At 52.6% G+C, this 60786-nt stretch overlaps 2 protein-coding genes and 2 pseudogenes across 3 annotated transcripts; 2 read left to right on the top strand and 2 right to left on the bottom strand.

Moving 5' to 3' along the window:
- Positions 1-687: 687 nt before the first annotated feature.
- Positions 688-31185, bottom strand: DNASE2B (deoxyribonuclease 2 beta). 2 transcript variants are annotated; one of them, XM_083157864.1, is made up of 6 exons: positions 31085-31185; positions 21554-21722; positions 16816-16897; positions 5518-5679; positions 3296-3493; positions 688-1101 (listed from the first exon to the last, which is right to left on the bottom strand). In XM_083157864.1, exons 1-6 carry the CDS (start codon positions 31183-31185, stop codon positions 737-739), a joined length of 1077 nt encoding a protein of 358 aa, XP_083013990.1. In that variant the 3' UTR covers positions 688-736. The 2 variants fall into 2 exon arrangements, with proteins under 2 accessions (XP_083013990.1, XP_083013991.1); XM_083157865.1 differs by lacking the exon at positions 31085-31185 and adding an exon at positions 30353-30452.
- On the top strand, positions 29357-30325 carry LOC146026834 (peptidyl-prolyl cis-trans isomerase-like 1). Its single transcript, XM_083157867.1, has one exon. It carries the CDS (start codon positions 29508-29510, stop codon positions 30009-30011), a length of 504 nt encoding a protein of 167 aa, XP_083013993.1. The 5' UTR covers positions 29357-29507; the 3' UTR covers positions 30012-30325.
- A 2785-nt stretch (positions 31186-33970) lies between the features above and the next one.
- On the bottom strand, positions 33971-34089 carry LOC146029695 (5S ribosomal RNA; annotated as a pseudogene).
- Positions 34090-39252: 5163 nt separating this feature from the next.
- LOC146029787 (5S ribosomal RNA) lies at positions 39253-39371 on the top strand (annotated as a pseudogene).
- Positions 39372-60786: the final 21415 nt, after the last annotated feature.

The raw sequence follows: 60786 nt of genomic DNA, 5'->3' as shown, positions 1-60786 counted from the left end.
ATACCTCAGGACGCCGAATGACCCCACTGCTGCTAATGGCTATACCTCAGGACGCACAGTGACACCACTGCTGCTAATGGCTATACCTCAGGACGCACAGAGACACCACTGCTGCTAATGGCTATACCTCAGGACGCACAGAGACACCACTGCTGCTAATGGCTATACCTCAGGACGCACAGAGACACCACTGCTGCTAATGGCTATACCTCAGGACGCACAGAGACACCACTGCTGCTAATGGCTATACCTCAGGACGCACAGAGACACCACTGCTGCTAATGGCTATACCTCAGGACGCACAGAGACACCACTGCTGCTAATGGCTATACCTCAGGACACACAGAGACACCACTGCTGCTAATGGCTATACCTCAGGACGCACAGAGACACCACTGCTGCTAATGGCTATACCTCAGGACGCACGGTGACACCACTGCTGCTAATGGCTATACCTCAGGATGCACAGAGACACCACTGCTGCTAATGGCTATACCTCAGGACGCACAGAGACACCACTGCTGCTAATGGCTATACCTCAGGACGCACAGAGACACCACTGCTGCTAATGGCTATACCTCAGGACGCACAGAGACACCACTGCTGCTAATGGCTATACCTCAGGACGCACAGAGACACCACTGCTGCTAATGGCTATACCTCAGGACGCACAGAGACACCACTGCTGCTAATGGCTATACCTCAGGACGCACAGAGACACCACTGCTGCTAATGGCTATACCTCAGGACGCACAGAGACCACGCTGTTCTGGCACTCTCTGTAATATGCCACCATGCTGCTGAAGGCCCTGTAGATGATTGGGTTCTGCATGCAGAGAAAGCCTCCGCTTCTCCACCTCTGCTCCGGGTACCGGTTCAGGTCTCCGATGCACGTCCAGGCGTCTTCACCGGACATGGACACACACCACTTGGAGTGGTCATAGAAGGAGTAGAAGGAGAGGGCGGGCAGCGCAAGCCTCTTTATATTGTAGACGTGCCGCGGCAGGGAGCAGTTTGATGGCAGCTCCTTTCCCGCCGGCTGCCACGTTTCCGACAGTAGATCCGAGCCCAGTTTCTGCGCCATCCATGCTGCAAAGATATCTGTTAGAGAAGAATGAGGAGAGAGGCGTAAGGTGCAAAGTACCTCAACACACACAACGGATGAGCATGGACCTACTGAATAACGCTACGGCCACCGTTATCAGCGGCGGAAGTTAGACGGTGGAGCCATTATTCTCCCACCTACAAACCTTCCATGATTTCAATTACTGGGCCTGATTCGGCAAGGCTCGCTAAGTAGCAGTTGTTCGGTGCTTAGCCCTGAAACGGCCGAATGCCGCCCCCCCAGCCGCATAATACCCTCGGTACCATGCGAGGGGATGTACGCGTCACATTCGCTGACCATCAAATGGTTTCTCTCCCCTTTGGAAATAAAAATAACGGAGCAACGGCGGCGGACACGCTACATTCAGCATCATGGCCCTCACTAGCGATGTACCATGTCGTCCTGCATGTACGGCCGATGGGGGATGTCACTGATGACGCATGGGAGCGCACATCTTCAGCGACATAGCGGGGACACACTGGGCAATGTGAACGGTCTGTTATTCTGAACCATTGGGCAAATTATTCAAAATGTCGCCTAGCGTGTACTCAGATACAGGGGCCCATTATCAATGTGATCCGTGCGGAATATTACAGCCCTAATGGTGGGATGGATCATCCCCTGCAATGCGCTCATAGCAGGGGGGTCGGCGCCTATGCGGTTAGCACTGACCCTCCGCGGACGCTGCTGACCACAGTGCCCCGGCGTGATCAGTAGCCATAGGCTACAATGGGTTATTGCTATCTCAGAATGGCGGTAGCCCAGGGATGCGAAGCCCGATGTTCATACATAGAAACCTATGGGGGAGGCTGCCGGTGGCGGTGCAGGGGGGATCGCAGCAGGGATCTCGGAGATTCCTGATACATTCAGGGGATACTTAATATTTGCAGCAAACCCCGGGATTTAGTTGCAAATATAGCAGGATAAATGGACCCCTAAGTCTTAGGGGGAAGGTATACTATACAGACACTGTCTTAGGGGGAAGGTGTGCTGTACAGACACTGTCTTAGGGGGAAGGTGTGCTGCACAGACACTGTCTTAGGGGGAAGGTGTGCTGCACAGACACTGTCTTAGGGGGAAGGTGTGCTGCACAGACACTGTCTTAGGGGGAAGGTGTGCTGTACAGACACTGTCTTAGGGGGAAGGTGTGCTGCACAGACACTGTCTTAGGGGGAAGGTGTGCTGCACAGACACTGTCTTAGGGGGAAGGTGTGCTGCACAGACACTGTCTTAGGGGGAAGGTGTGCTGTACAGACACTGTCTTAGGGGGAAGGTATGCTGTACAGACACTGTCTTAGGGGGAAGGTGTGCTGCACAGACACTGTCTTAGGGGGAAGGTGTGCTGCACAGACACTGTCTTAGGGGGAAGGTGTGCTGCACAGACACTGTCTTAGGGGGAAGGTGTGCTGTACAGACACTGTCTTAGGGGGAAGGTGTGCTGTACAGACACTGTCTTAGGGGGAAGGTGTGCTGTACAGACACTGTCTTAGGGGGAAGGTGTGCTGTACAGACACTGTCTTAGGGGGAAGGTGTGCTGTACAGACACTGTCTTAGGGGGAAGGTGTGCTGTACAGACACTGTCTTAGGGGGAAGGTGTGCTGTACAGACACTGTCTTAGGGGGAAGGTGTGCTGTACAGACACTGTGTTAGGGGGAAGGTGTGCTGTACAGACACTGTCTTAGGGGGAAGGTGTGCTGTACAGACACTGTGTTAGGGGGAAGGTGTGCTATACAGACACTGTCTTAGGGGGAAGGTGTGCTATACAGACACTGTCTTAGGGGGAAGGTGTGCTGCACAGACACTGTCTTAGGGGGAAGGTGTGCTATACAGACACTGTCTTAGGGGGAAGGTGTGCTGTACAGACACTGTCTTAGGGGGAAGGTGTGCTGTACAGACACTGTCTTAGGGGGAAGGTGTGCTGCACAGACACTGTCTTAGGAGGAAGGTGTACTATACAGATACTGTCTTAGGGGGAAGGTGTGCTGCACAGACACTGTCTTAGGGGGAAGGTGTACTATACAGACACTGTCTTAGGGGGAAGGTGTGCTGTACAGACACTGTCTTAGAGGGAAGGTGTGTTGCACAGTCACTGTCTTAGGGGGAAGGTGTGCTGTACAGACACTGTCTTAGGGGGAAGGTGTACTATACAGACACTGGCCTCCAGCACAGGTACAGCGGCTCCTCTCTTACCGTCTACAAAGTACTTGGATTTTGCGAAGTTCAGGAAGATTTCTCCTTGGGCGGATTCCAGCGAGACCAATCGTGTAGCTTCTATCCAAGGGAAGCTGCGGCCCTCACATATCCGCAGCAAGGGCCACAGCTCGGTGTGATACAGGTCAGGGATGGAGCAATTATACACGTTCGGATTGTAATACAGCAGCTGGGAGGCTGGAAATAAACACAGTAAGTTTGTCTGTAGGAGAAGTTCCCCTTCACCAGACCATAAAGAGCGATTTCCCATATAGTCCCACAAGCCTGCAGCGTATAAGTCATTCCACATCCATATGACTGACAGTGATTGATGCGGAATGTGTGCATAACCCGGAACAGCACACGCCGAACGTGCTACTGTCACTACACAGACAACCATCAGTGCCTTACTGTATTATGGGAGCAGAAGGAAAAGAATAAGGAGAGAGAGAGATAAAGTACCAGCCAACCAAGCAGCCAACCGTCATTTCTCAAACACAGCATGTAAGGGGAAAGTAATGAGCTGATAATGTCTCTCTCTCCACTTTAAGTCTCTGTGAGGCTTAGTAAATGGACCCTCTACTTTATCCAGTGGCGTAACTACCTATTTTGCCACCACACTCCTCCTCCACCTCCCCTCGGCGCCCACCCCATGCCCATACCTGCTCAGCCGCATCTGTGGTCACAGTCCCATCTCTCCCAGCGCTGGCTCCTGCTTCTATAATGAAAACGGACTCTTAGAAAATGGCTGCCCGCATACTGCAGACAGAAAACTGTCTGCAGTATGGGGGCAGCCATTTTCTAAGTGTCCGTTTTCTCTGCGCCTCCCCGCCACCGCGGGGGCTGCGGAGCTATAGTTACACCACTGACTTTATCCCTCTCCAAGGTTTGATACATCTAAGTGTCTAGCTGAATTAATAGAATCACACAATTATTATCAACTCAAATTAGATTAAACACACAAGTTCCATTACGATGCAGTACATCCCAGCAGACTGCAGGTGGCAGTATAATGTGCAGTGTGCTATAAAACAGCTTACACTGTATATACTATACTCATATATACTATATCTATCTATCTAACTATGGATCTCATATCTATCTATCTATCTATCTATAGATCTCATATCTATCTATCTATCTATCTATCTATCTATCTATCTATCTATCTATCTATATATCTATAGATCTCATATCTATCTATCTATCTATCTATGGATCTCATATCTATCTATCTAACTCAGGGTTGCCGACTTTCTCATTCTCCTCTCCGGGAGAAGCCCGGAGAGGAGAGATTCAGTAGCCGCTCAGGGGGCGGGGCTTAAGCGTGACATCACTAAGCCCCGCCCCCATGCTGGTAAACCAGCAAATTCAGTGATCTCCGTGGAGGGGGCGGGGCTAAAATGACGCGATTGTGTCATTTTAGCTCCGCCCCCTCCTCTGAGACCAGAGGATCGCGGCATTTTAATGCCGCGATCCGGGGGACAGCGGGGGTCCCCCCTGAATCCGGGAGGGTTGCCCACCCTTCCGGGGGGCCGGGAGGGAGCCCCGATTTTCGGGAGACTCCCGGAAATTTTGGGAGGGTCGGCAACCCTGATCTAACTATGGATCTCATATCTATCTATCTATCTATCTATCTATCTATCTATCTATCTATCTATCTATCTATCTATCTGTGTCTCATATCTATCTATCTCGTATCTATCTCGTATCTATCCCAAATCCTGCTGCGGTCCCTCCTGCAGCGCCGCCGGCCGCATCCCCCATAGGTTTCTATGGAGGATGTGAAGCTGCCCGATGTATCAACATCGGGCAACAGCGCTTCGCATCCCATGGCTATCGCCATTCTGAGATGGCGGTAGCCCATTGTAGCCTCCGGGGCAGTGCTGTCAGCGGGGCCGGCGGAGGGGTCAGCGCTGATGCCCCAGCATGCGCAGATGCCCCAGCGCCCGGCTCTGCAGATCGCAGGGACCGGCTCCTTTTGGAGCCCTGTCTCTGCACTTGTGGTATGATACATCACACACACACACACACACACACACATGACGAGAGAGAGAGAGAGAGAGAAAACACACATATTTCAGGACTCAGCCACAGAAGCGATATTGATGGCTTTTAAGAAACTGATTTAAACCAGCAGGGGAGGAGAGGTGCCCCCTTGGGAGCAGAAGCCCAGCGGCAGATGACTCCATTGTCTCCCAGAGTTTCGCCTCTGTACCCACCTATTTCCTTGAACTGATCATATCTGTAGGTGACACAGGCGGCTGTCTGGCCGTATCGCTGCCCAGTGTGAGGGAAGCCAAATCCGTCCTCTGGGAATGGGGGGAAGTGAGGAATGCTGTGAATCAGCCAGAATCCCTGAAACCTGTCAAAAAACAGCGTTCCTGAAAAGAAGATAACAGAGAAGATGACAGGACTGATGCCATGCTTCCATATTAGTAGCCGTGTATGGCTCTACCCGCCAAATGCTACCACCTGCACATGCCCGCATCTAGTGCCACAAACAAATAATGAATTTCCACTGCTCGGTCACATACTGATTTTCGACTGTCCAGGGGACATTTTTGAGTTTTGACAATAATGGTGACAGAACATGTGACACTTTGTGATGTCCCTATGTTATATTTAATGATCTATTCATATAAAATAATGATGAAGGTTTATGGGGGTTTTATGTCATGTAACAAACTGGTTTTCCAAATTATTTGAAGAATTTCTGCTAATATATAAAAAATAGATAATTCATCCCAGTCATCACTGCTGAGTAATAGTACAGAGGGTAACTATTGCTGGCACAAAGAAATGAACGAAGTGCTGCAAAATACCAGGTCCCCGGACAGTCTGCAGCCGTGACCCAGGAACTGAAGTCAGATAATCATTAACTGCTGATTGGTTACTGAAACTATGTGAAAGGTTTACAAACCCCTGGTTATGACATACTGACCCCCTGAGACCGCACGCCCCTCCGGCTGACCCCCTGAGACCGAACGCCCCTCCGGCTGACCCCCTGAGACCGCACGCCCCTCCGGCTGACCCCCTGAGACCGCACGCCCCTCCGGCTGACCCCCTGAGACCGCACGCCCCTCCGGCTGACCCCCTGAGACCGCACGCCCATCCGGCTGACCCCCTGAGACCGCACGCCCCTCCGGCTGACCACCTGAGACCGCACGCCCCTCCGGCTGACCCCCTGAGACCGCACGCCCCTCCGGCTGACCCCCTGAGACCGCACGCCCCTGCGGCTGACCCCCTGAGACCGCACGCCCATCCGGCTGACCCCCTGAGACCGCACGCCCCTCCGGCTGACCCCCTGAGACCGCACGCCCCTCCGGCTGACCCCCTGAGACCGCATGCCCCTCCGGCTGACCCCCTGAGACCGCACGCCCTTCCGGCTGACCCCTGAGATCGCAGGCCCCTCCGGCTGACCTCCTAAGACAGCACGCCCCTCTGGCTGACCCCCTGAGACTGCACCCCCCTGCGGCTGACCCCCTGAGACAGCACGCCCCTCCGGCTGACCCCCTGAGACTGCACGCCCCTGCGGCTGACCCCCTGAGACCGCATGCCCCTCTGGCTGACCCCCTGAGACCGCATGCCCCTCCGGCTGACCCCCTGAGACAGCACGCCCCTCCGGCTGACCCCCTGAGACAGCACGCCCCTCCGGCTGACACCCTGAGACCGCACGCCCTTCCGACTGACCCCTGAGATCGCAGGCCCCTCCGGCTGACCTCCTAAGACAGCACGCCCCTCCGGCTGACCCCCTGAGACAGCACACCCCTCCGGCTGACCCCCTGAGACAGCACGCCCCCTTGGCTGACCCCCTGAGACAGCACGCCCCTCCAGCTGAACCCCTGAGACAGCACGCCCCTCCGGCTGACCCCCTGAGACAGCATGCCCCTCCGGCTGAACCCCTGAGACAGCATGCCCCTCCGGCTTGGATCCTGAGACTGCACGCCCCTCCGGCTGGCAACCTGAGACAGCACGCCCCCTTGGCTGACCCCCTGAGACAGCACGCCCCTCTGGCTGAACCCCTGAGGCAGCATGCCCCTCCGGCTGACCCCCTGAGACAGCACACCCCTCCGGGTGGGAACCTGAGACAGCACGCCCCTCCGGCTGACCCCCTGAGACAGCACGCCCCTCCAGCTGGGCACCTGGGACAGCGCTCCCCTCCGGCTGGGTACCCTGGACAGCGCTCCCCTCCGGCTGGGCACCTGGGACAGCACAACCCTCCGGCTGGGAAACTGAGACAGCACACCCCTCCGGCTGGGATCCTTAGACAGCACACCCCTCCGGCTGGTAACCTGAGACAGCACACCCCTCCGGCTGGTAACCTGAGACAGTACACCCCTCCGGCTGGTAACCTGAGACAGCACACCCCACCAGCTGACCCCCTGAGACAGCACGCCCCTCTGACTGGGCACCTGGGACAGCGCTCCCCTCCGGCTGGGTACCCTGGACAGCGCTCCCCTCCGGCTGGGCACCTGGGACAGTGCTCCCCTCCGGCTGGGTACCCTGGACAGCGCTCCCCTCCGGCTGGGCACCTGGGACAGCACAACCCTCCGGCTGGGAAACTGAGACAGCACACCCCTCCGGCTGGGATCCTTAGACAGCACACCCCTCCGGCTGGTAACCTGAGACAGCACACCCCTCCGGCTGGTAACCTGAGACAGCACACCTCTCCGGCTGGTAACCTGAGACAGTACACCCCTCCGGCTGGTAACCTGAGACAGCACACCCCTCCGGCTGGGAACCTGAGACAGCACACCCCACCGGCTGACCCCCTGAGACAGCACGCCCCTCCGACTGGGCACCTGGGACAGCGCTCCCCTCCGGCTGGGTACCCTGGACAGCGCTCCCCTCCGTCTGGGCACCTGGGACAGTGCTCCCCTCCGGCTGGGCACCTGGGACAGCACGTCCCTCTAGTTGGTAACCTGAGACAGCACACCCCTCCGGCTGGGAAACTGAGACAGCACACCCCTCCGGCTGGGAAACTGAGACAGCACAACCCTCCGGCTGGGAAACTGAGACAGCACACCCATCTGGCTGGGAACCTGAGACAGCACACCCCTCCGGCTGGGAAACTGAGACAGCACAACCCTCCGGCTGGGATCCTGAGACAGCACACCCCTCCGGCTGGGCACCTGGGACAGCGCTCCCCTCCGGCTGGGCACCTTGGACAGCATGTCCCTCTAGCTGGTAACCTGAGACAGCACACCCCTCCGGCTGGTAACCTGAGACAGCACACCCCTCCGGCTGGGAAACTGAGACAGCACAACCCTCCGGCTTGGATCCTGAGACAGCACACCCATCTGGCTGGGAACCTGAGACAGCACACCCCTCCGGCTGGGAAACAGACAGCACAACCCTCCGGCTTGGATCCTGAGACAGCACACCCTTCCGGCTGGGATCCTTAGACAGCACACCCCTCCAGCTGGGAAACTGAGACAGCACACCCCTCCGGCTGGTAACCTGAGACAGCACACCCCTCTGGCTGGTAATCTGAGACAGCACACCCCTCCGGCTGGTAACCTGAGACAGCACACCCCTCCGAGCGGATAACCTGAGACAGCACACCCCTCCGAGCGGATAACCTGAGACAGCACACCCCACCGGCTGGTAACCAGAGACAGCACACCCCTCCGGCTGGATACCTGAGACAGCACACCCCTCCGGCTGGATACCTGAGACAGCACACCCCTCCGGCTGGTAACCTGAGGCAGCACGCCCCTCCGGCTGGGATCCTGAGGCAGCACGCCCCTCTGGCTGGGAAACTGAGACAGCACACCCCCTCTGGCTGGGAACCTGAGTCAGCACGCCCCTCCGGCTGGGAAACCTAGACAGCACACCCCTCTGGATGGGAACCTGAGACAGCACACCCCTCCGGCTGGGAAACCTAGACAGCACACCCCTCTGGCTGGGAACCTGAGACAGCACGCCCCTCCGGCTGGGAAACCGAGACAGCACACCCCCTCTGGCTGGGAACTTGAGACAGCACGCCCCTCCGGCTGGGAATTCTAGACAGCACACCCCTCTGGCTGGGAACCTGAGACAGCACGCCCCTCCGGCTTGGATCCTGAGACAGCACATCCTTCCGGCTGGGATCCTTAGACAGCACACCCCTCCGGCTGGGAAACTGAGACAGCACACCCCTCCGGTTGGGAAACTGAGACAGCACACCCCTCCGGCTGGTAACCTGAGACAGTACACCCCTCCAGCTGGTAACCTGAGACAGCACACCCCTCCAGCTGGGAACCTGAGACAGCACACCCCACCGGCTGACCCCCTGAGACAGCACGCCCCTCCGACTGGGCACCTGGGACAGCGCTCCCCTCCGGCTGGGTACCCTGGACAGCGCTCCCCTCCGGCTGGGCACCTGGGACAGTGCTCCCCTCCGGCTGGGAACCTGGGACAGCACGTCCCTCTAGTTGGTAACCTGAGACAGCACACCCCTCCGGCTGGGAAACTGAGACAGCACAACCCTCCGGCTGGGAAACTGAGACAGCACAACCCCACGGCTGGGAAACTGAGACAGCACAACCCTCCGGCTGGGAAACTGAGACAGCACACCCATCTGGCTGGGAACCTGAGACAGCACACCCCTCCGGCTGGGAAACTGAGACAGTACAACCCTCCGGCTGGGATCCTGAGACAGCACACCCCTCCGGCTGACCCCCTGAGACAGCACGCCCCTCCGACTGGGCACCTGGGACAGCGCTCCCCTCCGGCTGGGCACCTGGGACAGCGCTCCCCTCCGGCTGGGCCCCTGGGACAGCATGTCCCTCTAGCTGGTAACCTGAGACAGCACACCCCTCCGGCTGGTAACCTGAGACAGCATACCCCTCCGGCTGGGAAACTGAGACAGCACAACCCTCCGGCTTGGATCCTGAGACAGCACACCCATCTGGCTGGGAACCTGAGACAGCACACCCCTCCGGCTGGGAAACAGACAGCACAACCCTCCGGCTTGGATCCTGAGACAGCACACCCTTCCGGCTGGGATCCTTAGACAGCACACCCCTCCAGCTGGGAAACTGAGACAGCACACCCTAAATCAAATGCAGAAAAGTCCCAAGGCGCTAACAGTCCATGCAGCCTCAATTCCCGTGGAGGACCACTTGGAGATCCTCACTGCCGAAACCGAGACAGCACACCCCCTCTGGCTGGGAACTTGAGACAGCACGCCCCTCCGGCTGGGAATTCTAGACAGCACACCCCTCTGGCTGGGAACCTGAGACAGCACACCCCTCCGGCTGGGAAACCTAGACAGCACACCCCTCTGGCTGGGAACCTGAGACAGCACGCCCCTCCGGCAAGGAAACCTAGACAGCACGCCCCTCCGGCTGGGAACCTGAGACAGCACGCCCCTCCGGCTGGGAACCTGAGACAGCAAGCCCCTCCGGCTGGGAACCTGAGACAGCACGCCCCTCCGGCTGGGAACCTGAGACAGCACGCCCCTCCGGCTGGGAACCTGAGACAGCACACCCCTCCGGCTGGTAACCTGAGACAGCACACCCCTCTGGCTGGTAACCTGAGACAGCACACCCCTCCGGCTGGTAACCTGAGACAGCACACCCCTCCGAGCGGATAACCTGAGACAGCACACCCCTCCGTGCAGATAACCTGAGACAGCACACCCCACCGGCTGGTAACCAGAGACAGCACACCCCTCCGGCTGGATACCTGAGACAGCACACCCCTCCGGCTGGTAACCTGAGGCAGCACGCCCCTCCGGCTGGGAACCTGAGGCAGCACGCCCCTCTGGCTGGGAAACTGAGACAGCACACCCCCTCTGGCTGGGAACCTGAGTCAGCACGCCCCTCCGGCTGGGAAACCTAGACAGCACACCCCTCTGGATGGGAACCTGAGACAGCACACCCCTCCGGCTGGGAAACCTAGACAGCACACCCCTCTGGCTGGGAACCTGAGACAGCACGCCCCTCCGGCTGGGAAACCGAGACAGCACACCCCCTCTGGCTGGGAACTTGAGACAGCACGCCCCTCCGGCTGGGAATTCTAGACAGCACACCCCTCTGGCTGGGAACCTGAGACAGCACGCCCCTCCGGCTGGGAAACCGAGACAGCACACCCCCTCTGACTGGGAACTTGAGACAGCACGCCCCTCCGGCTGGGAATTCTAGACACCACACCCCTCTGGCTGGGAACCTGAGACAGCACACCCCTCTGGCTGGGAAACCTAGACAGCACACCCCTCTGGCTGGGAACCTGAGACAGCACGCCCCTCCGGCTGGGAAACCTAGACAGCACGCCCCTCCGGCTGGGAACCTGAGACAGCACGCCCCTCCGGCTGGGAACCTGAGACAGCACGCCCCTCCAAGCGGATAACCTGAGACAGCACACCCCTCCGAGCAGATAACCTGAGACAGCACACCCCACCGGCTGGTAACCAGAGACAGCACACCCCTCCGGCTGGATACCTGAGACAGCACACCCCTCCGGCTGGTAACCTGAGGCAGCACGCCCCTCCGGCTGGGAACCTGAGGCAGCACGCCCCTCTGGCTGGGAAACTGAGACAGCACACCCCCTCTGGCTGGGAACCTGAGTCAGCACGCCCCTCCGGCTGGGAAACCTAGACAGCACACCCCTCTGGATGGGAACCTGAGACAGCACACCCCTCCGGCTGGGAACCTGAGACAGCACGCCCCTCCGGCTGGGAACCTGAGACAGCACACCCCTCCGGCTGGTAACCTGAGACAGCACACCCCTCTGGCTGGTAACCTGAGACAGCACACCCCTCCGGCTGGTAACCTGAGACAGCACACCCCTCCGAGCAGATAACCTGAGACAGCACACCCCTCCGTGCAGATAACCTGAGACAGCACACCCCACCGGCTGGTAACCAGAGACAGCACACCCCTCCGGCTGGATACCTGAGACAGCACACCCCTCCGGCTGGTAACCTGAGGCAGCACGCCCCTCCGGCTGGGAACCTGAGGCAGCACGCCCCTCTGGCTGGGAAACTGAGACAGCACACCCCCTCTGGCTGGGAACCTGAGTCAGCACGCCCCTCCGGCTGGGAAACCTAGACAGCACACCCCTCTGGATGGGAACCTGAGACAGCACACCCCTCCGGCTGGGAAACCTAGACAGCACACCCCTCTGGCTGGGAACCTGAGACAGCACGCCCCTCCGGCTGGGAAACCGAGACAGCACACCCCCTCTGGCTGGGAACTTGAGACAGCACGCCCCTCCGGCTGGGAATTCTAGACAGCACACCCCTCTGGCTGGGAACCTGAGACAGCACGCCCCTCCGGCTGGGAAACCGAGACAGCACACCCCCTCTGACTGGGAACTTGAGACAGCACGCCCCTCCGGCTGGGAATTCTAGACAGCACACCCCTCTGGCTGGGAACCTGAGACAGCACACCCCTCTGGCTGGGAAACCTAGACAGCACACCCCTCTGGCTGGGAACCTGAGACAGCACGCCCCTCCGGCTGGGAAACCTAGACAGCACGCCCCTCCGGCTGGGAACCTGAGACAGCACGCCCCTCCGGCTGGGAACCTGAGACAGCACGCCCCTCCGAGCAGATAACCTGAGACAGCACACCCCTCCGAGCAGATAACCTGAGACAGCACACCCCACCGGCTGGTAACCAGAGACAGCACACCCCTCCGGCTGGTAACCTGAGACAGCACACCCCTCCGGCTGGTAACCTGAGACAGCACACCCCTCCGAGCGGATAACCTGAGACAGCACACCCCTCCGAGCAGATAACCTGAGACAGCACACCCCACCGGCTGGTAACCAGAGACAGCACACCCCTCCGGCTGGATACCTGAGACAGCACACCCCTCCGGCTGGTAACCTGAGGCAGCACGCCCCTCCGGCTGGGAACCTGAGGCAGCACGCCCCTCTGGCTGGGAAACTGAGACAGCACACCCCCTCTGGCTGGGAACCTGAGTCAGCACGCCCCTCCGGCTGGGAAACCTAGACAGCACACCCCTCTGGATGGGAACCTGAGACAGCACACCCCTCCGGCTGGGAAACCTAGACAGCACACCCCTCTGGCTGGGAACCTGAGACAGCACGCCCCTCCGGCTGGGAAACCGAGACAGCACACCCCCTCTGGCTGGGAACTTGAGACAGCACGCCCCTCCGGCTGGGAATTCTAGACAGCACACCCCTCCGGCTGGGAACCTGAGACAGCACGCCCCTCCGGCTGGGAAACCGAGACAGCACACCCCCTCTGACTGGGAACTTGAGACAGCACGCCCCTCCGGCTGGGAATTCTAGACAGCACACCCCTCTGGCTGGGAACCTGAGACAGCACACCCCTCCGGCTGGGAAACCTAGACAGCACACCCCTCTGGCTGGGAACCTGAGACAGCACGCCCCTCCGGCTGGGAAACCTAGACAGCACGCCCCTCCGGCTGGGAACCTGAGACAGCACGCCCCTCCGGCTGGGATCCTGAGACAGCACGCCCCTCCGACTGGGAACCTGAGACAGCACACCCCTCCGGCTGGTAACCTGAGACAGCACACCTCTCCGGCTGGTAACCTGAGACAGCACACCTCTCCGGCTGGTAACCTGAGACAGCACACCTCTCCGGCTGGTAACCTGAGACAGCACACCCCTCCGGCTGGGATCCTGAGACAGCACACCCCTCCGGCTGGGATCCTGAGACAGCACACCCCCTCCGGCTGGGATCCTGAGACAGCACGCCCCTCCGGCTGGTAACCTGAGACAGCAGACCCCTCCGGCTGGTAACCTGAGACAATGTATGAGACCCACTGACCCCATTGTGTTTGCTGGCAGCGGAGGTGGGAATCCTAAGCAGCAATCAAGGGCGTAACTACCATAGGTGCAAGGGGTGCAGCTGCTATGGGGCCCAAAGCTTAAAGGGGCCACCTTCCCTGTCACAGTTACAGGTGTTGTATACAGGGCGTAACTACCATAGGTGCAGGGGGTGCAGCTGCTATGGGGCCCAGAGCTTAAAGGGGCCCACTTTGCATGTTAAAGTATCATGTGCTGTATACATTTTTTTTAGCATTAGGTGATAAATAGGGGCCCTTACAAAACTTTTGCTATGGGGCCCACATCTATCTAGTTACGCCACTGCCAGCAATCATTCAAAACAGGAAACCCCCCCCCTAGAACCCCATGGGGCTTGCTGTACCCTGGGCCCGTAGCAGATATCAGATATCAGCGCACATGATGAATACGCCTTAGAAACATAGAAACATAGAATGTGACGGCAGATAAGAACCATCAGCCCATCTAGTCTGCCCCTTATTTACCCTTCAGGTAATCTCAACCCTTTTTAATCCTTATTTCTTTGTAAGGATATTCATATGCCTATTCCAAGCATGTTTACATTGTTCTACTGTCTAAAGGCCCCCATACACTAGGGCGACTTGTCCTTAGGACAAGTCGCCCCCGACTTCCCCCTGAGCTTCCCCGGCTGCTCCCCGGAGGAGCTTGATTAGATTGGCACTTGATGTGCCATTTTTTACATGTGATAAATCGTCTCGATTTATCACATGTAAAAAACCCGGGGAGCAGGGGGGGTGGGGGGGGGGCTACAGAGCAGGGCTGCTGGTGGGAGCAGGGGGGGCTGGGGACGCTGCGGGGGAGACAGGCGGCATAGAGCCGGGCAGAGGGAGCCGGGAACTATCAGTGCTAGAAAAAAAAAGCCGATACAATGAATGGGCAGCCTGTGATTGGCTGAGCGCTCTCTCAGCGAATTGCTGACTGGCTGAGAGCGCGCTCAGCCAATCACAGGCCGCACATTCATTGTATGGGCTTTTTTTTATTATTCAGTACTGACAGCTCCCGGCTCCCCCTGCCCGGCTCTATGCCGCCTGTGTCCCCCGCAGCGTCCCCAGCCCCCCCTGCTCCCTCCACTGCCGCGCCGCCCCACTAGGTCCCAAGTGGGGTGGTCGGACGTGCAGCAGGTCCGACCACCCGACGCAGATCCGATGCGCACGGGAACGCGCATCGGATCTGAGGGGACATCAAAACTAGCCGATTTTGGTCCGATTTCGGCCAGATCCGACTGATCTGGCCGAAATCTGACCAAAATCGGCTAGTGTATGGGGACCTTAAGCCTCTACCACCTCTGATGGGAGGCTATTCCACTTATCCACTACCCTGTCTGTGAAGTAATTCAATGCAATCAGCAGTTACAGCAGCTCAGCATATGCGATCAGACTAATGAGGCCACATACATAGCAGACATCTGACGGCGAGTCACGCCCAAATCTCCTGCTTCCTCTTTCCGTCCTCCTGCTATGTATGTCTGATTAATGTTGTTGTACGTGGGAGAAATACGCTGGGCACACACTGGGCGATTCACCGGACCACTATAAAGTCAACATTGAGCTACATGTACACATGATGGGGGGGTCGACATATAGCACAATATATAATCTGCACTCTAGCATCCTATCAGTAACAATATATCGCCCAGTGTACCCAGCATTCATCATAGAACAGATCTCAGGATAGCCAGCTTACAGTGCTGCACAGATGGTACATAGTATATATACAGTGGCGTAACTACCGAGGGTGCAACTGCTATGGGGCCCGGCAGGCACTCCCCTGCACCCTCATTTAGTTTTTTTTTCATTGTTTTTCACACTATGCTCCCCCTGTACAGCGGGAGCAGGAGGTCTATGGCGGCAGCATTGGTGTGCAGTGAGGAGGGGATCACAGTGAGGACTCACTGAGAAGGAGACCCGGCGGCACAGCCTGGACGCAGGGAGCAGGAGACCCAGTGGCATGGTCTGGACGAACCCCTATGCAGGGAGAAGGAGACCCGGCAGCAGCAGTGGAGAGGCCCAGTGGTGCCAACCGTATAGCGGAGGATAGAGGCCCAGTGCTGCCACCTGTGCACGGGGAGCAAGATGACCGGCGGGGCTGCCTGTACATGGGGAGAAGAACATCAGGCTGCGGCAGCAGCAGTGGAGAGCATAGGAGCGGGTCACCATACCTGACACTATAGCTCTTACTATGGGTGTGGTGGTCGGGTGGGGGGCGGGGATTGGGGGCGGTGCGGAGGGGGTAAATTAGGGAGTACTGTACAAGATGCCTGGCTCTCCCTCTTTCCTCTATTATTCTCTCTCCCCTTCCTTTGATCTTTTTTTCTCCCTCCCATGCTCCCCCAACCCCTCCCTCTCCACTATCTTTCCCCTGGCTCTCTCAACTCTTTGTCTCCTTCCTGTGCTTCCTCTCCCTGCTCACTCTCCTTTTTTTCTCTCCACAATCCCCCTCTCCTCTTTTCATCTTCCCCTCCCCAGTCTCTACCTCCCATGCTCCTCCCTCTTTTTCCATGGAGCGTGCTCTCTTTCGACCACCCCTCTCAGTTTCTCTCTCCCTTTCCCCAACACCCTCTTCTGTCTCTCTCGCTCTCTTTCGTCTGCCCTTTAAGGGCCACTAAAGTGACAATGGCGGGGAGGGGGACCCTTTCAAGATTTTGCCATGGGGCCCACAATGTTCTTGTTGTGCCCCTGTATATATACTATACCCAGCACAAATCCTGCATTTCATGTCCTAGTATTACTCACCCTTGGAATGCCCTCGTTGTGTTGAAACGTTGTTAGTGCCAGGTGGCGAATCGTTGTACATCATGTAGGCTGTGTAGTTCTCCTGAGAGGATAGAACACAATGGGGCAGATGTATTAAGCCTTAACAAGAGATAAATGCAAGGGCGATAAGGAGAGATAAACGTCCAGCCAATCAGCTCCTTACTGACTTTTTTCAAACACAGCCTGTAACATGGCAGTTGGTATGTGATTGGTTGGACGTTTATCTCTCCTTATCACGATTGCATTTATCTCTTGTTATGGCTTAATACATCTGCCCCAATGTACACAGTGAGAGATGCTGGATGTGACCTCAGTGCAGTACACACTACGTACAGATTGTGGTCGGGATGTACCAATCACTTGCGCTACATCCCGCCGCTGATGGTGCGATGCATCGCGCTGTACTAATGTATGCGATTACTTCCGCAAAGGGCAGCTCTCGCGATAAGAGCACCCTTTGTCTATGTACGTGGGGCATGCAGCACCCATCATCTATGTACATGGGGCATGCAGCACCCATCATCTATGTACATGGGGCATGCAGCACCCTTCGTCTATGTACATGGGGCATGCAGCACCCTTCGTCTATGTACATGGGGCATACAGCACCCATCGTCTATGTACATGGGGCATGCAGCACCCTTCGTCTATGTACATGGGGCATGCAGCACCCTTCGTCTATGTACATGGGGCATGCAGCACCCATCGTCTATGTACATGGGACATGCAGCACCCTTCGTCTATGTACATGGGGCATGCAGCACCCATCGTCTATGTACATGGGGCATGCAGCACCCATCGTCTATGTACATGGGGCATGCAGCACCCATCATCTATGTACATGGGGCATGCAGCACCCATCGTCTATGTACATGGGGCATGCAGCACCCATCGTCTATGTACATGGGGCATGCAGCACCCATCGTCTATGTACATGGGGCATGCAGCACCCTTTGTCTATGTACATGGGGCATACAGCACCCTTTGTCTATGTACATGGGGCATACAGCACCCTTTGTCTATGTACATGGGGCATGCAGCACCCTGTGTCTATGTACATGGGGCATGCAGCACCCTTCGTCTATGTATATGGGGCATGCAGCACCCTTCGTCTATGTACATGGGGCATGCAGCACCCTTCGTCTATGTACATGGGGCATGCATCACCCTTCGTCTATGTACATGGGGCATGCAGCACCCTTTGTCTATGTACATGGGGCATGCAGCACCCTTCGTCTATGTACATGGGGCATGCAGCACCCTTCGTCTATGTACATGGGGCATACAGCACCCTTTGTCTATGTACATGGGGCATGCAGCACCCTTCGTCTATGTACATGGGGCATACAGCACCCTTTGTCTATGTACATGGGGCATGCAGCACCCTTCGTCTATGTACATGGGGCATGCATCACCCTTCGTCTATGTACATGGGGCATGCAGCACCCTTCGTCTATGTACATGGGGCATACAGCACCCTTTGTCTATGTACATGGGGCATGCAGCACCCTTCGTCTATGTACATGGGGCATACAGCACCCATCGTCTATGTACATGGGGCATGCAGCACCCTTCGTCTATGTACATGGGGCATGCAGCACCCTTCGTCTATGTACATGGGGCATGCAGCACCCATCGTCTATGTACATGGGACATGCAGCACCCTTCGTCTATGTACATGGGGCATGCAGCACCCATCGTCTATGTACATGGGGCATGCAGCACCCATCGTCTATGTACATGGGGCATGCAGCACCCATCATCTATGTACATGGGGCATGCAGCACCCATCGTCTATGTACATGGGGCATGCAGCACCCATCGTCTATGTACATGGGGCATGCAGCACCCATCGTCTATGTACATGGGGCATGCAGCACCCTTTGTCTATGTACATGGGGCATACAGCACCCTTTGTCTATGTACATGGGGCATACAGCACCCTTTGTCTATGTACATGGGGCATGCAGCACCCTGTGTCTATGTACACAGTCATTGCATACGGCTGTGGCCGGATAGGCTGTGGGCCGATTTTATCTGTGGGCCTAGATTGAAGTGGGACGTTATTAAAGTGGGAAAACTGATTCATAACTACAGCGTTATACCAGATTCATCTGACTCATCATCTCTTGTCTCCAACAGGTAATACACTGAACATCTCCTCTGTACTGCAGAGCATTACATCTATTGTGTGGGATTGATTTGTACTTCTAGGTAATACACTGAACATCTCCTCTGTACTGCAGAGCATTACATCTATTGTGTGGGATTGATTTGTACTTCTAGGTAATACACTGAACATCTCCTCTGTACTGCAGAGCATTACATCTATTGTGTGGGATTGATTTGTACTTCTAGGTAATACACTGAACATCTCCTCTGTACTGCAGAGCATTACATCTATTGTGTGGGATTGATTTGTACTTCTAGGTAATACACTGAACATCTCCTCTGTACTGCAGAGCATTACATCTATTGTGTGGGATTGATTTGTACTTCTAGGTAACACACTGAACATCTCCTCTGTGTACTTTACAACAGTACCTAGCATGTGTGTAGGGAGGAATTTATTTTTATTCTAGGTGATATATAGAATCCTGGAATGCTAGTTTTGTTTTTCTAAGCCACTTTTATTGCTATGTGTTGTAGGGGGTGGGGACTAAACGAGTGGATTCCAATTATTGGGAATTGGGAACTCATGCATTGTTAGAGTACTTAAGTAGTCATTGCATACGGCTGTGGCCGGATAGGCTGTGGGCCGATTTTATCTGTGGGCCTAGATTGAAGTGGGACGTTATTAAAGTGGGAAAACTGATTCATAACTACAGCGTTATACCGAAGTGAAACTGAAGGACAAAACAACAACGGAGAAAACCAAAGTCTACTTTGAGTGAGTTAAATACATTCACACTACTCCGGCCTGCTTGATCTGGCAATTCAACCATAACATCAGCATTTTACATTTGCAAACAACTTTTACTATCACTGTTAAAGCTTGTACTTGCACTGTCTGTTTGGAAAATGACCAGCTGTACCTCTAATGACCTCACCTCTCCTGCTCTTCCATTGATAGTAGGTGTCCTCTTTCTCTATATATCCTCTCTGGGTGAGCTTATGTGCTCACTCAACTTCCACTATCACATCTATGCTGATAACAGTGAAATCTACCTCTCCTCTCATGATCTCTCTCCCTCTATCCTCACTCATATCTCTAACTGTCTCTCTGCTGTCTACTCTTGGATGACCCAGCGCTTTTTTAGACTTAAAATATCAAAGACTAAGCTGTCATCTTCCCACCCTCCTGCATAAAACCTGACCATCGCTTATCCTTACCTACTGTTTATGCTCACTTCTTTACCTTCTGTGTCACCCCTGTCTGTCTATCCCTCCCCTTTAGAATGTAAGCTCTCACGAGCAGGGCCCTCTCTCCTCATGTGCCTTTCTTAGAATATATAAACCTCTGCCACCCTGATGATTGCTTCAGTGTCCTGTCCCCTGATGCAACTATCTATATTAACCATGTACTTGTCCTAAACTGTCTTGTACTGTAATTTGTTATGTGTTTTTGATTATAACTATGCTCTGTAAAGCGCTGCGGAATCTGTGTGCGCTATATAAGAAACTGTTAATAAATAAATAAATAAATACATGGGGCATGCAGCACCCTTCGTCTATGTATATGGGGCATGCAGCACCCTTCGTCTATGTACATGGGGCATGCAGCACCCTTCGTCTATGTACATGGGGCATGCATCACCCTTCGTCTATGTACATGGGGCATGCAGCACCCTTTGTCTATGTACATGGGGCATGCAGCACCCTTCGTCTATGTACATGGGGCATGCAGCACCCTTCGTCTATGTACATGGGGCATACAGCACCCTTTGTCTATGTACATGGGGCATGCAGCACCCTTCGTCTATGTACATGGGGCATACAGCACCCTTTGTCTATGTACATGGGGCATGCAGCACCCTTCGTCTATGTACATGGGGCATGCATCACCCTTCGTCTATGTACATGGGGCATGCAGCACCCTTCGTCTATGTACATGGGGCATACAGCACCCTTTGTCTATGTACATGGGGCATGCAGCACCCTTCGTCTATGTACATGGGGCATACAGCACCCTTTGTCTATGTACATGGGGCATGCAGCACCCTTCGTCTATGTACATGGGGCATGCATCACCCTTCGTCTATGTACATGGGGCATGCAGCACCCTTTGTCTATGTACATGGGGCATGCAGCACCCTTCGTCTATGTACATGGGGCATGCAGCACCCTTCGTCTATGTACATGGGGCATACAGCACCCTTTGTCTATGTACATGGGGCATGCAGCACCCTGTGTCTATGTACATGGGGCATGCAGCACCCTGTGTCTATGTACATGGGGCATGCAGCACCCTTTGTCTATGTATATGGGGCATGCAGCACCTTTGTCTATGTACATGGGGCATGCAGCACCCTTTGTCTACATACATGGGGCATGCAGCACCCTTCGTCTATGTACATGGGGCATGCAGCCCCGTAATACTGCGACCATAAGGGTGTCCCCCCTTCCAGTGAGTACAATGTTATATAAATGTCTCTCTTACTTCTATACCTGCATTATTTTTCTGTCCAGGTGACCTCTATGCCTTTCAGCCATGTCTTTATACCATTGGGCAGAGCACATTATACACAGCCGTACCATACACCAGAACCATACTCACATGGTACGAGTGGTACAGCTGCTGTAGCGATCGCCCCACCGCCCCCTGGCTCATATTGATGAGGAATCTGCTGGTGTGCCAGGTCTGTGACTCAGAGTCCAAGTACAGATATTCCAGCCCCAGTCCGGTCCCATTGATCCGACGAACCGGTAACTTATAGACCACAAACCTATCAAATAACAATAAAAAAAATGGAAAAAAGTGAATTTGGTTCCAGTTGAGAACATGGGACCCCCTGGGTCGGCAGAACTACATTACATTACATTACACTAAAAGCAGTCCCTTTGTGTCTGTGGCTATGCAGAGAGCAAATACATGGATTTAGTTTATGTGCAGGGTAAATACTGGCTGTATTGCATGTAGCTCAGGGTTGCTTACCCTCCCGGATTCCCCCCCCCCCCCAGATTGCGGCTTCCCCCATCCCAGCCACAGCGTTTACATTACCTTTTCTGACGATCTCCTGAGAGGGGCGGGGCCAAAGTGTCATTATCGTGTCATTTAGCCCCGCCCCCTCCGCGGAGATCGTCAAATTGAGGCACTTTTCTTCATGGGGGTGGGGCTTAATGATGTCCGTTTAAGCCCCCCCCCCCAAACGCCTGCTGAAAGTGGGGGGGGTCTAAGAATGCACACCCTATAAAGATTAGGTGCTATCATGCTGGGACTTGTAGTTCTGCAAAGAAAAATACATGGTGCAGATGCACACTCCATATTATTAATCAATAACAGAGGTTCTTGGTATATTAATTGGCCATGAAATATTTGCCCACCAACCAGCTTCACGGTGACCTCATTTCTGGTGAGTCCCTAATACTAGTTTGAATCTGGGGCGTGGAACCCCAAAAAGGCCGGCATAAGCAAGTCACCCCAGGGCAGCGCACAAGTGAAAAACTAAAGGCCCCCATACACTATGCGATTTCCGGCCGATTTCATCCGATATCGGCACTTTGGGCCGATAAATCGGGTAAAATCGGCCCAAAATCGCATGTGTTTGACATCTGATCTGATGCGCGGTCCCGTGCGCATCGGATCTGATCAGGTGGTCGGACCTGCTGAACATAAGATATATCGGCATCTGACCCATCATGGGCACATCGTGGGTGCTTTTGCACCCATGATGCATCAGATCCGATATATCTATATGTTTGGACCCTCCTCCCACCCGCAGCACGTGTACGTCACCGGAAACCGGAAGCCGCTGCAGTGTCCTGTCAGGCTGTCACAAATGAAGTGAGCACAGTGAGCGGTAAAAGAAGCAGTGCTCCGTCGCCTCTGGGCTGAGCTCCGGCAGTGTACGGCACCTGATTGCCTGCGCGGCTCTCTGTAGACTCCAGTGTTATAAGAATTGAACACAGGAGTCCACAGAGAGCCGCGCAGACACTGTACGCTGCTGCAGCTCAGCCCGGAGGTGACAGAGCACTGCTTACTATTCCAATACAGTAGATATTCATTCCCACAACAACAATCCCATCCGTGGTACACTTCTCCAGACCAGCACTATTTATCATACCCACCGCACACACTACCCTGTTAATCATCAGCACAGTTCGTTAGGTTATTTCAGCACCTGTGTCACCTAACCGCTTTCCCTCCTCTACACATCTCACTTTTCACCTCAGCAGCACCCCCCCAGCAGGGGGACACATTTATTACTACACATACACACAGACCTCACTCTAGAGAGGACACTCTATCATGCTGCTTTCCCACTGCCTACCCGGGTAAAGACCTGTTTTTTTTAAACGTGTCTTTACCCGGGTAATAGCCACAAAGACCCTTTCCCACTGCAGCTTTTAAACGTTAAAATAACGTTTAAAAGCAGTTTTTGTCCTATTCACACTTACCCGTGTAAACCACAAAGCAACACGTTTAAACTCTCTAGTAAACCTTGCCTGTCATTAAAAACATCACATGCACCAATCATGTTCTTAACCTTTATTATTATTTCTAAATACCGTTTAAAACCCTTTCCCATTGCCAAAAAACTCTTACACGGTAAAAACACTGCTTTTTACCCGGTTAACAAATACCGGTATTTGTTACCCGTGTAAAGCAACCTGGAGCTTTCCCACTGCAGCTCTAGCCGTTTAAAAAGGCTAAAAAAACGGCATTTTACCGTGTAAAGCCTGCAGTGGGAAAGGGGCATCAGATGCACAAACATTCTACACTCGGATTCGGCACGAAAAGCCGGCGGTCGGGATCCCGGCGTTCAAAATCCTGACGCCGGAATCCCGAACGCCGAAATCCTGACAAGGGGGGGGGATGTGGATCGCCCCCCTTGTGGGCTCGCTGCGCTATCCACGCAGCGGGCCCCGTGCCTCGCTACGCTCAGCACACTAATTGATTCTCCCTCCGAGGGTGTCGTGGGATTTCGGCGTTCGGGATGCCGGCGTCGGGATTTTGAACGCCGGGATCCCGACCGCCGGGATTTAAACTGCTTCCCCTACACTCACCCTCCCCGGACACACACGATAGTCTTCAACACAAACTAATCAATTTAACACTCACCTCCCGACAAACATTTTTTGGCATATACTTGCAGTATATTATACATTTCTAGGTTTCTCTACAATACACACCTCCAGTTAGTACATAAAGCCTCCCAGCCTCATTTGGTCTTATTTGCAACATTGTACTTAAAACTGTAACTAGTCCTGTAACCAATTTATACTGTCAATTAACAATATATGTACCCCAGCTACATTGCTGGGGGGCGGGGGGCTACAATTTAGGAGCAGCCCTGCTGGGGTAGTGGGGGTGGGGGGCTAGACTGACAACTAGAAATAATTATATTATTAAAAATATTATTAAATCAATATTATTAATATAATATTAAAATAAAAACTATATAAAAAAATAGGGTACTCTTTACTTAGAAGGGCGCCCATCATGGCCATCTCGGGCATTGAATGCACTAAAAAATCGGGTGCAATGCGACCGACGAGATGCCCGAGATTTCCCATAGGGAACAATGTTAAATGTCTCAATTGACCCGATTTTCCTGTTCAATGCCTCAATTGACCCAATTTTTCCATAGGAAACAATGTTAAATGGGCCACAGAGGCCAAATAGGCACCCTGAAGTGTATAATGGCCACCCGAATTGTTAACGCCACCCCACGATCAACGTCAACCCGAAGCGTGGCGAGCGCAGCGAGCCCGCGAGGGGCGGCGGTACGCGTCCTACGACCTTTTCATACCCCCACTATCCACGTCGGCGTGGAGTTGAGAATAGAAAGTGTGGCGAGCGCAGCGAGCCACCGAGCCCGTAGCGTGGCGAGCCCCGCGAGGGGACGCGGATACCTTCACAGGTATCCGCGTCCCCTCGCGGGCTTCACAGCTGTCCGCGTCCCCTCGCCACGCTTCGGGCTCGGTGGCTCGCTGCGCTCGCCACACTTTCTATTCTCAACTCCACGCCGACGTGGATAGTGGGGGTATGAAAAGGTCGTAGGACGCGTACCGCTGCGCTCGCCACGCTTCGGGTTCACGTTGATCGTGGGGTGGCGTTAACAATTGTGGGGGCCATTTCACACTTCAGGGTGCCTATTTGGCCTCTGTGGCCCATTTAACATTGTTTCCTATGGAAAATTGGGTCAATTGAGGCATTGAACATTGTTCCCTATGGGAAATCGCGGGCATCTCGTCTGTCGCATCGCACCCGATTTTTTAGTGCATTCAATGCCCGAGATGCCCGAGATTTTTTACTAACGATGCCCACGATCAAAATCGTGGGCGCCGTTCTAAGTAAAGAGTACCAAAAATAGAACCTGCTCCAGGTCTCCTGGCACAGGGGACGCGGGCTCACAGCCTAGGATCAGGGACTCTGCTGACGGCTCAGGGCCGCTGATGTGATTTATCTGACGCAAATTGGATGTATAAAACGGCACATCAAGTGTCAAATTGTATGTAGGTCTCCTGGGAAGCTGCCGGGGAAGTTCAAGAGAAATCAGATGCAATTTACAGGTCAGATAAATCTCACTAGTGTATGGGGGCCTTAAGCTATAAAAGTGTGTTAATAAGAAAGTAGCAGAAGCTAGAGGTTAAAGTGTAGTGCTAGAAGGTATAATATTAGTGGGGAATAAATAGTGCGTGTTTTGCATGTAGCCGCCCACACACGTTACGCATACCCTCCAACATGACCCATTCCATTCGGTACACAGTGCTCTGTTCCTGGACGTCCCTGGTAATGTATGATTGTCATCAACTGTGTTGAAACACTCTTCTCATCAATTACCTAGTTCCACACAGGTGCTGGCAATCCTACATTACCAGGGAAGCCCAGGAACAGAGCATTGTGTACCGAATGGAATGGGTCATGTTGGAGGGCGTTACGCCCCATACACACTTGCCAATGCTGGAAGGGAGTGACATGGAAAGTGGGGTTGTGGTTAATGAAGACCTTGGTGATTATTCTGGTTGATTCCCACGGATGCGTATTGGAAGCCATGCGAATCACCTTTACTCCACCATTCGCAAGGCGCGTTCCTTTGTACTGGCTGCGAATGGATTACATAAACATACATTTGCACCCACATCATTGGATGGTCGCGACCATCGAATGATGTGAGACATGCGGGCATACAGGTATGTGAGGGTGCTCTGCGGCACTGAGGCTCTGCGGCACTGAGGCTCTGAGGCTCTGCGGTACTGAGGCTCTGCGGCACTGAGGCTCTGCGGTACTGAGGCTCTGCCGCACTGAGGCTCTGCGGCACTGAGGCTCTGCGGCACTGAGGCTCTGCGGTACTGAGGCTCTGCGGCACTGAGGCTCTGCGGTACTGAGGCTCTGCCGCACTGAGGCTCTGCGGCACTGAGGCTCTGCGGCACTGAGGCTTTGCGGCACTGAGGCTTTGCTGCACTGAGGCTCTGCGGTACTGAGGCTCTGCGGCACTATTACATATGTGTGCATGTTCAGAAGGGAATGGGCGGGCAGCTGTCCTCCCCCGTCATGGCCTCATTAGCATAAGAACGTCCAGCGTTCTCATGTGAACACCCATAAAACACTGAGCGTTACATATGCTAACAGGGCCGCCCCTCGCCAACCCCCGCACGCTGTCCTGGGTGCATGCACCCAGCGATCCGAGTATTCACAGTGGGTGCACAGAAATGCACAGTAAGAAAACATCGGTCCCCGTGAGAACGAGCGCCCTTTGTGAGCGGACCTGCATAAGGTGCCTTGTCTGTATATGCAGGACAAGGGAGGGGGTCATATGCAGGACAAGGGAGGGGTCATATGCAGGACAAGGGAGGGGTCATATGCAGGACAAGGGAGGGGGTCATATGCAGGACAAGGGAGGGGGTCATTAATAATATTGAGTGCACACACTAGAAGCCATTTCTATGTGATATCTTTATCTAGATCCTCCTGTGTGTATGGGGGTTCCATTGCAATGTAGATATCAGTGTGGACACCCCTCTCCCAAATCTAAAGCAGGGTACAAACTAGGGGGAGTTGCCCATAGCAACCAATCATCGTCTAATACCTCCCAACATGACAGGAGGGACACAATGCTCTGCTTCTGGACCTCCCTCCAATTGTATGATTGCCATCACCTTTCTTATCAATTCACCTGTTTTAAACAGGTGATGGCAATCATACAATTGGAGGGAGGTCCTGAATCAGAGCATTGTGTCCCTCCAGGAGGGGTCATGTTGAGAGGTATGATATCCAGTGGCGTAGCCACCGTGAGGCAGCCCCCGCAGTGGCTTGGAGGAGCAGCGCTGTGGTGGGCTCCTGTCAGCTGGTGGGCTGCGGGCACCTGTAAGCTGCAACAAACTGGCATTTTGCCAGAAAACAAGATGGCCGCGGGTGGGCTGCTGCGCCGCGGGCAGCTCCTCCCATAGCTCGCGGCTCCATCTGTCCTACTCCCTGATCCCTGACTCCCCAGCAGGCAGCACAGCAGCTGTCCTGAGGGTTAGGTTTGGGGCGTGCGGTACAGCAGTGCAGTGCCGTGACTTGGACAATGTAAGTTAAAACTTTTACAGCCTGTCCCCTGCCCTTCCCTCCCTTAGCCTCTCTGAATGATCGTAAATAGCAGAAGGCTTGCTTTAATTATGGAGGTGTTATATGTATATCTACAGTGTGTGTGTGTATATATATATATATATAGTAGCGTGGTGACGGCGGCACTCAGTGTAAATAAGGAGACAGGAGACCTGATGAGATCCACGTTTCGAGACCTTGCGGTCCCTTGTTCTCTGCAACTTGATAAAGGGACCGCAAGGTCTCGAAACGTGGATCTCATCATGTCTCCTGTCTCCTTATTTACACTGAGTGCCGCCGTCACCACGGCCCGTAGAAGAGCCGGTCTTCTACGGGCATTCATCTGGCGGGCACCAGCTTTACCTTCCCTGGTTTGGACGCAATTGGGTGTGCTGCTCCACAACTAAATTATATATATATTTTTCTGTTTTGCACTTCACTTATGCGTTTTCTGTGTTTTGAGTTGCTATGTCAGTGGTCTTGAGGAAGGGGCGTCAGCTCCGAAACGGTTGACCATATAAAACTGACAGTTTTTTTCACTATTATGCTTTGAATACAAGTTATCAACGTTTTTTTGAGTGCCGCCTCCTGTTTTCAATTATTTGGAAATCGTCCCCATATATATATATATATATATATATATATATATATATATATTTATAAAACGAAAAAGTGCTGGCACTCGCTTCCAATCAATTGAATACACCCGGTGCCCTCAACGTGGGACCTGCCGCGGCAGGACTCGATACAAATACTTAGATAAGTGCGGCACTCGGACTGGAACAATCGACAACTACACAGCCAGGGTGGTTTGTGACGTTTCAGCCTTTACTTCGGCTTTTATCAAAACAGCTTACATAAAAAAGTATATATATATCACACACACGCACGCACGCACACAGTTAAAACTAGTGGCATTATGGTGTGTGGCACATAAGAGTCAGGGGCATTACGGTGTGCGGCGTATAGTGTAAGGGACATTACAGCATACCTCCCAACTGTCCCGCTTACCGCGGGAATGTCCTGGTATCCGGGGACGTTCCCGCGTCCCACCCGGGGCCGCCATTGTCCCACGGTGGGGGGGAGCAGTTGGGAGTCCCCCCAGCCTGACAAGAATAGACGCTCTGCGCATACGCAGAGCGTCTATTAAGTGCCGCAGAGCAGCGGAAAACGTGGGTGCGCCCGGAGGACGCGTCATCCCGTGAGACCACGCCCCCTTTTCAAAGGCCACGCCCCCAATTCGGGAGCTCGTGCGGCTTTGCCCACAGAAAAAAAGTTGGGAGGTATGTTACAGTGTGTGGCATAACGTGTAAGTGGCGTTACGGTTTGTGTCCCATGTGTAATGGGCATTACGGTGGGTGGCATATGTAATGGTCATTGTGGTGTGTGGCGTAATGTGTAATGGACATTACTGTGTGCGGCATAATGTTTAAGGGAAATTAAGATTGGTGACATTGTTAATGGGCATTGCAGTGTGTGGCATTTTTCTAAAGGGCATTAACCCTTGAAGCGAGGCCGCACATACTTTTTTGAAATGTGTGCATTCTTTATTTTTAAAATATCTATTGGTGGGGCCCATTTTTACTGTTAAAACTGGGAGCCATATTGTCTAGAAACAGCCCTGTTTGTTTCACTAGAATGCTACTGGGATCTTTATATCTTAAACAAATGAAACTTTATTGATGAGTGTGCCTCAGACCGAAACACACGTGGTGGGCGGAGCCTATCTATGTGCATGCATCTGTGTTCGAGCTTGGCTCGCTATGAGTTGGGAGGAGCCTGGATGCCTTCGTGGCGCTGTGGGAGACGTAGCCTATGTACGCTTGTGTGGGCGGGGCTTGCCTATGCGGCGCACGGAAGTGGGCGGAGCACCGTGGAACGCGGAAGTCGGCGCTGCGTTCCAACTTCCTACAGCTCGGCAGCAGCCAGCATACAGACAGACCGCGTGTGTCCGGTGCCGCCATTGCTGAATCCGGAGATGACCGGGATCCCGCCGGAGAGCTGGCGGCCGCCGCACGTCTGCATGGAGACCGGCCTGGGCGCCATCACGGTGGAGCTGTACTGGGACCATGCCCCCCAGACCTGCCGGAACTTCGCCGAGCTGGCCCGCCGCGGCTACTATAACAACACCAAGTTCCACCGGGTGATCCGCGACTTCATGGTGCAGGGCGGGGACCCGAGCGGCACCGGCCGGGGCGGCGGATCCATCTACGACGGGAAGCACTTCGCCGATGAGTTCCAGCCCGATCTGAAATTCACCGGGGCCGGGATCCTGGCCATGGCCAACGCCGGGCCCGACACCAACGGCAGCCAGTTCTTCCTGACGCTGGGCCCGTCTCCCTGGCTGGACGGAAAGCACACCATCTACGGCCGCGTCTGCCGGGGCCTGGGCTGCCTCAACCGGCTGGGTATGGCGGAGACCGACAGCCAGGACCGGCCGCTGGACGACCTCCGCATCCTCCGGGCCTACCCCTCCGGGTGAGCTGGGGTATAGGACACCGCCGGGACTGTGCCCTGAGCCGGGGGAGGATGCCGGGACTGTGCCCTGAGCTGGGGCGAGGATACCGGGACTGTGCCCTGACAATGGGTGAACGCCGGGACTGTAATCCGAGGAGTGGGGGGAAAATGTCGGGACAGCGTCCTGAGCTGAGGGGTAGATAAATGACATTAGTAGGGAGAGGTTTCATGGGGTAAAAGCCGGGACTGTGCTCGCAGGACGCCCCTAACAGGCACTCCCCTCATTGGACATCAGGTTTTTTTTACATTTTTTCTTTTTACAATAAATTGTGATCCTGATTTTCCTCTGCCTGTAAATGTACTTACACTGTGTGGGGGTATAGCATCATATACACTGCTGGCGGTCAGGTGCGTAGGAGGGATCATGACCATAAAAGACCCATACACCGGGCAATGTACCTGCAATTTGGGCTCTTTCCTGTGATTGCAGCAATAAATCACAGGAAACGAGCCCAAATTGCAGGTGACTGACCGCGTGTCCGAGGCAATGAGCAGTCCCACGCGCACAGGACCCTCTGAGTTGCGTGGCTTCTCTGAAGGGAGAAGTTGCTGCAGTGTATGGGGATTTTAACCCTCCCTCCATGCAGAATAAATCCTCTGTAGCCTAAGTTCCCCCCTTGTGCCTGTGCCTGCAACTGGGTTACAGCAGGAGAGAGCGGTAGTATATGTGTCTGGGTTACAGCGGGAGAGAGCGGTGGTATATGTGCCTGGGTTACAGCGGGAGAGAGCGGTGGTACACGTGCCCGGGTTACAGCGGGAGAGGGCGGTGGTACACGTGCCCGGGTTACACCGGGAGAGGGCGGTGGTACATGTGCCTGGGTTACAGCGGGAGAGAGCAGTGGTACATGTGCCCGGGTTACAGCGGGAGAGGGCGGTGGTACATGTGCCCGGGTTACAGCGGGAGAGGGCGGTGGTACACGTGCCCGGGTTACTCCGGGAGAGTAGCACAACTTACTTAGCAGATGTCTGAACACCAATATATATCGGGCGCTGCTATGCACCACACAGATCCGTGTCAGTAAGTGGCCTAATACTCACCAGTCTACAGCCGCTCCTGCTTCATTGCGACAGGAGATATCACCTGCGACCAGAGAGATGGCGGCGAGACATAGTGCAGACAGCAAACACTCTGCAGACATGTTCTCCTGTTTGTATGTAAAGGAGAAGTTCCACCAATGATGGAGGAAGTGAGATCACCTCAGCCCCAGCAATGCCTCGCTCTGCTGCACACACTGGTTCCTGCTGCTGGGGAACTTCTCCATCACTTTGCTGTCAGGGCATGCTGGATCTAGTAGTACCACAAGCTTCGTAACCCTACTTAGTGAGGCTGATATGGGTGTATATGGGACTCTTAAGGTGCGTACACACGTACAGATTTTCTGTCTGATTTATCTGGTGGGAACTAAAACCTGGAAATGTATGGGAGCAACTGACAATCAAAAAATTGTTCCCAAACACTTGAAAATAGACAGTGATCAGTCAGACAAATTGTTTAATCGTTCTGATATAACAAATTTATCAAAGCATATATTTTTTTCTGTTTTCCTGCATTTGGTTGGAAATTTTTGATTGTCATATGCTCCCATACATTTCCAGGTTTTTGTTCCCACCAGATAGATCAGACAGAAAATCTGTACGTGTGTACCCACCTGAAGTTTCACAAAAGCTGGAGGGCTATAGTCAGGACGTGCCTGTTCTAGAAGATAATAAATCAGACCTGATTGGTTACCCATAGCAACATCACATCTTTAATAGAACTCTCATCTTAGTTACTAAACCCTCAAGTGTTCGGGAGACTCCCTGAGGGACACAACGCATCCTGAGAGGTGAGGGTGGACTGGTTTAGGTGAATTCCCTCTCACCTCCCAGTGCAGAGAAACAGCCGCCATCATTATGAACCTTGTCCCGCCCACTTCAGCCAATCACATTTTCTAGCTTCGTCCGTCCATGACCTATTGCAGTGGTTCCCAAATGTTTCCCTCAGGACTCCAGACAGGTCAGGTTTTCCAGATTTCCTGGCAGGTGCCATTTCTGTGTCATCATGTCTCATTTTAATATTCCACAGGCGATCTGGAAAACATGACCTGTGTGGGGATCCTGAGGGCCAGATCTGAGCATGGATGGGGTGACCTGAGCCTGGATGGGGGGGGGGGGATCTGAGCATGGATGGGGTGACCTGAGCCTGGATGGGGGGGGTGATCTGAGCCTGGATGGGGGGGGACCTGAGCCTGGATGGGGATGCAGTTTGGATCCCGGCGTTCAAAATCCCAACGCCAGAGTCCCGAACGCCGAAATCCCGACACTTTCTCCCCCCGTGGGTGTCCACGACACCCTCGGAGGGAGAATAAATTAGTGTGCCGAGCGTAGCGAGGTACCGGGCCCGCTGCGTGGCGAGCGCAGCGAGCCCGCAAGGGGGGGCGATCCACGTCCTCCCCCCTTGTCGGGATTCCGGCGTCAGGATTTTGAATGCCGGGATCCCGACCGCCGGCTTTTCATGCCGAATCCCCTGGATGGGGTGATCTGAGCCTGGATGGGGTGTCAACTTTTTTCGGGGTTGAGTTGGATTGGCACTGGAATAGGTAGTAAGTAATGGCCCCCATACACTAGCCGATTTTGGTCAGATTTCAGCCAGATCAGTCGGATCTGGCCGAAATCGGACCAAAATCGGCTAGTTTTGATGTCCCCTCAGATCCGATGCGCGGTCCCGTGCGCATCGGATCTGCGTCGGGTGGTCGGACCTGCTGCACGTCCGACCACCCGACTTGGGACCTAGTGGGGCGGTGGAGGGAGCAGGGGGGGCTGGGGACGCTGCGGGGGACACGTCTGTGTCCCCCGCTGCTGGGGACAGCGTCTGTGCGGCGAGAAGGTAGAGGGAGCAGGGGGGGCTGGAGACGCTGCGGGGGACACAGGCTGCATAGAGCCGGGCAGGGGGAGCCGGCCGGGAGCTGTCAGTAATGAATAAAAAAAAAGCCCATACAATGAATGGGCGGCCTGTGATTGGCTGAGCGCTCTCTCAGCCAGTCAGCAATTGGCTGAGAGAGCGCTCAGCAGCCAATCACAGGCTGCCCATTCATTGTATGGGCTTCCCCCCTGCTCCCTCTACCTTCTCGCCGCACAGACGCTGTCCCCCGCAGCGTCCCCAGCCCCCCTGCTCCCACCAGCTCTCACCTCTTAGCCCCCCCCCCCCCTGCTCCCCGGGTTTTTTACATGTGATAAATCGAGACGATTTATCACATGTAAAAAATGGCACATCAAGTGCCAATCTAATCAAGCTCCCCCGGGGAGCAGCCGGGGAAGCTCAGGGGGAAGTCAGGGGGAAGTCGGGGGCGACTTGTCCTAAGGACAAGTCGCCCTAGTGTATGGGGGCCTTAAGAATACGTGATTACTAACATAAACACCGTAGCTCTGTTATTGATTTAACGGCTTTGGTCTGTGGTTGGTGGTGATCCCAAAATGGAGTTCAATAATTGAACTGAAAACTGAGTCTGGAGATGACTCAAAGAGAACCCGACAAGGCTTTTTGGGGCACACTTATAAACAATATGGATATGAAATAATGTCTACATATTAAGATATAACTTTTAATGATTCAACACTTAAAATAAAGATTAGATTCTTCCCTCCACTTCGAAGGAATAAATAAAAAAAACCTAGTTCAGTGGTAGGTTTGTAAATGCATGCAGCGAAAATTTCTTTATAAATAACTGTTCCTCTAAACATACATGTAGGATCAATAATTTGACATCCAATTTGTTATCGTAGAGGAAAATAACAGTTATGGTGGCGCAGGACACACCCCCTTATTGCAAGGGATTAGTGGTAGGGGACAGTGGAATGGGGATCAAGAAATCAAGTGAAAAGAGGGAGAGAAAAGATAACGGTCATGCATAACTCCCACAGCGTGTTGGCTTCTGCTGTTATGGTGAGCTACAGCACCGGCTATTCCCTGTTAGTTCCCCAGACAGGTACTAGGTCGGCCCATCACTGTTTAGCTTCTGGGTTCGGATGGTACCAGGCGGAATCAGTGAGGTATGGCTGTAGAGTAATAATGAGAGGGCACCGCTGATCCGAAGTGAGCTAGAGCGTGCTTCTGCTGTTGGCTACACCACCTGGAGTCCTTCCCTGTTACCATGTGGGCATTGCAGAGAGGTAGATTGTGGTGATGCCAATGAGAGAGTCACTTAGAATTGAGGCTTTAAGATGGGATAGTAAAGAGAGGGTTGGATGTGTAGTCTGGACCCCGCTTCTGCTGTCCCCAATCTTACAAAGTATAGGATTGCGGATGAGAGGGGGCAAGGCAGTCCTCCCTTGAATATGAAGAAGAAATAGAGTTATGGCGAGTTGCCTGAATTTAAAAAAGTAATAGTTACAGAGTAACTGGAGAACATTAGGAAATGTAAATGTACCCTCAGTCCAATCACTGGCTAGTGTTCTGGGTGTCAGGTTTTAGTTGACCTGATCACCCAGTTCACCCCGGGGTTTGTTTAGACACTGTTATTGAACAGGATGTAGGCGGTTCGGTTGCTCAATATCCCAGAGGTCTGAGATTAGGTTCATATACGGGAGGTTCTGTTTCAGGGTAATTGTCACCTTGAGACAGTCTCCACACAGAGTTTGTGTTAGTGAGAGGTGATGGAATCTCCTAAGTTGTACAGTAATGGTAACACATTGGCGTATTGTTCACTGTGAAGAGACCATGTTAACACTTTGGGGGTTATTCTAGTCCATTCTTTCTGACAAAATCCTTCTTAGATGGACAAAACCATGTGCACTGCGGGTGGGGCAGATGTAACTTGTGCAGAGAGAATTTTCTTCAAAGTGAGATCTATATTGAAGTGTAAAAATAAAGCAGTCAGTATTTTCCCTGCACAGAAACAAAATAACTCACCCAAATCTAATTCTCTCTGCACATGTTACATCTGGCCCCCTGCAGTGCACATGTAAGAAGGATTTTGTCAGAAAGAATGAACTAGAATAAACCCCTTTGTTGTGAATGTAGGTACCGGTCGGCGCCGTGGTCTCCAAATATGAACATTCAGGTATCAGGTATTTCCAGCTGGTACTATATACACACAGCTAATCAACGACACAGTTAAAGTTTCAATGGGTATAGCGCGAATACGGCAAAGTGAACTAGGGTAAGGTGTAGAATCACATATGGTTCTGGTATACAAACGAGCGATATAGTACACACAAAGGCAATGCAGGGTGTGGAATCACACTGAGTACGTTGCTGTCCTCTAACAGCAGTGTTTGAATATACCCAGTCTAAGTGAGGTACACACAAGGACAATCCAATGTGTGGGATCACGCTGAGTGAGTTACTGTCCTCTCACAACAGTGTTTAACTACCCCCAGTCTAAAGGCCCCCATACATTAGGCCAACTTGTCCTAGGGACAAGTCGGACCTAATTTACCTGCGATCCGCCCGGCAGCTCCCCGGGAGGCTCACATACAATTTGGCACTTGATGTGCCATTTTTTACATGGGATAAATCGCATGCGATTTATCCCATGTAAAAAAAAAACCCCGGGGAGCTGCAGGGCGGTGAGGAGTAGTGGGGGCGGGCGGCGGCGGTGGTGGGGGCGGGCAGCGGCGGTGGGGGCGGGTGCGGTGAGCGCTGCTGACCTGGCCGGGCAGTGTTCTTACACATAGCAGCAGCGGGGACGGGACGCGTAGTGGCGGCTATTAGATTTTTAAAATATTTGTCAAATGACCGGCCGCTCTCTGATTGGCCGGAGAGCTCTCAGCCAATCAGAGAGCGGCCGGTCATTTGACAAGTATTTTAAAAATATAATAGCCGCCACTGCGCTGCCCGTCCCCGCTGCTGCTATGTATGAATGGACAGCCTGTGATTGGCTGAGCGCTCTCTCAGCCAATTGCTGACTGGCTGAGAGCGCTCAGCCAATCACAGGCCGCCCATTCATTGTATGGGCTTTTTTTTTTTATTCCGTACTACTGACAGCTCCCGCCGGCTCCCCCTGCCCGGCTCTATGCCGCCTGTGTCCCCCGCAGCGTCCCCAGCCCCCCCTGCTCCCTCTACCGCCGCGCCGCCCCACTAAGTCCCAAGTCGGGTGGTCGGACGTGCAGCAGGTCCGACCACCCGACGCAGATCCGATGCGCACGGGACCGCGCATCGGATCTGAGGGGACATCAAAACTAGCCGATTTTGTCCAGATCCGACTGATCTGGCTGAAATCTGACCAAAATCGGCTAGTGTATGGGGGCCTTAAGTGTGGTACAACACACAAAGAAACAATACTTGATTTAAGATATCATATAAGAAAAGGTATCCTGCTGTCTGGAATGATTAAGGCTATATCAAAGCAAACAAAACATATAGCAGACCTTTCACAGCACCATTCGGTGTACCTATACAGATACAGTATGTGCCCACTATTGTGTGTGGGGAAATGCCGGTTAGCAGCTAATACTGCCTTCAGTGGGGGTGCTGGCAGGCTTCAGCCTACTTTGCCTTATTGCCGTAGTGCGGAAGAGCGCCTGACGCCGGAGCGGCGTGTCAACGGGTGATCCCGTCTTCTATGAAGAAGTAGGTTGGCGGGTGATACCGCCTTCCGTGCGGGTGCTGGCAGGCTTCAGCCTCCTCCCCCCCTCTTCTTTTTTCACCAGGCCATATATTATATTAGGCCCTATTACATTATTTCATATTATTTCATGTTCATTCATGCTTCACCCAATTGCCTATATGAGGCCAATTGTTATGCTCTAGCTCTCCTACCTTATCACACTAATGAAGTAACTTTCTGGCATAAACATCCAATAATCTATTGCCCCTTAATTATCCACACAGGCTCCAGGCTGGCAACAGGCGACTTCCACTCCACGCCACATGCAATATTAACAACATTTCCACCTCCATTAAACCCTGTAGTATCACTCGCATTTGAGTGCATTAACCACATGTGCCGGTACATAACGGTACCTGACACATCTAACAGTTTCTAGTAAGAAGCTATCCAGACTCACAGCTGTTTAGGTGACACGTTCACCGGCCGGCTCTGATTGGCTGCTTCCAATGCCAATCAGCGGCGCGGCCCATTGGTTGGCTGACCGTTCCGTCATTAGATGGGCTTTCACGCGTCAGTGACCAAGCGTCCAAGCGAAACACGTGTCTGACGCGCAGGATACCTTTTCTTATATGATATCTTAAATCAAATATTGTTTCTTTGTGTGTTGTACCACACTTAGACTGGGGGTAGTTAAACACTGTTGTGAGAGGACAGTAACTCACTCAGCGTGATCCCACACATTGGATTGTCCTTGTGTGTACCACACTCAGACTGGGGGTAGTTAAACACTGTTGTGAGAGGACAGTAACTCACTCAGCGTGATCCCACACATTGGATTGTCCTTGTGTGTACCACACTCAGACTGGGGGTAGTTAAACACTGTTGTGAGAGGACAGTAACTCACTCAGCGTGATCCCACACATTGGATTGTCCTTGTGTGCACCTCACTTAGGCCCTTATTCTGATCGGTGCGGTTATATCCGCGTGCGTTCGGCCCGCCGATGTTTTGTGTCTGCGCATGTGCAGAGGCGTCTCTACCCATGTGCGAGCGGGGCGTACGGCCAAATTCCGCATGATATGTGAACACTCCGAACAGGGGGTGGAGAGGGGCGTGAAGGGCTATTTGGGCTCATTACCATATGCATACGCCCTGCGTTTCATGGGAGTTCCCATGCAAACGCTGGGTGTACGTATGGTAATGCGGCCGTGACGCACGTGTGGGGGGCGGACATATGACATTGCCGGATGTCAGCTGCCCGCCCAGATCTCTGCTTTTGCACAGAAAAATGTCCGTGTGGTCTGAGGTTGCGGGTGCTGGTGGAGCACTCGGTCCTGCATTCGATGGTCTGCGACCATCGAATGATGGGGGAGGTTCCCTTAGATGGAGGAGGCGTATTCCGTGAAAAATACACATGCGGTCCGTTCGGACAGCTTCTTACCGCATACGGACGGAGTTGGCGATCCGTATGGACGGCGGGGTTTTGCACGCACGGTCCTGGCCGCATAATCGGCTCCGGCCGCACCGATCAGAATAAGGGCCTTAGACTGGGGGTAGTTAAACACTGTTGTGAGAGGACAGTAACTCACTCAGCGTGATCCCACACATTGGATTGTCCTTGTGTGTACCACACTCAGACTGGGGGTAGTTAAACACTGTTGTGAGAGGACAGTAACTCACTCAGCGTGATCCCACACATTGGATTGTCCTTGTGTGCACCTCACTTAGACTGGGTATATTCAAACACTGCTGTTAGAGGACAGCAACGTACTCAGTGTGATTCCACACCCTGCATTGCCTTTGTGTGTACTATATCGCTCGTTTGTATACCGAAACCATATGTGATTCTACACCGACCCTAGTTCACTTTGCCGTATTCGCGCTATACCCATTGAAACTTTAACAGTGTCGTTGATTAGCTGTGTGTATATGGTACCAGCTGGAAATACCTGATACCTGAATGTTCATATTTGGAGACCACGGCGCCGACCGGTACCTACATTCACAACAAAGTGTTAACATGGTCTCTTCACAGTGAACAATACGCCAATGTGTTACCATTACTGTACAACTTAGGAGACTCCATCACCTCTCACTAACACAAACTCTGTGTGGAGACTGTCTCAAGGTGACAATTACCCTGAAACAGAACCTCCCGTATATGAACCTAATCTCAGACCTCTGGGATATTGAGCAACCGAACCGCCTACATCCTGTTCAATAACAGTGTCTAAACAAACCCCGGGGTGAACGGGTGATCAGGTCAACTAAAACCTGACACCCAGAACACTAGCCAGTTATTGGACTGAGGGTACATTCACATTTCCTAATGTTCTCCAGTTACTCTGTAACTATTACTTTTTTCAATTCAGGCAACTCGCCATAACTCTATTTCTTCTCCATATTCAAGGGAGGACTGCCTTGCCCCCTCTCTCTCATCCGCAATCCTATACTTTGTAAGATTGGGGACAGCAGAAGCGGGGTCCAGACTACACATCCAACCCTCTCTTTACTATCCCATCTTAAAGTCTCAATTCTAAGTGACTCTCTCATTGGCATCACCACAATCTACCTCTCTGCAATGCCCACATGGTAACAGGGAAGGACTCCAGGTGGTGTAGCCAACAGCAGAAGCACGCTCTAGCTCACTTCGGATCAGCGGTGCTCTCTCATTATTACTCTAAAGCCATACCTCACTGAATCCGCCTGGTACCATCCGAACCCAGAAGCTAAACAGTGATGGGCCGACCTAGTACCTGTCTGGGGAACTAACAGGGAATAGCCGGTGCTGTAGCTCACCATAACAGCAGAAGCCAACACGCTGTGGGAGTTATGCATGACCGTTATCTTTTCTCTCCCTCTTTTCACTTGATTTCTTGATCCCCATTCCACTGTCCCCTACCACTAATCCCTTGCAATAAGGGGGTGTGTCCTGCGCCACCATAACTGTTATTTTCCTCTACGATAACAAATTATTGATCCTACATGTATGTTTAGAGGAACAGTTATTTATAAAGAAATTTTCGCTGCATGCATTTACAAACCTACCACTGAACTAGGTTTTTTTGATTTATTCCTTCGAAGTGGAGGGAAGAATCGAATCTTTATTTTAAGTGTTGAATCATTAAAAGTTATATCTTAATATGTAGACATTATTTCATATCCATATTGTTTATAAGTGTGCCCCAAAAAGCCTTGTCGGGTTCTCTTTGAGTCGTCTCCAGACTCCGTTTTCACCTGGATGGGGTGTATCTGAGCCTGGATGGGGGTGACCTGAGCCTGGATGGGGGTGACCTGAGCCTGGATGGGGGTGACCTGAGCCTGGATGGGGGGGATCTGAGCCTGGATGGGGGGGATCTGAGCCTGGATGGGGTGATCCCGTACCCGGCAGAGCAGCACAGAGCAGCGTGACCTCTCGGCATGACGAGATCAGAGGTCACGCAGACAGGCAGAGGTCATGCCCGGCAGTATGAAGCCGCCCACCCAGCCAGCAGTATGAACCACCCGCCCCTCCACCCAGCAACCCGGCTCCCGGCAGTATGAAGCTGCCCACGCAGCAACCCGGCCGCACCCGCAAATGTAAGTAAATGTGGGGCGGCCATGCCATTTTTTTTATTAGGAAAGCCAATCCCGGGATTGAAAATATGCACCGGGATTGGCTTCCCTATGTCCGATGTCAGTATAAAGCGCAGTGCTATGTTCGCCAGGTCTGATCACAATACCCACCGAGAGCCACCTGGGTGATCACAAGCTGTAGTGTGTCTCTGGTGGCTTTTATGGGTGATTCAGAAGTACTCCTCCATCTGGTACTGTAATGTCGCCCCCTTCTTACCACTCTCACCCTGCCCGCGCTGCATCTTTCCACCTGCTAATAATAATAATACCATTATTTATATAGCGCTCTCTACAATAGGACTCCAGGCGCTTAACAGATAGAATGAATATAATACAGTACAGGAACAATGAAGTACAGAAAAGCTTTTCATAATCTTATACTTAAGGAAATTACGGAAAGCTTGAAGGATTCTAGTGTGGGGGCCTCTCGAACTCTGTGGGGAAGTGAGTTCCAGAGAGACGGAGCCATAATGCTAAATGCTGGACCCCCAGATGGATTGTATGTGGTATAGCGGACCGACAGTCAGGATTCAGACGGTCAGTACTGTACGCATCGGAGCCCCTTACGCTTCGCTCACAACGCTGCAGGCTCGGTGGCTCAGCACAGGTTCTATTCTCCCTCTATGCGGGTCATGGACCCCCCCACAAGGGAGAGTAGCCTCGGTTAGTCAGGTTCTCGACTGTCATGAGGTCATCCGGCACCCGATAAATTACGGGAGAGTCTAGGTACTGCTAAAAGTCCTTCCTCTACAGATCGCCGCACTCGGCTGGGACAGCATAGAATCAGAAGCTCTGTGCGATGAGCTTTGGAGATAAATAATGTGGGGAGAGATAAAGGGTTTTATGTACTAAGACATACCTCCCAATTTCTGATGAAATAGGGACACAAGGGGGTGGGGCGTATGCAAATGAGGGTGCGGCTTATGCTAATTAGCCGCAACCTCATTTTCATACGAGAATAGACGCTGTGCGCATGCGCACAGCATCTATACTATTAGATTGGGGGGTCTCCCAACTGCCACCCCCCGCAGCGGGACAATGCCTGCCGCGGGTGGGACAGCGGGACAGGACCCGAAATCGGGACTGTCCCACTGTAATCGTGACAGTTGGGAGGTATGACTAAGACCAGAAGAGTGGTAAAGAGATAAAGTAGCAGCCAATCTGCCCCTAAATGCCACGTTACAGGCTGGGTTTGAAAATGGCAGTTTGGAGCTGGTTGACTGATGGTTTACCCCTCTCCAATTTATCTCTCTACAAGGCATAGTACATCTCCCCATGGTGTGGTGCATTTCTTTGCCAGGGCTACTGTCACACATTGGCTTCCAGGCCCCATCACCTGATGTGGCATTGCTGCTTCCTAGCCTTAGGGAGACCTGCGCTATGCCAGACATCTCTATGGTCATCTGTCATATTGGGGAGTATGGGTGCCGCCATCTTTATTCCTGTCAGCTGACTCTCTGATCACCAACCAGAAGCTGCTCTAGCATCAGCTGACCCAAGGAGCCTGTCATCGTATAGGCCTATAGGGCAAAATATTTAAGGCAGTGAGCACCCAGTTCCAGGATATCTATACTCCTGTGACATTCTAGCAGTTCCTGGACACTGGGCCTGATTCAGCCCCACACAGTTCATAGTAAGCATGGGTGAGATCTCCCTGAGAACAAAGCCAATGATCATCACTGGGCATTCACGACAAGATTGTCAGCCAGACGGCATTTGTAGGCGGCTCCAGGACGTTGATGTCAGCTAGGGTGACCAACTCATCCCTTTAATCCGGGACACATATTAATTACACAGGTTCTGTGGCAGTTTAAAACCAGGTGAAAGCCAGCCACAGAACCTGTGTAATTAATGTGTGTCCCGGATTAAAGGGATAAGTTGGTCACCCTAGTCCCAATCTCCCCAGGGCCATCGCAGAGCTGAGTAATTCTACAGGTTCTGGAGCTCAGTCCTTAGGACCCCACACGGAGCATGTTTTGCCGTTTTCCACACAGAATTGCAAGTGAGATAATTAGATCCACTTGTGGCTCTTTTAAAACGTGTCAGTGAGTAATGATTACACCTGTGCACCTGCCAGATGACCTGGAAAACGTGGGGTTCTGAGGACCGAGTTTGAGAACCACTGATCTACCACATGCACACACAGACGTTCTAGGGTTGATTTTTCTGGGAGCCAATTAACCTACCAGCATAGGCGTGCGCACGGGGGGTGCCAGGGGTGCACAGGCACCTCCTAATGACTGGCACCCCCCGCACGAATGCAGCACTAACCTCCCCTGCCAGCAGCAGTGTGGAGCTGCCCGCGGCTGCCTGTCACCGGAAGCAGTTTCCTCCGGCGCTAGGACCTGCATCTATGCGCTGGGCGCCCCACCGCCAGCGGCTCCATAAACAGGGAGACGGGGGTCACCTGCGGCAGTGCTCCTCACTCCTCCTCCCCCACCTACTAACCAGGAGCACCATGGACCTCAGACAGGGGTCACCTGCAGCAGCGCTCCGGCCTCATCAGCAAAGCTCCTTCCCCCGGCGCCCCCTCCCCTCCTCTGCCTGGCAGCAGCAGCTTTGTCCCCGGCCCACACAGTGGCAGGCTCCAGGCAGTTCTGTCATATACACATGACACTGAGTATATAGCAAAATGGGGGCATTATATGTGTATGGAACTACAGGGGGCATTAAGTATGTGGCACTACAGGGGCATATATGTGTGGCACTATGGGGGTAGTATGTATGTCGCACTATTGGGGCATTGTGTGTGGCACAAAAGGGTCAGCATTATGTGTATGGCACTTTGGTGGGCAGTATGTATGTGGCACTATTGGGGCATTGTGTGTGGCACCAAAGGGTCAGCATTATGTGTGTGGCACTACAGGGGCATTATGCATGTGGCACTATGCTGGGCATTATGGATGTAGAACTAAGGGGGGCTTTATATGTGGGTAACGAGCATGTAATCGCTCCCAGACAATGAGCATGTAACCCCTTGGGCAACAGGCATGTAGTCCCTATGGCAATGAGCATGCAAACTCCCCCCCACGCCCGTGTGAAGGGGCACGTAACCCCCTGGCATGGAGCATGTAAACCCTGGCATCGAACATGTAACTCCTGACAACGAGCATGTAGGTAAGCGCACTTATATGGCATAATAAGTAATGGGCATTATGGTGTGTGGCATAATGTGTAATGAGCAATATGGTGCATGGTATAATATGTAATGTACACATTTATACACCATATAAGTGTGGTGTAATGGGTAATTTGATGTGTGGCATACTGTGTAATGGGCATTGCTAAGTGTGGAATAATGTGTAATGGGCATTACAGCATATGGCATAATGTGTAATAGGCAATTCAGTGTGGGGCGTAATATGTCATGGGCATTATAGTGTGGGATGTAATAGGTAATTGGCATAACAGTGTGTGGCTTAATATGTAATTGGTATTATGGTATCTTTATGTGGCCTAATATGTAATTGAAAACCAGAAAATGTGACAATAGTCACCCAAAAGCGCTGGACAGTAAATGCACTGCACTAGAATAATCAGGTTTATACCAAAATGTACAATAACCCAGGCAGAAACACAGTTATCTAATTGATTGGGCAATGCTGCAGCCCCAATTAAGAGGGTGTGTACCTCTAAATTGCAGACAATCGGAGTGTAACAGTCTAAAGGCCCCCATACATTAGGCCGACTTGTCCTTAGGACAAGTCGGACCCAATTCTCCTGTGAGCCGCCCGGCAGCTCCCCGGGAGGCTCACATAAAATTTGGCACTTGATGAGCCAGATTTTACATGTGATAAATCGCATGCGATTTATCACATGTAAAACAAATGGGGAGCTGCAGGGCGGTGAGGAGCAGTGGGGCGGGCAGCGGCAGTAGTGGGGGCGGGCGTCGGCAGTAGTGGGGGCGGGCGTCGGCAGTAGTGGGGACGGGCGGCGGCAGTAGTAGCTCTCTCAGCCAATCACAGAACGGCCGGTCATTTGACAGCTATTTTGAAAATCTAATAGCCGCCGCTGTGCGTCCCGCAGCGGCAGCGCTACTACTGTATTTGAGACCACAGCATGCCGGCCAGGTCAGCATCACCCGCCGGGAACTTATTTGTGAGCTGCCGCCCGCCCCCACTACTGCCGCCGCCCGCCCCCACTACTGCCGCTGCTATCTGTGATCACAGCCGGCCAGGTCAGTGTGTCTGCCCGCCGTGCTCCCCCGCCCCCCCGCCCCCCCGCCCCCCGGTGTCTGCATGCATATGCCTGACAGGTGGGCAGGCATATGCATAGCATACAGGGAGGTCGGATGATCTTATGTGCTGACCGTCCGACCTCCCTGATCCGGTCCGATGCGCACGGGACCGCGCATCGGATCGGATCATACATCACACACCTGCGATTTTGGGGCGATTTCATCTGGTTATCGGCCCAAAGTGCCGAAATCGGATGAAATCGTCCCAAAATCGTATAGTGTATGGGGGCCTTAAGTGGCAAACAGCCACAAAGTCTGTTTAAGGGGCGCTGCTGTGCTCAATCACACAAATACCAATATAACCATATAAATTTATATTTTATTTGTAAAAAATACATAGAACAAATTTAAATACATGAAAGTGCACTTTTTACATGGATATACACAAGACAGACAAGACTTACAACAAATAACACTTAAAAGTCATTTTAAATTACTGAGGCTGTGAGGCTAGAAATGGCGGTACTTATGTAATATCTGGGCTCCCATTTTTCTTATGAGACCGCATGCGCTCGCCACACTATATAAAATCAACTCCATGCGTATTTGGATAGTAGGGGTATGAAAAAATGGGGTGCATTTAACATGGGAGCCCAGATAATACATAAGTACCGAAATGGCTCTTGTAACACCTTTAACATAGGTATAGTGGAATAATGCCACCTTATAGTTACCTGTCCCGCTCTTGGTGGATAGTCCTTGGTCACGTATTTGTAATCCAAATGAATGATGGTGAATAACAGGATTGCAGGACTCCAGCAAGCCACAATGGAGACTCTTAGCCAGCGGACTTTTTAACCAGCAATAATCTGGAGAAGATCGTTCAAAGCGCGTTTCTCCGCCTATGTAAACCACATCAGCGGCTTCCTCAGTTGAGTAATGCTAACCATTACATCGATGGTGTGTACGCATGCGCAGTGTCCCTATAATCTCTCATTGCGATACATATTACAGTTGCAAATGATGCTGAATTAGGACTAATTTTGGGGGTTACCTTGTTCCTCTTTTGTCTACTACTAGTGTCACCCCTGTAATGCATCAGAAACATGCAATCGTTCATAAAGGGTTAACGAATACTTATTACTGTCTGGTGGCTCCTGACCCCAATCACAATAATCACAGAGAGGCTGAGGAACAGGAGACAGCAGAATGTTTGATCTCTGGCTTATCCCAGTGTCTCCGAACCATTAATGTGTGAGTGTCACCATTCTCCTAAAACCTGTTTTTCGTGTCTTCCCTTGTGTGGCTCATCCTCTCCTCACCTGCACACATGTATTCAGTCTACTGCTGCTGGTGTCTGTCCATGTGCTCAGATCACAGCCTCAGACCTGCCCCTGCAACTATCTGTACCTGTTCCAGTATCCTGACTACCTCTGTGCTGCATGGGGACCGGGCCTGGAACTAGCCCACTATGCAGGTAATAAGGCAGGGGTCCTACATACCTGACCCTCTCCAATGTAGGATTGCCAGCACCTGTAGTGACACCTTTCTTATCAGTTACCTAGCTCCCCACAGGTGCTGGCAATCATATATTATCCATACCTCCCAGCATGCCCCTCTCCAGGAGGACACAATGCTCTGTTCCTGGGCTTCCCTGGTAATGTAGGATTGCCAGCACCTGTGGTGACACCTTTCTTATCAGTTACCCAGCTCCCCACAGGTGCTGGCAATCCTACATTACCAGGGAAGCCCAGAGCATTGTGTCCTCCTGGAGAGGGGTTTGCTGGGAGGTATGAATAATGTAGGATTGCCAGCACCTGTGAGGAGCTGGGTAACTGATAAGAAAGGTGTCACCACAGGTGCTGGCAATCCTACATTACCAGGGAAGCCCAGGAACAGAGCATTGTGTCCTCCTGGAGATGGGCATGCTGGGAGGTATGGATAATGTAGGATTGCCAGCACCTGTGGGGAGCTAGGTAACTGATAAGAAAGGTGTCACCACAGGTGCTGGCAATCATACATTACCAGGGAAGCCCAGGAACAGAGCATTGTGTCCTCCTGGAGAGGGGCATGCTGGGAGGTATGGATAATGTATGATTGCCAGCACCTGTGGGGAGCTAGGTAACTGATAAGAAAGGTGTCACCACAGGTGCTGGCAATCCTACATTACCAGGGAAGCCCAGGAACAGAGCATTGTGTCCTCCTGGAGAGGGGCATGCTGGGAGGTATGGATAATGTAGGTCTGCCAGCACCTGTGAGGAGCTGGGTAACTGATAAGAAAGGTGTCACCACAGGTGCTGGCAATCCTACATTACCAGGGAAGCCCAGGAACAGAGCATCGTGTCCTCCTGGAGAGGTGCATGCTGGGAGGTATGGATAATGTATGATTACCAGCACCTGTGGGGAGCTAGGTAACTGATAAGAAAGGTGTCACCACAGGTGCTGGCAATCATACATTACCAGGGAAGCCCAGGAGCAGAGCATTGTGTAATCCTGGAGAGGGGCATGCTGGGAGTTATGGATAATGTAGGATTGCCAGCACCTGTGAGAAGCTAGGTAACTGATAAGAAAGGTGTCACCACAGGTGCTGGCAATCATACATTACCAGGGAAGCCCAGGAACAGAGCATTGTGTCCTCCTGGAGAGGGTCAAGTAGGCAACCCTGGTATAGGGTGTAATAGATGTATTATGGCCAGCGGTCAGGACATGTTGGGGTGTAGTGTCCTATGTCTGTATAGGGTGTAATAGATGTATTATGGCCGGCGGTCAGGTCATGTTGGGGTGTAGTGTCCAATGTCTGTATAGGGTGTAATAGATGTAATATGGCCGGCGGTCAGGTCATGTTGGGGGTGTAGTGTCCTATGTCTGTATAGGGTGTAATAGATGTAATATGGCCGGCGGTCAGGTCATGTTGGGGGTGTAGTGTCCTATGTCTGTATAGGGTGTAATAGATGTATTATGGCCAGTGGTCAGGACATGTTGGGGTATAGTGTCCTACAGTATGTCTGTATAGGGTGTGATAGATGTATTATGGTCAGCGGTCAGGACATGTTGGGGTGTAGTGTCCTATGTCTGTATAGGGTGTGATAGATGTATTATGTCCGGCGGTCAGGACATGTTGGGGTGTAGTGTCCTATGTCTGTATAGGGTGTAATAGATGTATTATGACCAGCGGTCAGGACATGTTGGGGTGTAGTGTCCTATGTCTGTATAGGGTGTAATAGATGTATTATGACCAGCGGTCAGGACATGTTGGGGTGTAGTGTCCTATGCCTGTATAGGGTGTAATAGATGTATTATGGCCAGCGGTCAGGACATGTTGGGGTGTAGTCAGGGCCGGTGCAAGGCACCGGAGCGCCCCAGGCGAGTCGGGGTGGGGGCGCCCCGGTGCCGGGGGAGGGGGGGGCTGTCCTGCGGCGCTGTCTGGGGGAGGGGGGTACCTGTCCTGCGGCGCTGTGTATGTAAAGCTGGCGGCGGAGGCAGCAGGGGTCGACGCAGTCCATTAGAAATAACAAGAGCTATCCGCCGGGCTATGCGGAAGCGCTTCTGTTGTGAAAACACTGGCAGCACGCTGATTGGCTAAGATCAGCGTGCGCCGTGCTTCCAGTGTTTTCACAACAGAAGCGCTTCCGCATAGCCCGACGGATAGCGCTCGTTATTTCTAATGGACTGCAGGGCCCCCCGCTGCCTCCGCCGCCAGCTTTAAATACACAGCGCCGCAGGACAGGTACCCGGGCGGCACGGGGGGGGGGGGGGGGGCAAAATGCCGCCCTCCAGTGACCGGCGCCCTAGGCAAATGCCTAGATTTGCCTAGTGGTGGCGCCGGCCCTGGGTGTAGTGTCCTATGCCTGTATAGGGTGTAATAGATGTATTATGGGCAGCGGTCAGGACATGTTGGGGTGTAGTGTCCTATGTCTGTATAGGGTGCAATAGATGTATTATGGCCAGCGGTCAGGACATGTTGGGGGTGTAGTGTCCTATGTCTGTATAGGGTGTAATAGATGTATTATGGTCAGCGGTCAGGACATGTTGGGGGTGTAGTGTCCTATGTCTGTATAGGGTGTAATAGATGTATTATGGTCGGTGGTCAGGACATGTTGGGGTGTAGTGTCCTATGTCTGTATAGGGTGTAATAGATGTATTATGGCCGGCGGTCAGGACATGTTGGGGTGTAGTGTCCTATGTCTGTATAGGGTGTAATAGATGTATTATGGCCAGCGGTCAGGACATGTTGGGGTGTAGTGTCCAATGTCTGTATAGGGTGTAATAGATGTATTATGGTCAGGACATGTTGGGGTGTAGTGTCCTATGTCTGTATAGGGTGTAATAGATGTATTATGGTCAGGACATGTTGGGGTGTAGTGTCCTATGTCTGTATAGGGTGTAATAGATGTATTATGGCCAGCTGTCAGGACATGTTGGGGTGTAGTGTCCTATGTCTGTATAGGGTGTAATAGATGTATTATGGCCGGCGGTCAGGACATGTTGGGGTGTAGTGTCCTAGGTCTGTATAGGGTGTAATAGATGTATTATGGTCAGGACATGTTGGGGTGTAGTGTCCTATGTCTGTATAGGGTGTAATAGATGTATTATGGCCGGCGGTCAGGACATGTTGGGGTGTAGTGTCCTATGTCAGTATAGGGTGTAATCGATGTATTATGGCCGGCGGTCAGGTCATGTTGGGGTGTAGTGTCCTATGTCTGTATAGGGTGTAATAGATGTAATATGGCCGGCGGTCAGGACATGTTGGGGTGTAGTGTCCTATGTCTGTATAGGGTGTAATAGATGTATTATGGCCGGCGGTCAGGACATGTTGGGGGTGTAGTGTCCTATGTCTGTATACAGTGTAATAGATGTATTATGGTCAGGACATGTTGGGGTGTAGTGTCCTATGTCTGTATAGGGTGTAATAGATGTATTATGGCCGGCGGTCAGGACATGTTGGGGTGTAGTGTCCTATGTCTGTATACAGTGTAATAGATGTATTATGGTCAGGACATGTTGGGGTGTAGTGTCCTATGTCTGTATAGGGTGTAATAGATGTATTATGGTCAGCGGTCAGGACATGTTGGGGTGTAGTGTCCTATGTCTGTATAGGGTGTAATAGATGTATTATGGCCGGCGGTCAGGACATGTTGGGGTGTAGTGTCCTATGTCTGTATACTGTAGGGTGTAATAGATGTATTATGGCCAGTGGTCAGGACATGTTGGGGTGTAGTGTCTTATGTCTGTATAGGGTGTAATAGATGTATTATGGCCAGTGGTCAGGACATGTTGGGGTGTAGTGTCCTATGTCTGTATAGGGTGTAATAGATGTATTATGGCCAGTGGTCAGGACATGTTGGGGGTGTAGTGTCCTATGTCTGTATAGGGTGTAATAGATGTATTATGGTCAGTGGTCAGGACATGTTGGGGTGTAGTGTCCTATGTCTGTATAGGGTGTAATAGATGTATTATGGCCAGCGGTCAGGACATGTTGGGGGTGTAGTGTCCTATGTCTGTATAGGGTGTAATAGATGTATTATGGCCAGCGGTCAGGACATGTTGGGGTGTAGTGTCCTATGTCTGTATACGGTGTAATAGATGTATTATGGCCAGTGGTCAGGACATGTTGGGGTGTAGTGTCCTATGTCAGTATAGGGTGTAATCGATGTATTATGGCCGGCGGTCAGGACATGTTGGGGTGTAGTGTCCTCTGTCTGTATAGGGTGTAATAGATGTATTATGGCCAGCGGTCAGGACATGTTGGGGTGTAGTGTCCTATGTCTGTATAGGGTGTAATAGATGTATTATGGCCAGGACATGTTGGGGTGTAGTGTCCTATGTCTGTATAGGGTGTAATAGATGTATTATGGTCAGGACATGTTGGGGTGTAGTGTCCTATGTCTGTATAGGGTGTAATAGATGTATTATGGTCAGGACATGTTGGGGTGTAGTGTCCTATGTCTGTATAGGGTGTAATAGATGTATTATGGTCAGGACATGTTGGGGTGTAGTGTCCTACGTCTGTATAGGGTGTAATAGATGTATTATGGCCAGCGGTCAGGACATGTTGGGGTGTAGTGTCCTATGTCTGTATAGGGTGTAATAGATGTATTATGGGCAGCGGTCAGGACATGTTGGGGTGCAGTGTCCTATGTCTGTATAGGGTGTAATAGATGTATTATGTCCAGCGGTCAGGACATGTTGGGGGTATAGTGTCCTATGTCTGTATAGGGTGTAATAGATGTATTATGGCCAGCGGTCAGGACATGTTGGGGTGTAGTGTCCTATGTCTGTATAGGGTGTAATAGATGTATTATGGCCGGCGGTCAGGACATGTTGGGGTGTAGTGTCCTATGTCTGTATAGGGTGTAATAGATGTATTATGGCCAGTGGTCAGTACATGTTGGGGGTGTAGTGTCCTATGTCTGTATAGGGTGTAATAGATGTATTATGGTCAGTGGTCAGGACATGTTGGGGTGTAGTGTCCAATGTCTGTATAGGGTGTAATAGATGTATTATGGTCAGGACATGTTGGGGTGTAGTGTCCTATGTCTGTATAGGGTGTAATAGATGTATTATGGCCAGTGGTCAGGACATGTTGGGGTGTAGTGTCCTATGTCTGTATAGGGTGTAATAGATGTATTATGGTCGGCGGTCAGGACATGTTGGGGTGTAGTGTCCTATGTCTGTACAGGGTGTAACAGATGTATTATGGCCAGCGGTCAGGACATGTTGGGTTGTAGTGTCCTATGTCTGTATAGGGTGTAATAGATGTATTATGGTCAGTGGTCAGGACATGTTGGGGTGTAGTGTCCAATGTCTGTATAGGGTGTAATAGATGTATTATGGTCAGGACATGTTGGGGTGTAGTGTCCTATGTCTGTATAGGGTGTAATAGATGTAATATGGCCAGTGGTCAGGACATGTTGGGGTGTAGTGTCCTATGTCTGTATAGGGTGTAATAGATGTATTATGGTCGGCGGTCAGGACATGTTGGGGTGTAGTGTCCTATGTCTGTACAGGGTGTAACAGATGTATTATGGCCAGCGGTCAGGACATGTTGGGTTGTAGTGTCCTATGTCTGTATAGGGTGTAATAGATGTATTATGGCCGGCGGTCAGGACATGTTGGGGTGTAGTGTCCTATGTCTGTATAGGGTGTAATAGATGTATTATGGTCAGGACATGTTGGGGTGTAGTGTCCTACGTCTGTATAGGGTGTAATAGATGTATTATGGCCAGCGGTCAGGACATGTTGGGGTGTAGTGTCCTATGTCTGTATAGGGTGTAATAGATGTATTATGGGCAGCTGTCAGGACATGTTGGGGTGTAGTGTCCTATGTCTGTATAGGGTGTAATAGATGTATTATGGCCGGCGGTCAGGACATGTTGGGGTGTAGTGTCCTATGTCTGTATAGGGTGTAATAGATGTATTATGGCCGGTGGTCAGGACATGTTGGGGTGTAGTGTCCTCTGTCTGTATAGGGTGTAATAGATGTATTATGGTCGGCGGTCAGGACATGTTGGGGTATAGTGTCCTATGTCTGTATAGGGTGTAATAGATGTATTATGGCCAGCGGTCAGGACATGTTGGGGTGTAGTGTCCTATGTCTGTATAGGGTGTAATAGATGTATTATGGCCGGCGGTCAGGACATGTTGGGGTGTAGTGTCCTAGGTCTGTATAGGGTGTAATAGATGTATTATGGTCAGGACATGCTGGGGTGTAGTGTCCTATGTCTGTATAGGGTGTAATAGATGTATTATGGCCAGCGGTCAGGACATGTTGGGGTGTAGTGTCCTACGTCTGTATAGGGTGTAATAGATGTATTATGGCCAGCGGTCAGGACATGTTGGGGTGTAGTGTCCTACGTCTGTATAGGGTGTAATAGATGTATTATGGCCGGCGGTCAGGACATGTTGGGGTGTAGTGTCCTATGTCTGTATAGGGTGTAATAGATGTATTATGGTCAGCGGTCAGGACATGTTGGGGTGTAGTGTCCAATGTCTGTATAGGGTGTAATAGATGTATTATGGTCAGGACATGTTGGGGTGTAGTGTCCTATGTCTGTATAGGGTGTAATAGATGTATTATGGCCGGCGGTCAGGACATGTTGGGGTGTAGTGTCCAATGTCTGTATAGGGTGTAATAGATGTATTATGGCCAGTGGTCAGGACATGTTGGGGTGTAGTGTCCTATGTCTGTATAGGGTGTAATAGATGTATTATGGCCGGCGGTCAGGACATGTTGGGGTGTAGTGTCCAATGTCTGTATAGGGTGTAATAGATGTATTATGGTCAGGACATGTTGGGGTGTAGTGTCCTATGTCTGTATAGGGTGTAATAGATGTATTATGGCCGGCGGTCAGGACATGTTGGGGTGTAGTGTCCAATGTCTGTATAGGGTGTAATAGATGTATTATGGTCAGGACATGTTGGGGTGTAGTGTCCTATGTCAGTATAGGGTGTAATAGATGTATTATGGCCAGTGGTCAGGACATGTTGGGGTGTAGTGTCCTATGTCTGTATAGGGTGTAATAGATGTATTATGGCCAGTGGTCAGGACATGTTGGGGTGTAGTGTCCTATGTCTGTATAGGGTGTAATAGATGTATTATGGCCAGCGGTCAGGACATGTTGGGGTGTAGTGTCCAATGTCTGTATAGGGTGTAATAGATGTATTATGGTCAGGACATGTTGGGGTGTAGTGTCCTATGTCTGTATAGGGTGTAATAGATGTATTATGGTCAGGACATGTTGGGGTGTAGTGTCCTATGTCTGTATAGGGTGTAATAGATGTATTATGGCCGGCGGTCAGGACATGTTGGGGTGTAGTGTCCAATGTCTGTATAGGGTGTAATAGATGTATTATGGTCAGCGGTCAGGACATGTTGGGGTGTAGTGTCCTATGTCTGTATAGGGTGTAATAGATGTATTATGGTCAGGACATGTTGGGGTGTAGTGTCCTATGTCTGTATAGGGTGTAATAGATGTATTATGGCCAGCGGTCAGGACATGTTGGGGGTGTAGTGTCCTATGTCTGTATAGGGTGTAATAGATGTATTATGGCCAGTGGTCAGGACATGTTGGGGTGTAGTGTCCTATGTCTGTATAGGGTGTAATAGATGTATTATGGCCAGTGGTCAGGACATGTTGGGGTGTAGTGTCCTATGTCTGTATAGGGTGTAATAGATGTATTATGGCCGGCGGTCAGGACATGTTGGGGTGTAGTGTCCTATGTCTGTATAGGGTGTAATAGATGTATTATGGCCAGCGGTCAGGACGTGTTGGGGTGTAGTGTCCTATGTCTGTATAGGGTGTAATAGATGTATTATGGCCGGCGGTCAGGACATGTTGGGGTGTAGTGTCCAATGTCTGTATAGGGTGTAATAGATGTATTATGGTCAGCGGTCAGGACATGTTGGGGTGTAGTGTCCTATGTCTGTATAGGGTGTAATAGATGTATTATGGTCAGGACATGTTGGGGTGTAGTGTCCTATGTCTGTATAGGGTGTAATAGATGTATTATGGCCAGCGGTCAGGACATGTTGGGGGTGTAGTGTCCTATGTCTGTATAGGGTGTAATAGATGTATTATGGCCAGTGGTCAGGACATGTTGGGGTGTAGTGTCCTATGTCTGTATAGGGTGTAATAGATGTATTATGGTCAGGACATGTTGGGGTGTAGTGTCCTATGTCTGTATAGGGTGTAATAGATGTATTATGGCCAGCGGTCAGGACATGTTGGGGGTGTAGTGTCCTATGTCTGTATAGGGTGTAATAGATGTATTATGGCCAGTGGTCAGGACATGTTGGGGTGTAGTGTCCTATGTCTGTATAGGGTGTAATAGATGTATTATGGCCAGTGGTCAGGACATGTTGGGGTGTAGTGTCCTATGTCTGTATAGGGTGTAATAGATGTATTATGGCCGGCGGTCAGGACATGTTGGGGTGTAGTGTCCTATGTCTGTATAGGGTGTAATAGATGTATTATGGCCAGCGGTCAGGACGTGTTGGGGTGTAGTGTCCTATGTCTGTATAGGGTGTAATAGATGTATTATGGCCGGCGGTCAGGACATGTTGGAGGCGGAGTGTCCAATGTCTGTATAGGGTGTAATAGATGTATTATGGCCAGTGGTCAGGACATGTTGGGGTGTAGTGTCCCATGTCTGTATAGGGTGTAATAGATGTATTATGGTCAGGACATGTTGGGGTGTAGTGTCCTATGTCTGTATAGGGTGTAATAGATGTATTATGGTCAGGACATGTTGGGGGTGTAGTGTCCTATGTCTGTATAGGGTGTAATAGATGTATTATGGTCAGCGGTCAGGACATGTTGGGGGTGTAGTGTCCTATGTCAGTATAGGGTGTAATCGATGTATTATGGCCGGCGGTCAGGACATGTTGGGGTGTAGTGTCCTATGTCTGTATAGGGTGTAATAGATGTATTATGGCCGGCGGTCAGGACATTTTGGGGTGAAGTGTCCTACGTCTGTATAGGGTGTAATAGATGTATTATGGCCAGAGGTCAGGACATGTTGGGGGTGTAGTGTCCTATGTCAGTATAGGGTGTAATAGATGTATTATGGCCAGTGGTCAGGACATGTTGGGGTATAGTGTCCTATGTCTGTATAGGGTGTGATAGATGTATTATGGTCAGCGGTCAGGACATGTTGGGGTGTAGTGTCCTATGTCTGTATAGGGTGTGATAGATGTATTATGGCCAGCGGTCAGGACATGTTGGGGTGTAGTGTCCTATGTCTGTATAGGGTGTAATAGATGTATTATGGCCAGTGGTCAGGACATGTTGGGGTGTAGTGTCCTATGTCTGTATAGGGTGTAATAGATGTTTTATGTCCGGCGGTCAGGACATGTTGGGGTGTAGTGTCCTATGTCTGTATAGGGTGTAATAGATGTATTATGGTCAGCGGTCAGGACATGTTGGGGTGTAGTGTCCTATGTCTGTATAGGGTGTAATAGATGTATTATGGCCGGCGGTCAGGACATGTTGGGGTGTAGTGTCCTATGTCTGTATAGGATGTAATAGATGTATTATGGCCAGCGGTCAGGACATGTTGGGGTGTAGTGTCCTATGTCTGTATAGGGTGTAATAGATGTATTATGGTCAGGACATGTTGGGGTGTAGTGTCCTATGTCTGTATAGGGTGTAATAGATGTATTATGGCCAGTGGTCAGTACATGTTGGGGGTGTAGTGTCCTATGTCTGTATAGGGTATAATAGATGTATTATGGTCAGGACATGTTGGGGTGTAGTGTCCTATGTCTGTATAGGGTGTAATAGATGTATTATGGTCAGTGGTCAGGACATGTTGGGGTGTAGTGTCCAATGTCTGTATAGGGTGTAATAGATGTATTATGGTCAGGACATGTTGGGGTGTAGTGTCCTGTGTCTGTATAGGGTGTAATAGATGTATTATGGTCAGGACATGTTGGGGTGTAGTGTCCTATGTCTGTATAGGGTGTAATAGATGTATTATGGTCAGGACATGTTGGGGTGTAGTGTCCTATGTCTGTATAGGGTGTAATAGATGTATTATGGCCGGCGGTCAGGACATGTTGGGGTGTAGTGTCCTGTGTCTGTATAGGGTGTAATAGATGTATTATGGCCAGCGGTCAGGACATGTTGGGGTGTAGTGTCCTGTGTCTGTATAGGGTGTAATAGATGTATTATGGCCGGCGGTCAGGACATGTTGGGGGTGTAGTGTCCTATGTCTGTATAGGGTGTAATAGATGTATTATGGCCAGTGGTCAGGACATGTTGGGGTGTAGTGTCCTATGTCTGTATAGGTGTAATAGATGTATTATGGCCAGCGGTCAGGACATGTTGGGGTGTAGTGTCCTATGTCTGTATGGGGTGTAATAGATGTATTATGGTCAGTGGTCAGGACATGTTGGGGTGTAGTGTCCTATGTCTGTATGGGGTGTAATATATGTATTATGGCCAGTACACAGGACATGTTGGGGTGTAGTGTCCTATGTCTGTATACTGTGTAATAGATGTATTATGGCCAGCGGTCAGGACACGTTGGGGGTGTAGTGTCCTATGTCTGTATACGGTGTAATAGATGTATTATGGTCGGCGGTCAGGACATGTTAGGGTGTAGTGTCCTATGTCTGTATAGGGTGTAATAGATGTATTATGGCCGGCGGTCAGGACATGTTGGGGTGTAGTGTCCTGTGTCTGTATAGGGTGTAATAGATGTATTATGGCCAGCGGTCAGGACATGTTGGGGTGTAGTGTCCTGTGTCTGTATAGGGTGTAATAGATGTATTATAGCCGGCGGTCAGGACATATTGGGGTGTAGTGTCCTGTGTCTGTAAAGGGCCAATCAGCAGCTCCCCTTTTATTTGAATCAGAGTTCTGAAATCTGCCCGCCCACCACTACCAAAATTCTCATTAAAATCAATTGGATGGCTGCTGATTGGCTGAGAGTGTTCTCAGCCAATCAGCGGCCGTCCATTCATTTGAACATTCAACTTCCCCGGCATCTTCTCTGGGTGGCAGTGAGTGTCGCGCCCCCCCCCACACACACAAACACACACCTATGTGAGTGTCCCGGGGAGCTTTTGGGGGAAACAAAGGTAAATCGGGCCAGACAAGTATATGGGGGGCTTTACGGGTAAATTTACTAAGGAGTGAGTTATAAGAGTGACTTGTTGGGATTCTACTTCTCTCTCACCTGGCACCTTCTGGAGGATAGTAGCTGCTAGAATGTGACTGGTTGCTATTGGCAACATCCCACACTCTCACCTTAGTAAAGGGTTGTTCTAAGTGTTGCCAATTGCTAAAGTTCCATATAATGGTGTAGGAAGGGATAAATGGGGTTAATATCACTCAGCGACCAAATCGCATCATTCACCGTTTTCATCAGCGACCATCAACTTCTAGTCCTAATGGAAGGAATGCGCTCCAGCGAGTAGTACAGGGCCGGTGTGGGGGTGCGCTCCAGCGAGCAGTTCAGGGCCGGCGCGGGAGTGCGCTCCAGTGAGCAGTACAGGGGGGGTGCACTCCAGGGAGCAGTATAGGGCCAGTGTGGGGGTGCGCTCCAGCGAGCAGTATAGGGGGGTGCACTCCAGCGAGCAGTACAGGGCTGGTGTGGGGGTGCACTCCAGCGAGCAGTACAGGGCTGGTGTGGGGGTGCGCTCCAGCGAGCAGTACAGGGGGGTGCGCTCCAGGGAGCAGTACGGGGGGGGGGGGGGTGCGCTCCAGCGAGCAGTACAGGGGGGGTGTGGAGGTGCGCTCCAGCGAGCAGTACAGGGTGTAATGCGGGGATGCGTTCCTAGCGATATCGCCCCATGTGTACAGGGCCATGCAGGGGTGTGCTCCTAGCGATATCGCCCCATGTGTACAGGGCCATGCGGGGGTGCGCTCCTAGTGATATCGGCCTGTGTGTACAGGGCCATGCGGGGGTGCGCTCCTAGCGATATCGCCCCGTGTGTACAGGGCCATGCGGGGGTGCGCTCCCAGCGATATCGACCCATGTGTACAGGGCCATGCGGGGGTGCGCTCCTAGCGATATCGACCCGTGTGTACAGGGCCATGCGGGGGTGCGCTCCTAGCGATATCGGCCTGTGTGTACAGGGCCATGCAGGGGTGCGCTCCTAGTGATATCGCCCCAAGTGTACAGGGCAGGTGTGGGGGTGCGCTCCTAGCGATATCGCCCCGTGTGTACAGAGCCATGCGGGGGTGCGCTCCTAGCGATAGGGCCATGTGGGGGTGCGCTGCTAGCGATATCGGCCCGTGTGTACAGGGCCATGCGGGGGTGCGCTCCTAGCGATATCGCCCCATGTGTACAGGGCCATGCAGGGGTGCGCTCCTAGCGATATCGCCCCATGTGTACAGGGCCATGCGGGGGTGCGCTCCTAGCGATATCGCCCCATGTGTACAGGGCCATGCAGGGGTGCGCTCCTAGCGATATCGCCCCATGTGTACAGGGCCATGCGGGGGTGCGCTCCTAGCGATATCGACCCGTGTGTACAGGGCCATGCGGGGGTGCGCTCCTAGCGATATCGACCCGTGTGTACAGGGCCATGCGGGGGTGCGCTCCTAGCGATATCGGCCTGTGTGTACAGGGCCATGCAGGGGTGCGCTCCTAGCGATATCGCCCCGTGTGTACAGGGCAGGTGCGGGGGTGCCCTCCTAGTGATATCGCCCCATGTGTACAGGGCCATGCAGGGGTGCGCTCCTAGCGATATCGCCCCATGTATACAGGGCCATGCGGGGGTGCGCTCCTAGCGATATCGACCCATGTGTACAGGGCCATGCGGGGGTGCGCTCCTAGCGATATCGACCCGTGTGTACAGGGCCATGCGGGGGTGCGCTCCTAGCGATATCGACCCGTGTGTACAGGGCCATGCGGGGGTGCGCTCCTAGCGATATCGGCCTGTGTGTACAGGGCCATGCAGGGGTGCGCTCCTAGCGATATCGCCCCATTTGTACAGGGCCATGCGGGGGTGCGCTCCTAGCGATATCGACCCATGTGTACAGGGCCATGCGGGGGTGCGCTCCTAGCGATATCGCCCCAAGTGTACAGGGCAGGTGTGGGGGTGCGCTCCTAGCGATATCGCCCCGTGTGTACAGAGCCATGCGGGGGTGCGCTCCTAGCGATAGGGCCATGTGGGGGTGCGCTCCTAGCGATATCGCCCCGTGTGTACAGGGCAGGTGCGGGGGTGCCCTCCTAGCGATATCGCCCCATGTATACAGGGCCATGCGGGGGTGCGCTCCTAGCGATATCGACCCATGTGTACAGGGCCATGCGGGGGTGCGCTCCTAGCGATATCGACCCGTGCGTACAGGGCCATGCGGGGGTGCGCTCCTACCGATATCGCCCCATGTGTACAGGGCCATGCGGGGGTGCGCTCCTAGCGATATCGGCCTGTGTGTACAGGGCCATGCAGGGGTGCGCTCCTAGCAATATCGCCCCATGTGTACAGGGCCATGCGGGGGTGCGCTCCTAGCGATATCGACCCATGTGTACAGGGCCATGCAGGGGTGTGCTCCTAGCGATATCGACCCGTGTGTACAGGGCCATGCGGGGGTGCGCTCCTACCGATATCGCCCCATGTGTACAGGGCAGGTGTGGGGGTGCGCTCCTAGCGATATCGCCCCGTGTGTACAGAGCCATGCGGGGGTGCGCTCCTAGCGATATCGCCCTGTGTGTACAGGGCCATGCGGGGGTGCGCTCCTAGCGATATCGCCCCATGTGTACAGGGCAGGTGTGGGGGTGCGCTCCTAGCGATATCGCCCCATGTGTACAGGGCCATGCGGGGGTGTGCTCCTAGCGATATCGCCCTGTGTGTACAGGGCCATGCAGGGGTGCGCTCCTAGCGATATTGGCCTGTGTGTACAGGGCCATGCAGGGGTGCGCTCCTAGCGATATCGCCCCATGTATACAGGGCCATGCGGGGGTGCGCTCCTAGCGATATCGCCCCATGTGTACAGGGCCATGCGGGGGTGCGCTCCTAGCGATATCGCCCCATGTATACAGGGCCATGCGGGGGTGCGCTCCTAGCGATATCGCCCCATGTGTACAGGGCCATGCAGGGGTGCGCTCCTAGCGATATCGCCCCATGTATACAGGGCCATGCATGGGGTGCGCTCCTAGCGATATCGCCCCATGTGTACAGGGCCATGCGGGGGTGCGCTCCTAGCAATATCGCCCCATGTATACAGGGTCATGCGGGGGTGCGCTCCTAGCGATATCGCCCCATGTGTACAGGGCCATGCAGGGGTGCGCTCCTAGCGATATCGCCCCGTGTGTACAGGGCAGGTGCGGGGGTGCCCTCCTAGCGATATCGCCCCATGTGTACAGGGCCATGCAGGGGTGCGCTCCTAGCGATATCGGCCTGTGTGTACAGGGCCATGCGGGGGTGCGCTCCTAGCGATATCGCCCCGTGTGTACAGGGCCATGCGGGGGTGCGCTCCTAGCGATATCGCCCCATGTGTACAGGGCCATGCGGGGGTGCGCTCCTAGCGATATCGCCCCGTGTGTACAGGGCCATGCGGGGGTGCGCTCCTAGCGATATCGCCCCGTGTGTACAGGGCCATGCAGGGGTGCGCTCCTAGCAATATCACCCTGTGTGTACAGGGCAGGTGTGGGGGTGCGCTCCTAGCGATATCGCCCTGTGTGTACAGGGCCATGTGGGGGTGCGCTCCTAGCGATATCGCCCCATGTGTACAGGGCCATGCAGGGGTGTGCTCCTAGCGATATCGCCCCATGTGTACAGGGCCATGCGGGGGTGCGCTCCTAGTGATATCGCCCCATGTGTACAGGGCAGGTGTGGGGTGCGCTCCTAGCGATATCGCCCTGTGTGTACAGGGCCATGTGGGGGTGCGCTCCTAGCAATATCACCCCATGTGTACAGGGCCATGCGGGGGTGCGCTCCTAACAATATCGCCCTGTGTGTACAGGGCCATGC

This window comes from Crinia signifera, chromosome 8 (assembly GCF_055691185.1).
Source record: "Crinia signifera chromosome 8, ASM5569118v1, whole genome shotgun sequence".
In the NCBI taxonomy this organism is placed as follows: domain Eukaryota; kingdom Metazoa; phylum Chordata; class Amphibia; order Anura; family Myobatrachidae; genus Crinia; species Crinia signifera.
This window is presented reverse-complemented; position numbering and strand designations above follow the sequence as displayed.

Coding starts and splice junctions, on each gene's coding strand:
- LOC146026834 (XM_083157867.1), top strand. CDS start 29,508: ATGACCGGGATCCCGCCGGAGAGCTGGCGGCCGCCGCACGTCTGCATG.
- DNASE2B (XM_083157864.1), bottom strand. CDS start 31,185: ATGTCTGCAGAGTGTTTGCTGTCTGCACTATGTCTCGCCGCCATCTCT. Junction 21,723..31,084: donor GCAGGAGCGGCTGTAGACTG/GTGAGTATTAGG, acceptor GTTATTTGATAG/GTTTGTGGTCTATAAGTTAC. Junction 5,680..16,815: donor ACAACGAGGGCATTCCAAGG/GTGAGTAATACT, acceptor TCTTCTTTTCAG/GAACGCTGTTTTTTGACAGG.